A 68716-nucleotide genomic window follows, 5' to 3' on the forward strand; every position below is an offset into this window, starting at 1 on the left:
ATCCTTCTCAGCTTCAAATCCACCACATATCTTCAAATTGACTTGTAAAAACCAAGACAACCAAAGAAATATATACATATAAGCCAAAAAATGATGGGATTGATTGTCAAATATTGAATAATTTGCAATTGGATGGAATAGAGCCGCTGACTGGGTCGTTTTCTTTAATGCTCATCATTTTGGAGAGATCTTTTGGACCCACTGTGTATCTTTTCTTCCACCGTTGTGGAGTATTTTGGCTCTTGACTCTATAGGCAATTAGCTTGAGCGGCTAATTTACCCAAAAAAAATAATTTGCAATGGGATGGAACAAAGATGAGCAATAAGCTGACCTCCAACCACCTGACGTTGCATACAAGCAGAAAGCCACACGTCATGTGCTGAGAGGGGTGTGTGTGTGTGTGTGTTTTGGGGGAGGGAGGGAGGGAGCCGTCTGTTCACCCCGACAGGTACGCCCTAGAGAACGGAGTGGCATATACGTAAATGTGGAAGCAGAACCAGGGGTAGTCCGTCAAACATGGGGTTCCACGAGTCTCTTATACGACAAAGGCCGATATCCTGGCAACGGTTGGCTCGCATGAACGGGATGAAATCACCGGCGGAGTCCCGGATATCCTACTTAATTTGGATAAGCCCCATGACCATTCTCGGTGAGGCGTGCGGACTCCCGGTCGGAATAGCGAAACCGCTGCTGCTGCATCCCACTAAATTGACCTTCTTACCCCTCTTCTGTTTCACCGTCAGATTGTTATAACGCCGTTATCCCAAAAGTTAGCTATTTATGACCATTAGCCGTTGTGAATTGTTACTGTATACAGAAATTAACGGCGGTGTTTCCTTCGCTTCGGCCTTGGTTTTAGGGTGCAAACTGCAAAGGAGTGAATCCAAGAGGCGACCATTGACGGAGCTTCGACTGCATAAATGTTGGAGTTTCGGACGCTTTTTTCAGAAAAACAGATATCCTTTTGAGAAAACGTTGGTTCATATTTTATAGAGATGCCATCTTCAGAAATGCTGCTGTATTAATTACCGGATAGAGTCTACATCAGGTTCTTGTCCAGTGTTTTGGATGAACTGCCATTTAAGTGCAAGATGTGTTTATTGCCTTTTTGCCGTAATACACTTAAAGATTCCATATAAAAAAATATAGCTTTCTCCAGCATAAATTAGAGGACTTTCCAGGGGGTTTAGTGTAAAGGGAAATTAGAGTCATTTTTAACTTTAAATGGCTGTTTAATGACACCATCAGTCATAAATATAACAGAAGGTAGCACTGCAAAAAACAAGATGAAATGAATGGGTGGATAAATGGATAATAAACCATGTTTGTAAGAATATATATATATATATCACTTTCTCGAACCAACCTTACGAATATCATAGTATATCGATCACTATGTAGTCCCATGCACGCATCCTACTGACCGTTCTTTTAAATACTTCATCCCTCTTTTGTGCTTAGAGTGAATTTTTGTGAGGCCGGCGGACAAATATCTAACAAAAAATCTCTCCACCAACCATCACCATGAGAGTTTCCCCACTCAGAAAGAGCTATATTTTGCATGCATGCTGACCTTAAAATTGTCTTCCCGTCAATTTCAGCCATGCACCTTGGTTCAAAACAGTCAGTTTCAGCTATATGGAGACGTAGTCATAACCTTATAGAAGCCATACTCGCCCTTTCCGTTCTGGCCAAGTTCTCTCTTTGCCGTATGGCACATCCAAAGAGATTGTAAAGTTCGTCGACACCACCTTAAGGAAAAAGAGAAGTTTGATGAAGACTTCAGAGAGCTTTGACATTTGTGAGTATAAGAACCGGATGTCTCAGTCGTCACACCCCAAGAGAAGGGTTAAAGTCTCATGGTGGGCAGAAAGTCTAGTGGCCTGTTTGATTATATGAAGACTAAGATCGAACCCCATCCGCACGCCTTCCCCTCCATGACGTGGCCTCAAACTTGATTAGCTAATCACATTGTCTTTGCTGCCAAGTTCGTTGAACCCCACTAAAGCCATCGCGCATCTCGCCTCGTGGATTCGGGCTGGCTTGGAAGAAGACGAGTTCATCTTTCCATCACAAAATGGCATCCAAAGTCACGGCGAGAAGAAGACCAAAGAAAAGTATTGCAAGACAGTAACATCTGTTATTGTCGCCCGCATGCGAATCTGAGTGCTCGCCCATCACAAAGATGAAGAGGAGGCACCATACGAGGCACCATACGAGGAGCAGCTCACCAAAAGTACGATAAACTATCTCCCTTCTAGATAAAATATTCGCAGAAGAGAAGAAACAAAAAAAAGAAAGAGAAAAAAAATGATTTTATTTCTAATTTTCATCATATTTAATACATCTCGGAAGCTATATATACTTATATACATAATATATATAAAAAAAATATAGGCCGATATAAATTAATATTAATAAAGAAAAATAATACTTGCTGATACAAATTGTTATGTCATCTCTAAAATCACTCTAATAATATCATGCTAATAAAGAAAAATAATATTGGCCGATACAGGATCACGCTAACAAAGAAAAATAATACTAATTGATACATAATCACATTAATCAAGAGAAATAATATGCATTGATACAAATTGTTATGTGTTTCTTAAAATTATGCTAACATCTCCATCAAATTCAAGATGGTACTATAAATACCAACTTGAGTTTGGAAAGTAGATCACGAATGTATCTATAAACTAACATACTAGATCAAGAGCTGAAATAATAGCTCAGAAACTTACGTGATAGATTAGGAACTAACATAGTAGTTTAGAGGCTGACGTGGTAGCAGATCAAAAACTGATGTGGCAGATTAAGAGTTGACATGACAACTTAAAAGCCAATATGACAGACTAATGTGTCTGACTGACGTAATAGATTGACATATCCGTCGAAGTGGCTAATTGACTTGTCTGATGATATAGCAATGAGAAGACACATAAAAGATAATAATTGCAACGAGGACGGAGCTCAAAAAGAAGACAACCAAAAATCGGCAATCCTTTTAGATGGAAGCACCATAGAAGAGAAGTAATTTGGTTAATTGAGTTGTCTGATGATGTAGCAACAAGAAGATACATAAAAGATAACAGTTGCAATGAATAAAACTAGAAACGGAGAGAATGAGGCTGAGCGATGATGAATAGAGACAACCGAAGATCTGAAGCTAAAGAAAAAAGCGGTGGAGAGGAGTTGCGGATCCATAGAAAACAAAGAACCTTCGGGTATTAACCTACTAGAAATAGAAAATATGCAAATTTAATAATAAGATCAATATTGATTCATTAGGAAATAGAGAATCTGCGAAAAAACAGAAGATCGATGGATTCACTAAAAAATAAAGAATTTCCAGATGTTGATTCACTCGATCATAGAGATCAATAAATCGGCAATGAGGGTCTTCAAAGCTTCTAAACATGGTGACAACGGCCACAGTAAAGACGAAAAAGATAGCGGCAAAAGCAGAGAAAAACAAGAAAGAAAAAAAAGAGAAAACAATGATTTTATTTATATATTTTATAATATTCGGTACATCTCAGAGGTTATATATACTCATATATAAACTCCATACAAAAAAATAATATAGGATGATACAAGATTATACTAATAAAACAAAATAATACTGACCGATTCAGAATCGTGTTAACCAAGAAAAATAATATAGACTAATGAAGATTATTATGCTAAGTTGCTAACACTCTACGAGTTTCATTCATGCTCCAAATCTCTAAAAGAACGGGCGGTGCCAAAGTGAAACCCTACAAGGATGACTTAATATTCTCTTGAACATGCTGGCTGACCGCCAGTTCCATCTTTCACACGAAGATTAATATTGGAGGTGGCACAAGTCTCTCAAGTCACAGGTCTACCAAGTCGTCGCTCATGGGTCCTTGTATTCTTTAACTTCAGGCTGTGGGGACAGGTCCATAGGCCACCCAGAAGAGCAGCACGGGGCGTCGACTGAAGTTTTTCCTTCCATCCCACTAGGAAGGCCTCCACGAAAGCACGGTGCCCCGTTGGAAAGATCATGCAGACTTCGCAAAATCCTCCAGCCGAGGCTCACTCCAAAATGGGATCTGTAACCATGTCCTCCTACAGCTCTTTGTTATCATCGAATTCATCGGAGAATGATTGGCCCCATGACATGCTATTTGAGATCTCCGACCACCCGGCCTTCAACGAAGAGCTCCAGGGAGCGTACTCGATGCCACCTCCCGCTTGCCAGCAGAATCCTTTCCTCCTGCAGGCAAATGGCACTCACGTTAAACAAACCGATGCCGGCGATTGCACCAAGTAAGTTTTCACTTCCAATCTTTCTCAACCTCATTTGAGCTCTGATTCTTCAAAATATCATCAGGTCATAATCCTTTGTTTTTGGATTTTTTTTGTGCGCCTGTGTGCAGAAATAAGAATGCTTTGAAGACTGCTTTGAGGGAAAGTAGCACCAAAATTGCATTCAAAACAAAATCGGAGGTTGAGATGTTGGATGATGGATACAAGTGGAGGAAGTATGGAAAGAAGACGGTGAAGAACAACCCAAATCCAAGGTAAAAACCTGCCTTAGAGTAGAGCACATACTTTAGAAAAAGGTAACTAAGAAAGAGAAAAAGCAAAAGGTGAAAGATGGACATATAGATAAACTGCCTGAAATCAATTGATAATACAATGCATGTCAGTCGTTCAGAGAAGCTTTCATATCATCTATATATTCTTTCTGTGTTTTCGGATCTGTACAGCCAAAATATATTATCAATACCTTGCTTTGATAGATAAGTTGGAATTTATAATTTAAAAACTAATAAAATGGTTGGCACTTGACAGGAATTACTATCGCTGCTCAAGTAAAGGATGCATGGTCAAGAAGAAAGTCGAGAGAGAGCGTGAAGACTCGAGCTACGTGTTAACCACCTATGAGGGGCTCCATAATCATGATGCTCCCTCCCCTGCAATATCTTGCCATCTCGACTTCAAGCACTGGACGCACCTAATTCCATGACCTCTCTTCATGACAAATATTTGTAATGACACCGACAGAGGTTTGTCAGGGTAAGAAGAATTATATGTTTACAACATAACTGATGCAATCACGCATTTGATCATTATCCCTTCTAGAGCAAAACTACTGCAAGATATGTTTAACTTCAGCTATCGAAATAATAGAAAGAACAATGTACAGGTCATGAACTAAGGGAGACAATGTGCTTTTAGATATCAAATAGTGACATATGCTAGGGGTTCACAGCCTCCTACGAAAGTGTACCATCCATGTACTTCCCCAATCAAAGAACTAATGATATTCAACTCAAACATTTAAACTATTTGACAGTCATGCTTGCATCAAGTGTTGGTGCTCTGACAACTTTTCGAATCCTAGCGTGCATATCTTCAAGATCAAGAAAGTATCAGGGAATTTGGGGATTGCATATTGAAAACAAGGGGGCACAAGGGTGTGATTTTTTGGGTGAATTGACACACTGTTGATTATATATTGCTACTGGAGATGGTATTGAGTCATTTTAGACAAAACAGAGTGACATACATGGTACGCAACTAGCCAAATATTGCATGCACATGAAGACAACTACACCCATTCTTGCATCTAGAAGCGACTCAAAAGGAACCAGCCAAATGTTGCACGCATTTGCAGACTAGCAAACCCATTACTGCACCTAGACATGACTCAAAAGGAGTATGTTGAAACCGTGCACATTACTGCAACCCTAGTCTGTTGAAGAAAACCTGATGGATGCATACTGCTTTGAAGCAGACCAAATTCAACATTCATATATAAATGTATCATGAATGCACACACACACAGAGAGAGAGAGAGGGAGTAGAAAACAAAAGATAATTGTGACAAGTGATGCATGGTCAAGGATGTTGAAAGCCGCTTCTTAATTTCAGAGTCCACATGGTGTCCTCAAACCAAAACTGTAATCATGCAAAAGCTTTTAATGCTTACTCATAAACAATAAACTAATATATTTATAAGCTGGCATGCTCTGATTTCCTCTTGAACAAGCTCTGCCAAATAATTATTCAATATTCTGATAGATCAACGAGTTCATATATAGAACTATCGTATAGTGGGAGGTGCCACCATCAATAGGCTGTTACAGGAGCTTTCCCTTCCACATATCTAGCTGCTGATAGAATCTCGCTTTGTGTCTCATCATCTCTTTGTCAACATAAATGGAAAGAGTAAAGGATTCCCTTTTGTTTCCTCCTTAACGAGAGTTATAAATTAATAGCAATCACCAGAAGCAGGTTTGAGCTGAACTAAATGATATCTATTGTCTGGCCCACGGTAGGGCTTCCTTGTTTCAGGTCCACATGCAGCTTTGTTGTTTACCATTTGAAACCTAGGTGCAGTTTCCTTATGATTGAACAGAGTATCAAAGCATGCAAACACAGTTTTCTGTATGTATTAGTACTGAATAAAGGGTAAGAACTTGGGAATGGATCACATATAAACTTTAAGAGGATAATTCTTATGTTAAAGATGAATCTTTGCAATAACAGAACCACAACGAACTCCAATGAAAAAGATCAAAAAAAGCAGGATATTCTTTTCTTTTCTATTACCTGTTTTCCTTTTTTCTTTTCTTTTTTTTTTTGATAGACATTTTTTTTATTTCTTTTATTCAAAAAAAGATATTATTTTCTATTTATTTTATGTGCCCATGCCGATATTTTCTTTTCTTTTTTCAAAGACAGGTTCCATCTCACTTGAAGGGAAGCAAAATAGAATCAGCAAAAATTGTAGAACTTTTCCAAGATGTCATTCCATTCTTCAATCATTCTACTATTGCTTCCTTATGTAAGCACAAAAACTGTATGACAAGGATTTCACCACAAATTATAAGTTCTTCTATTTATAAACTTCAGCATTATTCCAGCTCTCAACCAACTTCAAACTCCATAACAATTGATTTTTTTTCAAAGACATGAATATTTAAACTTCATATCTTCCATGAGAATCCATTCATGTACATAAGCAGGAGCAACATCAGACCACCTTCCCAGAAAACAGAAAAGTGCCCTCCTTTTGTTTTACACATTTTTTGTGCACACATGCATGTGTAGAAAATCTAAACAAATATCATTCATTCAAAGAAGAAATTACATCTTCAACTTGAGCACACTCCCCTTCGCTTATTTGCATATCATTATAAAGAATAAACTGTCAATCAGCATAGATGTCACGGATTCAGAGGTTGTGTGTGTGTGTGTGTGTGTGTGTTGGTGGTGGGGTGAGTTGATGGACTAGGAGGAATAGCTTTGGAAGGATCCAAACCCCTATTGCCCTACCTCCAAATACTTGAAATCTAAAATCCCACCAAATGAGCAGAAACATCCCAAACCCTGCAAAGCAAGATAATAGCATCCCAAGAGGGTTTAGAAGCAATAAACTTTCATCCCGAGCAAATCTTTATGTCACGCTCTAGCTCAAGCAACGGGTTTGCACACTGTAAATAGACCAATGACCAGCATAGCTCAAGCAAGTAAATAGATCCTTCTTTTTGAACCGTTATATAACTTAGAATAGGTTCCATTGGTTATTTTTGCACTGCTGCACCATATGCATGATGACTTGGACACAACAGAATTTACCTTGCACTCGCTGACTTCAAGTTTAGACTACACAATGGATCTTATATAGCTAACCAATTGGATAAAGTGGCCACGCTAATTATTAGTAAATCCCACATCATCACAGATTTATGCCAATTTAGACCTTCAAGACTGCATAGCAGTCTGGATATCCAGCATAATACTTCTAATCAAATAAAAAGCTTTTGCATACTTTAACAATCATATAGTCCGTTGCTGAAGAAACAAAGAGCATAGATTCTTATCTAAGAAAACAATGAACCTCAGACAATATTCATTTAAGTCATTGGAGAGCATAATAAAGATGATAAACCTAGCGTGATATTTCCTATGAGCATCAAAAAAGCTCTAGAAAGGGAAAACAAAAAAGTTCATTTTCATGCAAAGTTCACCAGAAGGTCATAACGTCATTTCTTGTAACGATAATAAATCCACCGAAGGGGTACAAATGTAACATAGAATACACATAAGGAACATATTTGGCCCTGGTCAGTCAAATTTAAAAATAATTATAATAATAATAATTGAAATAAAACAAAATTACCAATGCTAGACATGCAGGAAAATAAAAACCAAGAATCAAGTATTACTTACGTGCCCCAAAAATGCAGCAAAATGCACCACATCCAAGAACACCCATCAAATGGGTCACCTGATATCAGCAACAAAGTTGTTAAAAAAAAAAAAATACTCCAAAACCAAGCGATTTAACAACTCGAATAGGTTATATCCCAGCATAGAACTAGAAAACCGTCAGTAAAAACACAATCCAATCCCCAGGTCAATAACCCATCGTCCAATCGCTCTATATCCACAGCACCATATCAAACATCAACAGACCTAACCGAGATAAGAAACCCAGCGGATTAAAATCGACCAAAGGGGGAAAACAACCTTAAACAAAATCCACTCATGCTCCTTGGCTTGTTTGGCGATCTTGACAGCTTGCTTAGACAAAATCCCCTTCGCCTTTTCTTTCGTCTAAACCGCTTGCTTCGACAAAATCCCCTTCGTCCGGACGACCCTCTGACCAATTGAATCGATAAATCAAACCACAAGCAAGAAAGCTCATGCAAGATAGATAGGAGAACTCAAAAAGAACAGAAGACTAAGAAGGAAAGAAGATTAAGGATTGGAAATCAAATCGCGAGCAAGAAATTCCAAGCAAGATGCAAAAGAGGGCTCAAAACAAATAGAATAGCAAGAAGGAAAAAGATTAAGGATTGGCACCTTAGTCTGGCCGGCGATCCTTCGCCGGACCCTTCTAAAGGCGTCGCCATCGTCGAGGCCCGCCTCCCCTTCCGACATTGGAGAACGGATTCCTTTGTTTGCCCTTCGCCTTCGCCCCCTGTTCTTTGGGAGGAGGGAGAGATTTAGAGAGAGGGTGGGGAAGGGGGAGCAGCGTACGCTTGCAGGAAATGCCTCAGGACGAAGTAGACGCTTTTTCGTTCCGTCTTGACGCGATCGCCGCAGTTTTGAATATTTTGATGACACGAGTGATGTGATCACGCGCGGTCGCCGTTGGATGAGGGCAATGTGTCTATGCATTCGCAGGTTTCGATTAAAGGATGAAAGGAATGCCGTATTTGGCTGGGAAGGCGGTAGGAGGCATAGCGTATGCGAGGCGGTGACTTACCGCGATTCCGGCTATGAATTGGATAAAATTCTCCCGTATCTCGCTATAAAAAGGTTGGGTTTGGATTTAGCATTTTTCAATCCCAAACAAATCTAAAATAACTTGACAAAGATGGAAAGCAATTCCATGTCATGGTCTGATAAATAGACCAACAATATAGATGTCCAGTCCCGGGTACATGTAAATCATGATATATTCTCTTGTACCTGCATCAACTATTGGAATGTTTGAATGGAGCAATCAAGGTTGATATTAAATGATGGGTATGATTCATCTCAAAGATGGATGACCAGGATGCATCTCTAAGATACATCTTATTTGGTAGCCATCATGACTATCATTGCTCTGAAAATCAGAAAAAATTATTAGATGGACTAAATTCACCATGGATCTAGAATGAAAGGAATCCACTTAATAATTTTATCATAGGGTAAAATGAATCCAGCTAAGATGATTTCACTCTAGATTCCATGGTAGATCTGATCCACCAAATAATTTCTCCAAAATAAGTTGCAGCTATCATTTCTAAGATGAATGATATGACACTCCATAATTGAAAACACGCATATAGAGAATCCGAACTCATTGATACAGTCACAAATTTCATGCTAATCTCTCAAAGGCCGAATGAAATAGATTACCATACTCCAAGAGATATTACGATGTCTCTCCCTCTGCCTTCGCCAATTTTTCACTAGGATTTCAATTTAGAGTCACTGTTTCTCTGATTTTTGTTGCATCAAGGGAATTCTATACTATGTCCTCATTATATTTTATTACAGTGGAAGCTAATATCTGAAAGTTTGAAACCAGTATAAGTCTGTCAATTTTTCCTATATATGGATATCAATAGACAACTCAATTTTTGGTTCTATATATAATCTTATTTAATCTCGTGGTTTCCGATTGTTGGTATTAAACAACTTTCTACCTCCATTTTGATTTGGACTAAATCAGGTTCACGTTGGGTGGGTTTTTTCAAATCAGGTTTAGATGGTGTACAGACCGGATCAGATTGGCTTGGAAAATACAAGACCCGGGCCCGATCCGAATTTTAGATTACGTCCACCTTGCGAACCCTAATAGCCTGCATACGAACCGTCCGTGCGAGAAAAGGCGCCGCGAAGCAAGGAAGCAAACTAGGGCAAAACCAAAGCCACGTTCATCGAGCGAGCGAGGGAGAGGGAGTAGGGGAATCGGAGGAAGGCGAAGAAGAACAAGGGTGTGAGAAGGGGCTTGCGGGGCCAATGGAGAGCGCGAGGGAGGCTCGTCGAAGGAAGATATTGGAGCGAGGATCGGAGCGCCTCGCCTTCATCGCCGGCCAGTCCCAATCCCTTACCCCTTCCTCCTCCTTCAGCTCACCTCGTCCTCCCACGCTTCAACCACAACAACATCCAGAGCAAGAGAATCCACGATCCACCACCACCACCGGTAATTCTTCTTCATCCCTTCCTCCTATCTCTAATCATATTCATCTTCCCTCCCTTTCCCCTCTCCGCTCTAGCTTCTCCAAATCATCGTCACTTCACTTCTTCTATCAATAATAATTATTAACAGTAATCTTATTTACCTATATTTCGATCCTGAAGCATATCGTGGCTGTAGGATTCTATGACCAAACGGGAAAATCTATTTTTCCCCATCCTCTTCCGTAGATGCTCTAAGATTCATGTAGGATCTCAGGGTTTAATTTCTTTCAAGAATTCTCTCTGATGGTGCAAGATTGTTATATGATGATTGGTTATAGAAAGCATGCGTGTATCATGATATGTAAATCGATTGGCTTTTAATTTCTGTCGCGTTTATAAATGAAAATTAATTGAATATTAAGTGCTTATCTGTTTGAAGAAATGAAAAGAACTGGTTATGATGTTAGATGAGTGCATCATCGCTTTCATGTCGATTGGTTGATCCTTCTTTCCATCCACGGGAAGTCCTGGTATGTCTGTCTGTTCTGTCATCTCTTTGCCACTTTTGTAAAGAAGTAGAATGGGAGAAATCCCAGCCAAATTCAGGGTGAGGAATTCGAACCCGAGCCCTTGTTGCACCAGTTGGCACCCCTGGTGCTCTCTTTACGATTTGGTTACCCAGAAAGAAAAACCTTTTCCCTTCTCTTTATGCATCATAGCTGCACAAAAGGCGTGCAAGATCCATTCCTCTCTTTCGTTTTCGGAGTATGCCGTTTTCTGGGGATAAAACTATAATCGGAAGGAACTATCTATTAATTTGCTCTTGTTTAGGGAAAAAACGACCTAATTATCCCCACTAGACTTGTATAACACTACTGAGAAATCAATGCTGACATTCACCTTTCAAGATTTTGAAGTTATCGAGAAGTGTTATCCCTCCAAGTGTTAAAATTTGTTTTTTTTTTTAATATGCTTCTTGCTAAACAAGTTTTAGTTGTTTATTTTTTTATTTTTATTCTTTATTTTTATCACATTTACTTATTTTGGCTTGGCTTTTTATCTCGTTGAAAGATTTCCGTGATCCTAACATGCTCGTGCTGATCTCCTCATTTGTTGGGGAGTGGGTATTGCAACATTGGATTTGGGGCCTTTATATTTGTCTGAACTCTTCGAGCGAGTACCAGAGGAAAAAGGCTTCTCAACCAGAAAGATTTTAATAACAAACATGACAGGTTTACAGCATGGCAGGTGCTGGAAAATACTGATATTTAATAACATAAATGTCATGACTTTAAAATGGTAGATGGAAAATCTGTAAGGAAGCTCAACTATCACAGATTTTGTGGTATGATAGACTATGGCATGTAAATCTGAATACTGTGGAACACATGATAAATTTGCATTTGATTCCTGGGTCTCCAATTAATCAATCAAATAAGTGTGGCTAGGACTACCACCATTAGAGTGCTGATAGATTGGCCACCATTTATAAGCTCTAGTCAACAAATGGATATTAAGACAACTTTCCCTAACAGTCAGATGGATGAGGAGATTTATATTGAGCAGCCAGAGGGATATGTGGTTCCTGGACAAGAGGACAACGTCATGCCAAGTGTCCTTATATAGACTAAAACAAGCTCCAGAGCAATGACATCAGAAGCTTGACCGTTGATCTTGTCTGTAGGAATTGCTATTAATAAGTCCGACAAATGTGTATATGCTAGATATAATGGTGAGGAGGGAGTGATCATTTGTCTTAATGTAGATGATATACTAATTTTTGGCATCAACCTGAATGTAGTAAATGAAGCCAAAGCTTTTATATCTACTAAGTTTGATATGAAAGATTTGGATGAGGCTGATATGATTCTTAACATGAAATTATTAAGAAATGAAAATGGTATAATACTAAGTCAATCTCACTATGTTGAAAATATGCTTAAGAAATCTATTCATTATGAATGTAAACCTGTTTCTGTTCCATATTGTCCCTAGAGTAAATTGAAGAAAAATAACAGTGAAGGTATAAATCAATCAAAATATGTTCAGATTGTTGGGTCAATAAATTATCTTGCTAACTCCTGGATATTGCTCATATAGCTTGTAGAATAAGTAAATACACTTCCATGCCTGGTCATCATCATTGGAGTGAACTTAACAGAACTTTAGGAGAAGCATAGTGTATGGTCTCCACTTTACTAGTTAGCCTACAGTTTTTGAAAGGGTATAGCGATACTACCAAGGTCTCAGACTTAGATAGTAGTAAATCTAGGAATGGATGTGTATTCAGTTTGGGTGGTGTTTTCGCCTCTTGGAGATCAGCTAAGCAAAATATTATTACTCAGTCCACTATGGAAGCAGAGTTAGTAGCTCTTGACACAGCCTGTAGTGTGGCAGAATGGCTTAAGGATCTGTTAACAAATCTTCCCTTACCTGGGAAGTCAATTCTGGCTATATCAGTGGACTTGATAACCAAGCAACTACAGCTAAGATTAACAATGAAAAACATAATAAAAAGAGTAACAGGCTTGTTGAATTGAGGTATGATGTTAAGGACTCAAGGAAAATGGTGTTGTTACATTGAAGCAATATGAAATCTATTAAGAACCTTGCAGATCCTCTTCTTAAAGGGTTGGTGTGGAGGTTAATCCAAGATTCATCAAGGGGGATGGGATTAAAGTGCACATTTAGTCACCAGCAGTAGCAAAACCAACCTTTTCACTGGAGATCCTAAGAAATAGGTTTGATGGGTAAAAACAAGCTGTATGCTTGACTGGTAGGGGCACCTAGTCGGTGTCTAACTCCATATGCCATCCTTATGATGTCAGTATTCGATTGTCTAAAGGAAGAACATAAGCTCTGAACAAGTTCAGGGCCTTAAGGCAGGATGTATGTTGCAGGACACATCTTGGAGAGCTCATCTATATGATATGGCTGTAAGGTCAGAGCCTATGAGAGTCAGGGCAATTCCCTAGGGTGCTCATGAAAGCTAAGATACTTATGTGTGACTGTTAAAGACAACTAAAATAATCTAGGCCTTGTAGCCTTGTACTATGCGCTTGATTTGATGAAGCCTGCACGTCAAGGCTCCAAGTTCAAAACAAAGTTCACCTAGGACGTATGTGGGTGGAATCTTTTCAGTGCTAGATGCAAGTACAAGTTCAAACAACACGTGTTAACAAAAATATGGTATATAAGGTGGTCCTATTATTTTCTTTTACCAAAATTTTAAATCAGTAGGGAGATTGTTAAAACTTGTTTTACTATTTTATATGTTTCTTATTAGACGAGTTTTAGTTGTTTCTTTCTTTTATTTTTATTCTTTATTTTTATCACATTTACTTATTTTGACTCCGTCTTTTATTTCATTGAGAGATTTTTACCATGAGCCAAACATGCCCTAACCAACCTTCTCATCCGATGGGGAGTGAGTATTGGAATGTTATGGTTGGGGCTTTATATTGATATCCACTCTCCTCAAGGGAGTGTCAAAGAAACAAGCTTCCTAACTGTAAAGGCTTTCCATTCTATTATATACCATCAACAATCTGTTTCTTTGGGTGATTGCTACGCACACCTTTTGGTTCGACTTCCTTACCTGACTGCACTGTTTGAGGGATATAGATCATTGTATCTTAGGGGAAGACCATCAGCAGCCCATGCCCCTCAAAGGGGGGATCTTCTCTTTGTGGATGTGTCTTCCCAAAACCTTTTCTTTATTTCTTTAATACTGCTAGTTGTATTTAACTTAATTTGCTGCTTAGTTTTAGAACACCAATTTTCAAGTGTGCCTAACTTGTATACGTTGAACATTTTGATGTGTTAGACGATCTCCATCATGTTGATGCAGCTGGCGTGGAGGCACACAAACATCAACCAATTGATCAAGATTTCAATACGGAAGTGGAGGATGATAAAGAACTGCTCCCTGAACATGATGCAGATAGAGAACTCTCTGGGCATGAGACAAGCAGCGAATTTGCAAAATGCAAGATGGGCAAAAGATTTCAAGGTGGGATAAGAAAGGAACCTGCAGCTAATGCGGAGCAAGATGGTAAGATTGCAGAACCGTCAACCGGTCCAATAGCTCACATATCGTCAGATCAAGTGGTTGATAGAGCTCCCTATGCAAACTCACCAATGATTCACCAAGTCTTGACATCCAAGCAAATCAGTCGTGCCATCTCAGCGTCTGAGAATATCCGTTTGCTATGTGCTGTTGGTATAGCCCTTTTGGTAGTCATGTCATCCCGTGGCTATTCCCTGGGTGCAACCGTCTTGGGAACAATACCAAACTTTAGGCCACTTTGTCTAGTGTTGCTAACTGATACAACAGTCATCATCGGGCACCTATTTGTAAGCCGTAAAAGTTGCAGTAAAGATGGGGAAGAAGCAAGGAGGACAAGGCAAGAGGAATTTGGTTTGGCTAATAACATAGGTAGCGCATTGGAGATTGGCCTGGTTTTCCAGAAAGCTTTGAATGCTGCCTTCATGGACTGCAGCATTTGTGCAGTTATCATGATCTCTGGCCTTTTACTTTAAGCCTCTCCTATTGACATATTTCTCTGGCCAAGTTGAATGGGCAAAAGACAGTCCTACTGTATTGAATCGATGTACTGTATTTGCTGTTTTCAAGGGACGGGCATTGGTTTAAAATTGAATTTGGTAGAAGCTTGTAATGTCTCTGACTCAACAAGGCTTGCATTGAAGCATCACATGAATTGTAATGATAATTTGAAACTTGTAGGCAGGAGAGACATGTATGACTTGACACACTAATGTATCTTACATTTCAGATTCGCTATTGAATGGTTCCTATGATTCAACAGTGAGATGTTATGAGAAGGTTTTCAACTAAGGCGTTTGGGTGCAATGAAATATGGCGTAGTACTGAATACCTGCTTGTATATATATATAAATATATATATATTAGCAGGTGGTACAGGTGGTAGATAGCATCCAGATCTTCTGCTAAACTAATCAGATTCGAGTCATCTACAAAACAAGGTTAATGGTAAATGAATAATTTACGTATACATGTCATGCCGGCACAAAATATGTACTTCCAGTCAAGAAATTATCAAGGTAAGCTACAAATAAGAAAGTCGACCAAAGCATCAAAACTCAAAACAGGTTAGAAGTCATTGATGACCTCTGTTGTTCTTCAACCACCAGTACTTCATGATCAAACTGTACAGGTAGAATGATTGAACTCAATTTATGTTCTTCAAAGCAGTTAACGTTTAAGCTTCTTCTGAAAAGATATGTTTTACAGAATAAGCTCCATGAGAGTGATTTCTGAAACCCGTCAAGAAAAATGAATCAAGATAAATTTGTTTCAATGCGAAGCACCGGGGAACATGGTAGCAATTGATTGTCCGTGCCATCTGCCCAAAAGATACTCGAAGCTTGTGAGACTGCATCCGCTAATAAGACAGGAGTATAACATTTTTTCTGTCCTCGCAGTATGTACATCCACCTCTGGTTGCTTGAGTTTGTGAAGCACATTTATCGGCATGTAAGCAGATGAGCTTCCACATCCAAAGAAATGGTGAGATCAGTAAACAAGCATATCAATGCATATCGTGGGAAGCAAGTGGTAGGCATTCAACCTTGTGGCAATCCTCTAATCATGCGTTAGACCTTACAGATGAAGTTGCATCCAGGGTGGAGTCAGCAAATCTATCTAGGATATACTACTGCACTACAAAAGCATCAAATATAGTTGCAATTAGACATGTTCAAGATAAAAGGAAATATGTCAAAATGTTCATCTTAAAGGTTTATGATATTTAGATTAAACAAATGATAGCAGATGGTCAGGTGACAATGCAGTACACAGTTTTTACCATTGCAGCCAAACAATACGTGGGCAAAATGTGAGAAAGAGGTAGCCAAATTTTCTTTCCTTCATTTTTTAGGTTCAGACTTTGAGCATAGTTCCTGCCCATGGGGCAGGGTAGTGGATGGTAGGAGATGGTCAAAATATTAGCTGACTTTCAGCAAGCTGCTCTCTTTCCTATGGAATGGGTACAATTAATATCTACAACTGCCATGCCATGAATTCTGCTGTCAAATAGGCTTTGCTGGGGGAATAATCTGAGGCCCACAGTTAAACAAGAGAGAAACGTTTATAACACCATATGAAGCAGGAAAGGAAAGGAATTTTGCTTGGATTTGGAAAGCTCCAATTGCCAATAGAGTTAGATTCTCCTGGTGGAAGGTGGCCTGGCATAAATTCCATGTAAATTGCTTCCTGCCCAGAGACAAGTTCTTAGAAACACCACTGTTTGCTGCGATCTCTGTTCATATTGGGTGGAGGATATTGATCATATCATGGTGAATTGCACACTTACTACAAGGCAGATGTGGACGATATTCCAGATCATCACATTTCAGTTCTCTGATACTCGAGATCCTCCAATATCTATCTCAGCCAGGGTTGATTAAGGGAACCCAGGGGATCATCTGCTACACAGGATGGCTGCAATGCGGAGCCAGGAATTATACAGTCTAAAATGCTGAAGCTTCCGAATCTATTATTCACAATGTGATTCCAATGGCAGCTGAGTATTCTCATGCCAACACTTCACCTGGGCATTGGAGTTGCTCTTGGTCCCCTGGACCACAACAAACTCCTTTAATGGACTTCTGGCAGGCCCCTCCCCTGAGTGTTTTAAAGGCGAATATGTGATAGCAAGGCTGCTGCCAGATTCATTATTAGGGATTATCATGGAAGACATATTAGCTAGAGCAAGGAGGTTGCACACTAAAAATGTCCGAAGTGCAGAGTTGAGTCGATCCTCTCGCCACCACTGTTGTCGTCATTTCCACCACCACCACTGGCACAACTACTGCCACCACAACTCTTACCCTCTTCACCACACCGCTATCACATCATTATTACTATCATCATTGCCTTCACCACATTATTGGCAAGCTAACCACCACTATTGCAACATAACTAGCACCCTAGTGATACTATCATCACCACCGCCATTGCTACTGCCTTCATTATCTTTGCCATCATTACCACCATCTCAGCTATCATCATATTTATATTTTTTAAAAATAATTAATTATATTAAACATATTCATATTTTTAAAATTTAAAACAAAATAAAATAAATTATTTATTTTTTATTTCTGAAAATCAAAAATAAAAGTAATGCGAAACGGTACCTGAATGGATACAAACGAGCCACATTATTGCGGCCGCTCTTTTAGATCATGATCATGACAAGTTTTGATATGTTGTGGATTACTTTGTTTTGCGAAGCTTTAAATCTGATGCTTGCTCCTTGACTAGTAGGGCAGAGTTGCATGGATGACATGTGAATCGACAAGAATTCAATGTCGGAGAAGCTTCACCAAGCCATGTTGATCCCAATGGAGTGGAAGGATCCATCTTGGATTTTTTTTCTCTTTAATACAAATAATTATATCTCGCAAAGCCTTGTAACCCTTCCATGCTTCCACATGCAAAGCATGCAGTCATGGTATGTCATACTGTACCGGACGATACCGAGTGTACCGTATCGGACGGTATCGAACGTACCATACCGTACCGGTTCGATACTGGTACCGGTACGAGTGGCATACCAATTCTCGATACGTCAAAAAACCTCCATATCGACACTATGCTGTGTGGCACCGGTACGGGGTCTGGTACCGGTACGGCGAACATTGCATGCGGTTTAGCTCGTGTATGTCTAATGCAGGCCAAAACAAAAGGACATGTTCTACCTTATAATTTCTCGTTCTATAAGCAACAATTCTTACATATATGCATATTGATACGTCTCGAAGCCGATTAGAGCCAACATAGCAGATCGACCAATCAGAGCTTGCCCGAAGCTCCCAATCAACCAATTAAAGCCCACCACATAGCTAGCTCAAAGGCGCATGGAGAGTCCTTCGAATTTCAAATTCTCTTTAACTGGCGACACCTCAGCCATAATAGCAAGCGATTTTCTTAACCGCATGGGTGAGATGTGCGGTGCATAATGCATGAATAAAATGCCCGCACGTGACCCTCGGGGCGTGCAATAGGCTACCAAAGACAGTCGCTCCATACGCCCGATCTCTCAGTGACGGGCACCAACCCTCGCTTATACAAACCAATTCCAGAAACTCTAGGTAAGTGCTCTCAAGCCTTCTTATGTCCTTGTGCTGTTACTTTGCCGCTCTCATAGCACCTCCACTATTTTCTGAGAGTCTGTCTGACTTAGGCATCGAAGGATCCTCCGCCTGACACTCTTCAGCAAAAGGACTTCTTCATTTTTACTGTTTTAGGTTGGGTCTGGTGTCGGAGTGAAGGTCTGAGCATAGTCTCCACCTTCCAGCTCCATCTTGGAAGCGACCAGCGCTGGAGCCATCATCATCCGAGCACATCGACCACCACCTCTCCACCTCAGAGGCACATCATGACCTTCGATTAACCTCTACAGTCTGAACAACCAATCGTCTGAATCCTCCAGCAACTCAGCTAGCTCGATGCTTTGGTCGAATCGATTCCCAGCATCAACATATACCATGCATAGTGCAGAAGATATACATACTCTTCCATGTAATTGAACATCAATGTGTTTTTTTTTTAATTGATGCGACACAGATTATTTATAGATATTAAAAATGGTTTCCAATGGTTTCCAAGGTATCTTGGGATTACTTAAGATGTGCCTGCCCTCCTTTTTCCTGTTTTTAATATGTTCTACATGAATGAATGGCCTCTGTAGAAAATTGAAAGCCAGGCTCCATTTTTTATTTCTAAACATGCATTGCTATGACTTCTACATGATAATCCATCCACTTTCAAGAACTGTCCCATGTAAGCAATCATCTCATAGTAATACTTGAGTGCAAGATGACTAGGATTTTGAATGTTTACATAATTCATAATCATAAGAACCCTTTAACCCCAATTTGTATTATGGCTCCCATCCCACTTGGTTTCCTACAGTCCTCTCACAGTTTTCATGTCAATTAACTTAAAAATCTTTACCTCCCATTTATTACCCCTCTGCTCAAATCTTAGGCGACCACTGCTTGCTCAGATCCTATTTTAGTGTGCTTGCTCACAGTGTTATGGATGAGTTCCCTACTGAGTGGTGTGGGCTTAGCTCTATTCATGAGTTTCTGGTTGGAGGTGTTAACAGTTTTCTCATAATGTCAAGTACCATAATGGCAAACCACAGCGACCCAGCCCTCCTCCAACTCCCAACTTAGCCAACCATTTGATGTCAGCATTTTCAGCAAGGTAAAGTGAGAATGTCATTTCCAACCACTCCTTTAGCCAAATTAGTTGAGGCAGCTTGCCTCTGCTAGATGTGTAAAACAGAAAAAAGATCAAATGTCAGCCATATGACCATTATCCAGTGATGTTAGAATGGTTCTAATGGACCTATTATGGCTGTCATGTTATTTGACCATTACATACACTATAACCTTAGGGAGGTGACCTAAATCTATTATAACGACTCTTCCAATACTACAACAGTGGCTACCACTCACCACGCTCACTGCCTAAGTGAAGGTAATAGCTGAGAGAGCAAAAAAACTTCCATGAATGGTCTCTTTGGCGAGGATCAGCTACCATATTTATTTCGTAGCTAATATTGGCTAACATGTCTGAAGAAAAACAACAATACATACATAACTAATACATACATACATATATACAAATATAGATACATAAAGTTACACCTAGTGTGACTTTGTATGAGTTGTATCTTTTTTTTACTGAATTGGATGATAAAGTTCCATAACAATGAATCAAGCGGCTAAATATGATCTATTATCTTTAAACTGTTTATATAGTAAAAATCTTGTAATATGAAGAACTCTAATTTATGCATCAAGTAGTTTAAAAAATATATTTTTTGTATTTGAATTTGGGATTTCAACTCCAAATCTTGTCTTATGATTATTAATATTTGAGAGTATAATGAAATAATTTTTTTGAAATTAGCATAACTATTACGAGCATAAAGAATTACCGTGTAAATGCATAACCATTTTGCAAATAATCTCGTACCAGCACAACTATGATATTATTTATATTTTTTCAGAAAATATAAACAAAGCAGAACCCCAAATGAGCACATCCAATGATGGAAGAATACCTCTCAAGACGTGCACCGCGGAGCACCATACCGGACCCTTAGCTTCGTCCCCCTTCGGTCGGAGTCTGGCAGGCCGCCCAGCACGACCGACCCCACCGAAGTGCCGGGCGGCGCCAGCCCCGAACGGGGAGGCGACGGCGGCAACTACAGAGAGCAGGAACGGCGGCGACGTCGAGGCGAGAGCGGAGAGTGAGGCGTAGGCGGCCCGCTCGAGGAGGCTGAGCTCCTCGGTCTTGGAGAGGAACCCGAGCTTCTCGATGGAGGAGAAAGTGAAGCCGAGCTGCTCGGCTTTGGAGAGGAGGCCGGCCTTCTCCACGCCGTTGAGGACCTTGCGCTTCCTGAGCACCGCGTCCACGCTCAGCTCCTCTCCCTGTACCACCGCTTCTCCCAGTTCTCGTCGTACCGATTCACCTTGAACCCGAATCGGGATCAGGGTCAGTAGATGGTATAGGCGATCAAAAAAATCGGCCATTGGGGAAGGAACTGTAGCTTCTTTCTTATTTGTTTTTTTTTAGGGGGGGGGGGGGGGGGGGGGGGGGTCATGGCGAGGATCTTGAGGGGTTTCTCTTGGAGGAGCGAGGAGAGAGGGAAGAAGAGCAGGCGGCGGCAGAGGAGGAGGAGGAGATCGTTGACGCCGCCATTTTCTTAGTGGGATTTCAGCGACAAAAGACTTGGAGAAGACCTCTCACTTCTCAGTGGTATTGGGTACCTTCTTCCATGGGCAGATCTAATTGGAGCCAATAGAAGTGGAAGAGGCTTATCCTATGGGCCCATATTGTTGGCCCGTTCACTTTTGGAAAAGTATTCATATAATTTTTAATATTTTAAAAAATACATATGAAAAAAAGATAAATTATTTTTTCTACTAAATCTAGTTAAATATTTTAGAATTTACTTATATTAAACTGATATGTGTTTATACTTTTGGTTGATATTGTTTTCTTATCTCTCTCCTTGAGTACAAATTAAATTAAATTAAAATATTAACTTTAAAAGGTGCTTATAATATTTTGTTTTGTCGATCATAAAATTAAAAAAAAATGATTTTAGATCATAATAGCATAGAAGAAACTGTGTTAAATGATGTTCTTTAAATCTACAGGTGGGGGCTGGGATTCATGGTCACTTTTGAAGATTTTTTATTTTTTCTCTTTTCAACGTAAGCTTCTCAAGACGGCTCTTATTTCAAATGCTTATTGAGATGCTTTGGAAAAGTCTTTTGGTAGACTTTTTTTTCTAATTCATCTGATACTTTTAGAACCATAAGAGTGCAAATAATTATTCAGGATGATTCTTGGAGGATGACTCTTTCAAACTTTCAAAGAGTCTTTGTAATTTTCATTGAATGAATAAAGTAGACTAAAACATGCGTATTGGACCAAAAAGGGGGGGGAAAAAGGATGACACAAACACCTTCATGGTTCCTCTCTCTCTCTCAAAAAAAAAAAAACACCTGCATGGCTTGATGTATAAAAATAGAATTGATGGCATGTTTTTTTCATTCTGTTAGAGTCTTTATGACTTTTTTTGTTATTTGAGTTACCAAATACTATCACTTAATCAACTTTAGGTTTTGGTTTTTTATTTTTTAAAAAAAAAGAAGAAATTAAAGAACCTCCCGGAGGTGGTGGACATTACATACTCTAATATATGTCTAATTCCTTCTTGTGCTTACATAATTATAATATGTGTTAGTTCCTTTAATAACAACAGCAAGTGTCAAAATCATCACTATAACCTTCCTCTTGCCTTCCAACTCACCATCAAAGGGAATATTTTTTTCCCTTTCAGAGGATCGCATTAATCCATGTTTTGGCAGAGTAATTAAATACCATCTGGAGCTTAAAATGCTTCTATCTCAACTACAATCTCTCACATCTCCAAACCAGGAAATGGTGGAACCATCATAAGAAAATGATACCGTTTTTAATCTACAATAAAAAAAAATTAAAGCTGTATGGCCAAGGAGTTGGAAGCCAGCAAGCACATAATAGAGAAGCATCTTTTCAGCATAACGGTCTTCTTGCTCTAGTTATTTCTATAACGTTCTACTCCTCAGTGAAGCAACAATTATTGCAGTTCGAGCACCGGAAAGAGCCTTATCGAGCAACTAAGCACTGAGAAGAGACAAAGGAACTGTTCTAGGTGTTCACAAAAATCCCAATATGAAGACGTACCCATTTCATCATGGCAAAGCTTGCAGATAAATTGACGCAAGAAAAGGATTCATTCGCCAAGAAAAGGAGCTAAACACTCACAAGAAGCGGCAAGTATATGCAAGATACTGGAAGCTGATTCTCAGTAATTACAGAAGTGATCATTCGTTTTCCAGGCAAATCATAGGAGGGTTGAAGTTTGAACTTCACCAGTGGCCAGATTGAGCACTTCGTCATGCGGAGCGATTGCGGCCAGTCTTCACGAACCTGGAGGTAGCTCGCAACCGGCCACATAAAACCGACCTGAGGTGCTGTCTTGGGTCGTGTAGTAAACAACGCCGGGGCTCATGTGGTTATGGGTTCCTTCGTAGGTGGTTATCACATAGCTTGGGTCTTCTTTGTCTCTTTCTACTCTCTTCTTCACTGAGCAACCCTCGGTTGAGCAACGGTAGTAGTTCCTGCCACCACCACCGCCACCACCCAATTAAGAAGGAGCAAGTTAGTTAAGCTACTCTAATTCTCAAAGACAAAGCGAAGAAGGTAATGAATTTAAATTACAGTGATCACTAATGTTTTGTGCAGGCTATTTGTCTTTGCAAAAAGGGTTATTATATATGCTATTTGGAAGATAAAGCCATGGCAAGACTGAGACCTCCAGTGAAAGTGAAAATGGAGCCTGTGGTCACTAGAAGACTTGGTTCTCATTTTTAAGTACTCCTCTATATCTCTCTAGGCTTTTCCACTTTGTATACCTTGGATTGGGGCTATTCTTCACAGACTTCTTCCCGTACTTCCGCCACTTGAATCCGTCATCCAGGATTTCCACCTCCGACTTCGTCCTGAATGCGATCTTAGACCCTTCGTCTGTCCTCAGTCTTTCTACTGCACTCCTGCATTCCCAAACCATTCACATGATCACATCTAAACCATGAAAACATACGCATTAGGATAAATGATTAAAAGAAAGAGGCCCAACACAAAGCTCACTAGTGCTATAAAAAAGTGACAGTACAAGTAAATAGATCTCGTTCTTACCTTGTAGCACTACTACTACTGCCGGCAGCAGATAAGTTGCTTCCACTACTAGTCTGGGTAGCAGTCTGGCCGACACCAACCATTGGAGGAACTGGACTTTCTGGTTGCCCGAAGGAAGCCGGCGCCGTCACCTCATCCGACAAGATGTAATCGGAGATATCGAATGCCGCCGGTTGGTCGGATTCGAGATCATCATAGGAGCCACCCTCTCGGCCAGCTTGGGATGGGAGGTAAGCCATAGTGGCTGAGCCATGCAATGGAGCTCCCACTGCCGCCATGATCTCCCAACGCATAGCTTCCTATATATATACATTCTCGGATATGAACCCATGTACACACAAATTAAAATTTTATTATTTTTGGAATGGAAATCTAGAATCAGTTCTATGCAACGGCCACCGCTTCCACCGAGCTTCCTTTGCCTAAATTGGAAGCTTCTCTGCTGCCGCTGCTGCCACCATTCGTCGCCGCGACGTGCTCGACTTGGGGACTCCAGATTCGTCAGAGCCAATGACGTGGAGACCGGACCGGGCGGGGCGATGCACCAATCAAAACACTGCCGCCACTTGCAAGCCATCCAAAAACCTGACGCGTGTCCCGTTCTCCCGTGGGACCCGCGTCGCAACCAAAATAGGTGGGCTCGACCTTGGTGGTGGGGCCCTCTCGTGATTCCGGATTGCCTGAGATGCTGCCTGGGAGATTCCTTCCGGATTGGAGGTGCGGCTTCTTGTGGTGGGGCGCTCGGCGCACGTCCGAAACAACTAGCCGTAGCCGCCAGGGCATCTACCGAGATGGCGGTAGCAGTCGTGTACTGTTGCTGATATAATCTCCCCGTTCCAATCTTAATGTCATCTCCTGGATATGAACACTCATCTGCCGTAGAGCATATCCCACTCGTATGGATATGATAATCGATCGCTTTACTCTGTGTGTGTCGACCTGACGAGTTATCCATCTAGGTTCCAATGGATGCATGAGTAGTTTTCAGGCTAAATGTGGGGAGGATTACCAGGATTCCGTTGACTTGTCTGTTTGGATTCAATAATCAAAGTTGGAGCAATTCACTTACTGGCAATGCAAGACATATTTCGTGTTTAGAGAAGAATTTGGAGGATGAGGGATGTCTATGCATGGCAAATATTTCCTCATCAAATTAAGTACTCGATGTATATAGAGATAAAGATATGTTGGATAAGAGAGTCGATCGGTATTGAAGCCATGGACAAAGAGAGCGCAAGCATGGACTTGGTCGCATGTGGAGGTGCAAGTCATAATTAAGGATGGCGAAGAAGGTAAAAGATTGGGGCGGAGAGGATCGATAATAGAGAATTAGGAGGGTGGTGCAATGAATGACATTGAGGGCCTTTCAGAGGTGATAGGGACTAACGGTGACATTGAGGAGGAGGCCTTCTCAAAAGTAGGAAAGAAAGCAATCCTCTAAGTATCAACAAATTGGTGTTTTTCCGGGCAGATTCCTTGGTCAGATAGTTCCTTATTCTTGGAGTCTTTGCCTTCTCAAAGGGATTTTTAAATCACCAAACAGAAGTGACTGTTTGGCATCAAGTCTATTGCTGGCTGCAAAAAAAAGGACAAGCTATCACAATCCCATACATTACCCATGTAAGAGGGTTGCATCAAGAGTGTAATTTTTTATAGCTTATTGGAGTAATCTTTCTTATGTATGTCATCATCAAGAATTTGCAGCCGAATAATGTTAGGCCCGTGTGTTCTTGAAAATTTTTTACGAATAAATGGTAGGCTTGACATGTCCTCTAATTTTGCTTGGAGCCCACAAAATTTACTAGTATATTACATGCCTTTTCAAGTAAGATTTACCCCATCCGCAGTAAAGAGACGCATTTTTGCTTGCATGCAACACATAAAATATTAATTATTACTTTTTCATGCATGTAAAATTTTTCTCAAACCTATGAACTAAGAGCAGTTCCTCTCCTTTTTTTTTCATTTAAATTTAAGAATAACTGCAGGAGCACTACTAATTAGAATTTTATACTGCAAAAAGTTGGGAATGACCTTCTAAGGCTTAAAAACAGAATCTTCTCTCAAATGGAGGACATTTGCAACTTGTTAGCTATTGTCGAGCCATCCTTATGCATGGGGAGCTCCATGATAGTTGCCAATAGATGTTCGACACATCAGCTCATGAAATTATATTTTATCTGAAAAGAGAAACTAAGCTTTCTAGCTATTTGAAGCAGGATATTGCATCTAACAATCATGAATTTGGGTAAGCTATTATTAAGGTGGTGCCCAAGGAGCTCACATGCCATCTAGAATGGGCATCCTAATACTTGATGGAGCGTATATAACATATTATTTACGGATACTACCGAATTTTAGTTTAGGTAGCAGGTGAGGATTAGATCCTTCCAATTGAAAAAGGAAAAGGGAAAGAAAAAGAAGAAGATATTGTTTACGAACCCACCTTCACCACAAAAAACATTGGTTCCCTCTTCGAGGAAACTTCTAATCCATGTCTCATGAGACAGTCATGCCTAACCCCTTCTTCTTGGAAGGTCAGAAAGGAGAGCCTAAATGGTGAAAGGGCTGACTTCTGCTGTCTTCCTTTCTAGTAGGTATAGCGTAGGTTTTTCTGAAGGATCCATGGTGACTGTTGGTGGGTCCTTTGACACCAATAAAACAAAACAAGATTTATAGGCACAGATAGAGTTGAGATCACTGATCCGGACGGGCATCGTTTTAAAGTGCCTATCCAACAAGGAAACTGCTGGGAATTAGATTGCTTGGTAGAAGTCATTACCTTGGTCAACAGAATCCTGTTGTTCCATATATAAGAAATGTCTTTAGTTCTCCACCATAATTTCATTAGTTTTGATTATTTTAGTATATTGTTATTTTTTTATAAAAAAAAGATTGCAAAGAAGCAGATAAATCAACTTGGATAATGAAAAATATTTTCAAATTATATTTTTTGAAAAATAAGGGATTGCATAAAATTGACCTTGCAATTTCAGATTGTTATTTTATTTTGCCTTCTAGGAATATCATTGTAAAAACAATTACAAGTCTTTGTTTGCGATAATTATATATGGATTACGAGACAAAGCAGACAAAGATACGATATATTATCGATCTCTCGACATATGCTGAATTAAAGAAGGGGAGTGGAAGCATCGTAGTTTCGCAGCCTAACAGACTTCACCAAGGAGGAGAATATTAGAGTTTCAGATGCACACACTTAAAAAAGCAATTGATTTAGACCTCTAATTTTAATCAAATAGCTACGATGGTTGCACATAACGTTCTGGATGACTCTTATACCTTTTTGACTTGGTTATCAAAGTCTTCGCCTCGTATGGAACATTACATCAGACGTGACATAGCAATAGCAAAGAACCTTCCCACCACCACGGCAGGAAAGTCCCTGGTGCTATATGTGTACAAATGTACATGGTGGTTCGCAAAAGGCCCCTATATATATAAGATGAACAAAGGCCACAAATATTTTTTTAGTCGCTTCCCAAGTCATGGCAGCTCGATTAGAGCTTTCAGATACCGGCCACCATGCGCCACTCTTCTCCACTATTGAAAATAACTCAAAAGCACTCAACTCTTCTGCGACTTTTCCTCGGCACCGACCAACTGGTGCTCGAAAACTGTGACTTGAAAAGTTGAAACTACCATAAGTGATGGCGGCTGAGGAATGGGAGCATGTCGTTGCTCCGGTGGAAATCACCAGTGAATCCAGGAACGACGACTAGAGTAATGTATGCATTCAGATTTGTTTGTTGATTAAATGAATCAATCCCGATTTTTTTTTTTCTTTTTAAATGTTAGTAGATGAAGCTCCCATCTTACTGAATTCATTCATTTAATTTTGTGGTTTAGGCAATGAGAGAGCGAGATGGGATGGGAAGGATGAAACTGGATGCTGATGAGTGTAGAAATGGGTTCAGAATAGTTTCTGAGGAGGAGATACTGGATGATGATGGTTTCAAGTGGCGGAAGGAGTCGGTGAAGAACGGGCCAAATCCAAGGTGCGGGAGAACAATCCACTAGATCCTTCTCTTTCCCTCTAAGAAGAGGGGAAAGAGACCCCTAAAGATGCAAACTATGTAATTACAGCATATGAGAACCACATTGGACCAGGTGCCGTAACTCACAGTCGCTGCAAGTGCATCTCTCGTTCTGCTTGTGGCCAGCTACCTTTCGTGGTTCCCAATACGTGGAGGGCAGGCACAGGCTGCTAATTCTTCATACTGAATGAGAACTGGAGCTACCACAAGCTAAATTCGCTTCATGCCACGATTAAGATCAAGCAGATGCCACATAATCTACCAATTAGATAGCAAAAACATCCCCATGAATTTGTCGTGCACTAAAATTACATAATCTACCAATTAGATAGCTACCACCTCCCCATGCCGTGTATTTCAATGGATTGCGGATAACTGGGCTGTCTCGGGCCAACTGAGCCTACCTAGAAGTATGACAATTTCGGCATTTCTTATCCTAAGGAGCGATTTCACTTCTCAACTCGATCGTGAGACCTGGCTAAACCTGGGGCCACGCACTGTTATTACATACTTGGAGCAGTTTGTAGTGCGAGAAGCATTTCAGAGGTAGTTTGGCAGCTGAAATTTTCCACGCACGGTCATCCCCGACATAACCTGAAAAAGATGGATGGTCTGCCACTATGCCACTTCATGTTGATTTCATTCTCATCGTCTCCCATCATGGGCAAACATTTCATCATCACAATTCATTTCTAAGTTCTAGCAGTAAGAGCATCGTCAAAGCATCAATCCCAGTTCAAGCACCGCAGCTAGTCGGTTGAAGTTGGAATTTGGCAGAACGTAAGTGACCTGTTATATTAAGAGTCCGTTCTCCCTCTTCGTGTACAGTGTATACAAACATGCAGACAACACCTACCGGCGATCTTTTCTTTCTCCTCTTCCACGCGGCGGAAGCGGCTCTCATTAATTCTCATAAACCTCCCTAACTTGAAGAAGATTCAGTCTCAGGTTTCTGGTGAATCCGCCACCGAGACACTCAACCAGCCGGCTTAGTTAAAACCTTTTAGCATGCAGCCATGAGTTAGATCAGAGCTGGGTTCTGAATCTCATCTTTGGCTCGCACAGAAAGAAAAGTGTGGTCAATTAAAAAAAGATAAAAAAAATAGCTCATATTTGGTTGAAGCTGTCAAAAAAGGATGAAAAAGCAGCTTTTTCATCAAAATAAAATTCTACATTTTTATGGGAAAAAAAAATTCGTATGGGATATAAAAACCTAACTCCCACGAATTAAAAATTAAAATAATTTTTTTTTCAAAAGTACCTTTACACTTTTAGATAGAATGAAAAGATAGAATGAGATAAAGCTTATCCATTAAGAGCAAAAAAATATTTTATACAATTTTTACGAAAAAAAATATAGATGCCTAACCAAACATAAGCTACTACAGAATGCGCCACTTTCTTATGGCTAACCAAATATGCCAAAACCATTTTTTTGGCTTTTCAAAAAAAAAAAAACATCTTAGTTTTTCAACAAACCAAACAGAGCCCTATATGTTTAATAGGGATCCACATTACATAAAAAATAGTCGAGAAACCCTAGAAGATGCATGGACTGCAACCTTACCAAATGGAGATTTGAACTTTGAAGTTGCACACTTGCAGAAGCATCGGTTCTGACTTGGCATTAAAAAGAGAAAAAAAACCCTACAGGCAAGAAAGGCAACAGAAATTAAAATCACATGCAACATGCGAATTATGCACATGAGGGTTCATCATATCCAAGACTCACCAACAATAATACATGTAGGGGGAGGCATGGATAGGGACAAGCACTTGCTAGTGTGATACCGAAATAATGAGGTCACCGCAGCCCGCTATCAAACAAGACAGCTTCAGCTTGCTCAATAAATGGCATACCCAACCAAATGAGCCAGTAGGCAGAAAAAGTGTAAGATATAGCAGATTGTCGGTAAATAGCATCACCCCCAGTCAGTTGGCACACATATTTAACCATAACCTGATAACTGGGGCTGGGTTAGCTAAAAAAGAACAATCTGTTTGAGCACTCTAAATCTTCATAGAGCAGCATCACCATGAAAGCCAACTCCAAAAATAACAACAGAGGAGCAAAATCAGTCACATATATACAAGATTACAATTGATGCATCCACCTGTGAATTGTTTCCTGACACTTTGATGCAAGGGGAACCCTCCTCCTTTGTGTTATTGAAAAAAAAAAGGTAAAAAGATTTAAAAGAAATGTTCTAAGAGATAAAGAACGCAAGGGGAACCCTCCCCCTTTGTGTTATTGAAAAAAAAAAAAGTAAAAAGATTTAAAAGAAATGTTCTAAGAAATAAAGAACGACAAAATCACCCATTTACTCTCACTGAACGCCTGAGTACATCAAATCAGGTTCACCGAGCAGCATGCTTATCTTCTTCAACCTTCGTGTCACTTGGTTCATCAACTGATATGGACTCTATACCTGAGGCCTGGTCACAAAACAGATCATAAATCAGAATCACAAAAGCATCTATTGATATGCAAATCTACTTATATGCCTTTAATAGTTTCACCTTGGAGCATGGTGGCATCACCTCGTCCATGACCTCTACATCTTTCGCATGTTCTGCAGCTAATTTGTGTGGTTCCTAAGAGATGGCAGTAAAAATGCAACTTAGCAAGTACTCAGATTTTACGAATTACAGAATCTGGAACAACACTTAAGCCGTGGCAGATTAAGTAAAATGACAAGGCAATAGAAACCAGTACCATTCTAAGAACCACCTTTCTACCTACCAGTATGTCCGTCAATGAGAACCATCTAATTCAAAATTAACTTTGCCCACTTCTCAACTATTACAGTATATTTTTCATTTTTGATATTCAAACGATCAGAGCTGATTTCAGTGCAGAGTTATGTTAATGGACTCCATTAGATATCTAGAAAAAGTGCCACTGTAGAAACATTCTTTCTTCCATTCCATCAACTAGAAATTATACAACAATCATTCAGAGAGAAGTGAGAGCTTATCGTGGACACAACTTCATTTTTAATAAAGTTCTATTGATTCCATCAAGAAGTTGAAGGAGACTTCAGACCACCAAATATAAGTGGGATGCTGAGGCTGAGAAACAGCATACAGCATTTTAATCTATGAGATGGACTCCCATCTGATGTATATACCTGTGAAGATAGGACAAGCTCAAAAGCACATATTATGACCTAAACCTGCTTGTAGTGATAAAAAAGGCACTGGTTGGTAAGGGCATTACAGAATTGTGAGACACTCTAGTGCACCCCAATGTACTGAAAATACGAGTCTACAAATGGGGCAAGACAAGTATAGGATGGTCGCTCGTATCCTACATGATCATAGCAAAGAGGGTGGAGGAGAAACACAAAAGAGGCATTACTCTGAAAGTTATCTCTAGATATTGGAGTGGTTGAACTTTTGAGAGTGAGGGAAAACCAAAAGCTGCTCAACAGTCTTTGCATGGGGCACTCCAAAGATAAGTTTGATTAAGCCCAAATGATTAAAGAAAGAGTGAAACCATCGAAAGGTCGATGCTGGAAATGAATACAATCTTACCTATACAATTGGCCAAAAAAATTACAAATCTTAAGGATATGTTTTGAGTAAAACTTTAGAATTCATATCAAAAATGAAACCTCCACCAGCTCACAACAGTGCTAACCATATGACGAGGTCCAACCAAGTGGTCTTCCTCAATTTTGAGTCTTGTGAACATAAAACAATAGAAGAACTAATTTAAATTATCATTTTCAATATCATGTTTGATATCAAAGTTAATCAGAGGATCCAACTTTTATAAAGGACACAAATATCTCCAAATTTCATAGCATCGAGGTTGCACCTATTGACTATTGGCCCAGGGGACTTGTACTTTACAGAATTTCAAGCTATAAGCATGTTCAAAATGCATTCACAAATTTTGAAATTCAACAAGCTTTCATCTAGTTGCCAATGTCTAGAACTGTTCAACGCCCTGAAAAACAAAATCACCATCAAACTTTCGGACTAATCAGCTCCAAGATCATTTTGAAGAAATAAAACTGGTCAAGTATATATAAGATGCATAGTTTGCATTTAAGGATGCCCATGTAACACATTGTAATCAGTTTCTTTAAGAACTCAAAGAAGGGGTGTTATGTCACCAAGAATCCAACTTTGCAAAAATCCACATAGCAAGGTACCAAAAATGTATCCTAGGAAGCACTGGATTGATGTCACAATGCATTTTCAAGAGAAACTAGTTTGCTGATAGAATAGAAGCAGCTTTGAATTACTTCTAATACTTGAAACAATATATAACAAATCAAAATGTCCTTAGACTTCAGGAGGCAGGGAACTACAGAACTGATAGAAATAATCTTATTATCTGAATTAACAATTTACTTTAGATGTATAGGAGAAAAAAAGGCAGAGCAAGCAGATACCTGATCTTTCATTTCATTTTCAATGATGTCCATCTCGGCTCTTATGGTCTGTATTTCATTTGCAGGTCTGCTGTAGGCACAAGGTATTTAAGAAAGAAGTATAAAACATGAAAAGCAGCGAACTAACACAACTTATAGAATAATGATACCATGATGTCTCATCTACAGGGGAAGCATCATCCATTTCTCTATCAGAATTAGGATCATATCTTCCATCTGCATCCTCTTCATCTTCATCATACTGCACATCAAGCAATTGAATTAATTAATAAATTAGTTTTAAGTATGAAAGTCAAGATTGTAACCAAGCCCATTATCACCCAATCCCTTCATTGCAACCAAGCCCATGATCTGGCACTGGTGTCCGCACCACATAATAGATATAGATGGACATATAGACTGTGAATTATTGAATTGTGTGGTTCACTCATAGTTGACGCATATTGTGGCTTTGTCTACAAACAATATTATGTGCTGGACTATAGCAGCAACAAGTGCATGCACCCAAAATTTGCTTTTCATGGCTGCACTTCATTTAAGATGGTTGAGCACTTTGTTCTTTATCAGCAAATACAAGAAATAGGTTTAACTGAAAAACAAGATTCTATATATAAACTATAACCTAAACATACTTGTATATAAAAATGATGAAATAAAGGGCTAATCGAAATAAAATTGATATAGAAGAAGATGTTGGAATTAAAAGAAGAATTTACAGTCTGGCTTTTAAAAAGTTAAGACTTGTTGAAAAGGCAACAATACCTCTGGAAGCTCTGTATCAGGTGGCCGCTCCTGAAATTGGACACTTGGAGCATGTTGGAGTTTTGAAAGATTATCTAGAATCCTCATTCTTATATTGTCCAATAACTGGCGTGAATTTTTATTCTCCATATTACTTGGTGCAACATGAAGGGTATAGTCTGGAGCAAAATAGCCATAATATTCATGTTGAGGCACCTTGTCATCAACTTCTATACCAAGAGCAACTCCTGTCTGCTCAGAAGGTTTAAAAGCATAAAATTAGTTTAATAAGAGTGAGATTATCAAAGAAGAATTCCACCATCTAAGCAGGAGAATAGGTATCATACAGGAATCTAGTCAAAACAAAAGCCAGAAATCCCTGCAAGTGGCCATCATGAGTGTTAATCAAAAAAAAAAAAAAAAACTCCATTAGTGTTAAAATATAGGAAATGTTCCCATCCACATTACCTGGTTCAACATATAAGTAACAAGACTTGCATGGCTACTAGAAAATAGATAGTGAAAAGCACTAAAAAATAACTATTTAACCCATACAAATGAAAAAAACATATGCAATTTACAACACAATGAATTAAAACAGAAATTGTAAGATTTTTTATGTGCAGCACTCTGATACAGTTTCACAGATTTGATGCAAATATTTAATCACCTTCTTATGCTATAATTACAAGCTGAATCATGGCATAGATCTACATGAATGCTAGGTGTCAGGGCAAGTGCAGGAATAGGAAAATTATATATACAGCATCAAAGACAGGTAGCATAAATAGTTCAATAAATAATAGCAAAATGAGTTTTAAGACAGCAAAGGGCAGCATGGTCTTGTAGATACTGTAGCCTTTATATTACCTCATAGCACCAACAGCGAGCAACATTCCGAATGGTGTACCCACCTCCACCCACCATCAACAGTGGCACATTAAACGACCTCATGTATCTGGCACACTCAGCATGCCCTTTGACTGAAAGGTTGAAACAACCCAATCGGTCTCCAGATAAGGAATCAGCACCACCCTGAAGCACCACAGCACCAGGCCTAAAAACCTCCATTACTTTTGATATGATAGGTTTGAATAGAGATTGATAGCTGTCATCATCAATTCCATCATCTAAAGGTACATTTACAGCATAATGTTTTCCTTTCCCAAATCCCGTATCGCGTATATCTCCTGTTCCAGGAAAATAATCCCCAAATTTATGAAAAGAAACTGTCATTACTCTATCAGTTGTGTAGAATGCCTCCTCTACACCATCTCCATGGTGGATATCAACGTCCACATACAGAACACGCTGCAAGAAGTAATGATGAACTATGTAAGCAAACAAAGTGGAAAAGCGAAAAGACGAAAGCAAAGAAAGTGAAAAGACAACATGATAATAAATAGATATTTAATGTAGGAAATTAGCTGTGAATTTAAATGTATCCTGTTTGATTAAGAAAAAAATATCGAATCACGTAATCCACTAGGAAAGAGTATTGCATAGAACTACTCGTCAACAAAGTTTTCTCAACTTATTATCATGTACGAACTCAGTCGGTTAGATGGAAATTCTTCTTTACAATGTTTGCTCAGGATTTTGCACTAATTCATTTTATTTCAAAGTTCAGAGATAATTGATTTGCGACTTATGTGATTTTGCAAATTCAGTATTCAATCAGCTTTAGGAATCTAGGCATCAATTATTGCTGTTAAGATTAAATACCCATGCAAAGCAAGTTTGGCCAATAGTGCACGTGGGGAGTTGCAGGGAGGTCAACAGTCCCTCTCAAGTTCATAAAAAATAGCACCCTCGATAGCATCATAAAATAAAAAATGCTTAGGCAACTCAAAAATGTCGCTCAAAAAGTCACTCAGCTGGTGTGGTGCATTCTCAATGCTCCCTTGAATTGACATCTTGAAGGGTTCCATTTAATGAAGTCAAGTGATTGGTTCGAGAGACCTGAGCGACTTTTTTGAGTGATTTTTTTCTGAATTACCGTAGCATTGCTCTGATAAAATTTAGAATTAAAAAAATAATGCTCAATTTACATGTATAAACCTGCCAAGGAACCTTTCAAGAACTTCACTTGATCACTTCCTGAATCAGGAACGCTATGATCAATCTACATCAGAATAAAACAGAGTGAAACTAAAGGAAAGGTAAACAGACCAGCCAACAGTGTTACATTCTTGTGGCACTCTGGGTTTGTAGGCAGAAAATCAATTGCAAAACTTAAATCATGAAACAATAGCAAAGTAAGGAAATAAATACTGCGTTAGCTGACATAACATAAGATGATGAATCGCTTTCGAGAACTTTGGCCGAAGTTTCCTTTTTCTTCGTTTTTCTTTTATTCTAGGGTTTCCCTAGTGACATGTCTCATAAGGGAAAAAGATTACTGGATCTAAATGAGAGGCAAGGAACTTCCTTCCTCGGGAACTGGATTATTTTTGCGGAGATACACAATTTTTCCCACGCTATGAGAAGATAAGTATTTCCTTTAAAATCTATTTATTGAACAAAAAGAAAGGAAAAGGGGAAAAGAAACCGCTGCCATAGACCGCAAGAAAAGCAAAGGGGAAAAGACTGTGACAAATAATACACCCTTCGGTCACATAGTAAAAAAAAGAAAATGCTAAATTTATACGATCTAACACGAGATGAAAGTAAGAAAAAAAAAAAACTTAAGAACTTTATTCGACGGTTTCCCAATTCATTGAAGTAGACATATTTACCCCTCCTTTGGCTAATGAATACTTTTAAATTTATAAGAAAATAATAAAAGAAAAGAGAAAGAAAAAGAAAAATAGGCCATACGATCGATTGTTCAACCGAAATAGGCGAAATCAGAGAAGAAAAGAACGATTATATCGGATCAAGAAAGCGCACCTCGTGCAACTTGAGGAGCTCGAGGATGGCGAGGACGATGTCGTTGACGTAGCAGAAGCCGGAGGCCTCGCAGCGCTTGGCGTGGTGGAGGCCGCCGGCCCAGTTGATGGCGATGTCGTGGTGCTGGTGGTTAAGCTTGACGGCGGCGCCGACGGAGGCGCCGGCGTAGGTCTGGCAGAAGGCATAGAGTCCGTCGAAGACGGGGCAGTCGTCGCAGACGTTGAAGCGGCGGAGGGCGCGGATCTGGTCGTGCTGGGTCTCGGGGGTGACGGAGCGGAGGAAGGAGACGTAGTCGTCGGCGTGGAAGCGGCAGAGGTCGCGGTCGCGGGCGGGGACGGGGCGGAGGACCTGCATGCGGTTGAGGAGGCCGTAGTTGGCGATGAGGGCGTGGGCCATCCGGATCCGGTGGGGCTTCATCGGGTGCCCCTGCCCGTAGTAGTAGTTCCCCACCTCCGGCTCGTAGAAGTAGCACACCCGCCGCTTCGTCCCATCCGTCCCGGCCACCGTCGCCAGGGAGTTACCCCCACTTTCCATAATATATCTTTATATATTATCCCTCTCTCTCTCTCTCTCTCTCTCTCTCTCTCTCTTTCTTCTCTTTATTACGAGGACACGGACGTCCGAGGAAACCCCCCCCCCCCCCTCTCTCTCTCTTTCTTTTCTTTTATTACGAGGATACGGAGGTCGGAGGAAACGAAGACGGGGAAGAAAGCCCGTGGAAAGTTGGAACCAAACGAGGCGGGGCGGGGGTCCTCTCACGAGGAGGAGAAGAGGGATTTCGTATATTTATAGTACCACCGCGAACATGAAATTACAGAAAAGGGATGGGATGGACGAGGATTTACCGAAATCGCCACCCATATCGAGCGAATGAATCTACGGAGCCCAATTACGGTACCAAGGCAGGGAACCGGGAGCGCAAGCGGTGAGAAGCACCAATGCCAGAATGGCACGTGGCAAAGGCTTTTCTTTTTCTTTTTCTTTTTGGCTGGGGGAAGGGGGGAGGGGGAATTCCCCATTAGCGGCCCCCGTTAGATGTTGGAACGAAGGAAGGCGGCCGGAGACAAAGGTTGAGACATGAAAGGGGAGGAAGGAGGATGGCCTCGGAGGCGGCGCTCCTTCTTCCGGATGAGAACGGCTTCTTACGGATGAGAACGCCGTGTATTTTATATAATATCATTTTAGGTATATGATATAGGGGTTGGTAGTATCAGTCGGATTTCATCTACCGTTCAATCAACCGGACTTCCGAGCACTGATGTGGCTGATGATTTTTTTTTTTCCAACTACGAAATTTTTCATTTATGTTTGGATTTTGGTTCTGTCGGAAAGATGGAGAGACGCTACGGACCTTGGAATTTTGAATCTGGAAAATTGACGGCGTGATAACGCGAAATGATGATTGAGACGACGGAAAACAGGAGTCCAGAAAGGTCATACTGTGGGCTCAAGTAATGAATCAAGCGGCTTGCAGCCTTCGGCAGCGTGTGGAGTCCAAGGATATTTAATTGGTCACCAAACTGTGCTTTTACTGCTAAAGAGGGATGAACCTTCTATTGTCAAAAAAAAAAAAAAAACTTTAAAAGAACAAGACTCAAAGTATTGAAAATCCGCAACAAAACTTTTTCCATGTTACCGGTTTTATTGAGAAACCATTTGCATGCACGTATGGCTAGGACAAAGGAGGATCAAATTATGTACCAAAAAGAGAAAACAAGTATAAATTAAACAATTATCATAACCTTCTATATGCCACCTCAACTAAAAAAACCTGCAAACTTTGACAGGACATGTAACCAGTCTCTGCATGACATTTTAATACTGGCAGCACAACTTAGTTGACGCCATACAAGGTTAGGTATCTATTAATTCATAAAATTATCAGCACAAAAAAGTAGGAAATTAGCAGGGAAATGCAGAATGTGTACCAGAAATTTCTGGCTGATGGCGTCTGCAGATGCGATCTGAAGATGAAGGGTCCTACAATTTCATCGGTTCAGCATCTCCACTGCAAATCCAAAATAGTCATCGAAATGATCAGGAAACTCACAAATACAGAAAGAGCTTGACATCCCTGAGCGTCGCAACACCAGCAATTTCATGGTCATCGCCCTCTACTACATAAATCCGATGAACAGATATTGATGCCATGCTATCAATCACCGTTCCAATGGCAGGCATCAGGTGCACATGTTGCTGATGATGCTATTGTGTAGCCTAGGGCCTTCATGAAATCTATAACAGTTAGCTGCCTACATGCAATAACAAAATCATAAGACAATAAAAAAAATTAAACATAATTCCACAAGTGGAATAATAAGTGCAAAACTATATGGTGTCCATATATTATGAAAAAATCCCACTGCACAACTAAACTCCTGCTTAAATAAATAAGAACAAGGCAGCCCGCCACTATCATTAAAAAAAAAAACTTTTCACTGATTATGATAGAAATAACCATAAATTTCATTAATGATAAGCTTGGCCAAATGTTTTGATTTCACGCCGGCGCCGACATGCAAGCATTTGGAATGTTTCTTCCTTGGAGTTTATAGTGATTTTGATCTTGAAATGCTTGTTTGTCTTTCCAGAAGTATAGACATCTATCATTCAACATTAGATCAGTTGCAAATTTTGATGCCTGAAATTGGAAAATATGTCAGGCTTGAGCAACAAGTACTGATGTCGCGCGCGCTCAAGCTACCAACAATTGCTGTCTGGGTCCCTCTCCAGCAGGAAGGCCACCTATATTATTGCCCTTCCTAAGCTTGAAGGCTTCTAGAATCAATCCATCACTACTGATGCTAATAGCTTGACAACCAATATCAGTGTAAAAATTCATCATCTTCTTGGAAAGTGCATTGACAGGATAAACATGGACAACTACATACCCTGCACCTTTTTTCAAGTACTTTCGCCACTTTGTGTGGGAAAAGAGATGATTTTCTATGATATGAAAAAGCAGAGGATTTCTTCTACACAGTATTATATTACAAAATGCAACAGTCAATTATGGAAATAATGATAGTTCATTACTGTGCAATTGCAGCTGCATAAATTGACCGGTATGCAATTTCAGCTGCATAAATTGACCGGTATCTCATGCATTAATATGAATCAGATACAAATTTCATTAGATTTGTTAAGTTTGTGCTTGCTTGGGTGCATCTCTAATACACAATTCAAACCCTCGATGAAGCTTCCACTTAAAGGTGCAAAATAATGAGCAATGGATTATAAGTTTTCAGATATTCGAGGAACATGAAGTAACCATAACCACTAAGACTTGAATTAAAATTAGCACAATTATAAATAAGTGATATGACAAGGCAGAAAATCATAATGAATCTTGATTTGTTCTTAGGTAGCCCTCTAGTTTGAGTGACTTCACTGAAATTCCCAAAACTAAACTGAGGCATTAGAATAGGCAATGACCAGCCCTGAATATGTACCAAAAGTTAATTTAATCTTCTTTCCCTGGACTTCTTTAGAATAGGATCAAATCATGGTTTTGACCTTAAAACTTTCTCGCGAATAAGGTCAATATAGAACTTTTTTTCATTGTTCCAAGAGGTCTGATTTGTTACTTACATGCTGATAGAAAAAAAATCCACTATCAACCACATCTAGGATTTTCTCAGGTATCTTTGTAGAATCTGGTTTTCAATCTTGTTATGCTTCTGAATACAAATTCAGGCAAATAATAGCCAAGAGAGATGCAGAAGTCTGACATCAGGGCTTTCAAGAAACCTAAGATCCTTTTTTCATTTGCCGGTTTTGATTATGCCAGTTTTCATTTGCTAACATACAATCAGCAAAGGAATGACTGTTCAAGATTACCAAAGAGAAACTGTCCCTGTTATTGCTGAGAACAAGAAAAAGAGGCTAACTTTGGTATAAGAAAAGGGAACTCCTTGCTGATGAATAAAAAGAAATGAGATTTTAATGACACCGGAAAAAGTTCAAGGTTCTTGTTTGGCAACTCTTAGGAGATATTGAATCATATAGCACGGAAAAAATACATAACATCTGAAGTGCTTACTGTTGTTGATTTGAAAGGTTCTTCTTGAAGGAGGATTTTGTAGAAATCTTCTCCCAATTAATCAACTGCCGTAGGAGCATCCTTCCAGATACCTTTCTCTGCAGCCATTCCACCAGCTACTGGTGCACCAACAGCAGCAATAATCAGCCCAGCAACCACAACTGGACCAGTTGCATTGGGACCGTTGCTTCCTGAGCACCAACAGCCCCTGCTCCCACTCCTGCAGCTGTTGTTGATCCTTCTGAAAGAGTGATGACAGCAAGTTCCGCATTTTCTAACACCCAGAGAATGACTGCAGCATAACCAATAACTCCCAGATATCACTCCTCCAATCTATACGATCCCCTGCCTCTGGGTTTCTTACAGAAGCAGTCAATAAATTGTGTTCTGATAGATATTCCACAGCATCAATAACATGTCACCTTGAATCTCAATTACTGTATAAGAGGGGGAGAAAGATAACTGCAAGGCAAAATTGAAATTCCAAAGGTCAAATGCCACAATCTTCATTCTATAAGGCAAATGATAGCAATATGAACACACACACACAAAAACATGCGCACAAGCAAATGCACTAATGCATGCATGAAGGCACACATAAATATGCATGCACGTTCTCGAATATGCCCAAGTGGGCACACACACTCACCTGCTCAATGATAAAAACTCCTATAGGCAACATGAAACATAATGAATGTGTCAGTGACGAACAAGACTAATGGGAAAAGCATCAATTCCGAAGGCTAATGAGAAAAGCATGAATCTTGATGGCTAATATGTGAGAGTCTAGAAAACACGTATAGTAATGCATGGTGAGTAATAACCCTTGCCTCCTAGAACTTCAGGGAATGACGAAACCGGAATTTGTGTAAAAGCAGATGTCAATGATTCCTGCAAAGAAGATGGCAACTTCTTTGACTGGACAGTCTCCAAAGAAGCATCACAGTGTGGAATTCCTGATCTCATTTCAGCTTGCGGCATTTCAAAAAATGGTAAGATAAAGAGAGATATAGCTGCAAACGGGCACATTTCCATTATTCATGAGAAAATATCGCACAATGCATCACTATGACCAAACATATGAATTCGGATCTCATGCTCTGGAAGATATAATAAGTTTCTAGATGTACATGAATTTTGTTTTACTTTTTTTCTAACTAGGTATGCATTCAAGCAGATAAATAAGACAAACTGTGAAGGATCACCAATACCAGTGCATAATTTACGGTGATACTATAGTTCCAAGTTCCTAAAATTCTGTGCTTTGTGCTACACCAACCACATTATCCCAATGTAAACATTCTTTATCTGAGAGAACCATCAAAACAGATATCATAAGATAAAAGTGCGACCATTTTAATTAACTAGAATAGTAAGATCTAATTCAGCAGATGCCACCGAGATAGATCTAAGATAAAAATGCCCGATTCATGATAAATTGTATAATCCAGGCTGAAGTAGTCAAACGCTCCAATAGACTTGACCGTCGCTATAATCAACAAAACAAATCTGTCCTTCAACTCTGGACCGAGCATAAAAAATTCACTTAGACCTGTCTTGTAGCAATATCTCATTGCCCATAACAACATAATAGATTATTATGTTATGGAATAATCAACTCTTGTTTTGCCATTTCGGAAAAAAAAGAAAGAAAAGAAACTAAACGATCAATAAAGAAAAATCTGAATTCCATTTTGTACCGACCTCCTGAAGCATCGGCAAACCCTAGAAAGCAGGAATTCAAGAAACTAGTAAGAAGGCATTACATCAAACATATGACTCTCATAATTCAGATAGACTCCAGAAACGCCTCCGATAATTGAGTTCGCCGCCGCTGGCGAATACAATAATTCAGATATTTCGTCTCTAGGAGTTTCATTCAAGGGTACCAAACGATCGAAATTATACGACCAGAACCACGAAATTAGAGAAAAATTAAAGGAATAGGCCAACAAAACTTCTTGGAACGCAACCTCGAACCACATTTAAGACAACAAAAAGACAAATCACAATCTTACCTATTTAAGCAGAGAATTTCTCCAACCTTTGTTTACTTTTTTTTTCGCTCTTCTTCTCGGATTTATGGTTTGACAGCTCTGCCATGGATTCGAGGAGGAGGAGGAGGTCGAGCTTGGCAGGGCTTTTCTTTTCCCCTTCCATGCCGCCACGGTACTGCTCTCAATCCCTGGCGTCCGCGCTGAGGGTAGAGGATGGGAGGAGCGACCGTGTACTCGTCACGTGCCATGCACGTGATAGTCCTTATAAAGTTGACATGAGACTACTCTCTTTGGAATTCTGATCTCAACGGCCATTATGAGGGGAGCTGGCCCGCTCCTGGTCCTGATGGTCTCCACGTGGAGTTTTACAAGCACTACTGGGACATTGTTGGACCTCAGGTCCAGATGGGCTCTACATGGGCTGTTGGTTGGGCTCTATGAGGATTTTTTTTTTCAATTTAAAATTATATAAATATCCTCACAAATCTATATTTTTATTTTTATATCCTTATAAAATACTATATTTGCACAAATGTCCTTAATACAATGGTTCTTCTAACACCGTTAATAAAAACTATATTTAGTAAAATAAAATTTTGAAATTACTTTCTTTTTACACACTCATTAAGAGTATGTTAGTCATTTTAATTTGAAACCGTTAAATTTTGAACGGCGTTAGAAAGCATGGGTACATATGTAAAAATAAGAATAAAAAAAAAGTAGAATAACAAAATAAGTGTTTTACGACGATATACACGCAAATATTAATTTTGGAAGAGTATTTATATAAAATTTAATATTTAGGAGGGTATTCATGCAAAAAAATTCTCACTTTATTTTAGTGGCATGGGCAACTTTCTCCACACAGTGGGGGCACACTTATCTTGATTTAATCCATAAGAAATCTAACCGTCATACTGTTTATGACTATAGGTCAATCTCCTTGTGTAAAGTAGTTTACAAATTTTCAACAAAGATTTTGGGTGATGGATTCAATTCCCTTGTGCTCTTTGCAATGATGGGATATCCGCTCTCTTTTATTTAATCCTTCGTGGATTCTGTTTTGCCGTTCATTTCTGAGCGCGAAGGAATTGTTGGTAACAAGGATGGAATTTCTGCTGTATCTCTACTTGGACTCCGTTGCTCTTTTTGGCTGCATTTGGCAATGATGGATTTAGAAATTCTTACCCTGTGCCAATGTGCCATGATGATCCTTTAATCCTGGCTGATGAGCTTAATGCAGCCCTATCATGCATGGGATGTTACATACACTGATATTTTCTCTCCCTTAATTTAGAGGTTTCTATTTTCACTTCTATGGTTACTGTCTTTTTCATACACAAATCCTGTTTTATAGACTCCTTTACTCCTTTTCTTTTTTATCCTTTTTTTTACACTGATGTAAATACTTTCTGTTAATAAATTGGGTGTCCTATGGAGCTCGTAATATCTCCTTAGACTCCTTTCCATCCAAAAAAAAAAAAGAACAAAACTAGTGAAAGCATTGAGTCCCCAGCTTCAGCTGGTCCCAAGGATATAAGGTTCAAGCACTCCAGTAACATGTATACATGATTATTAAATGTTATCCGTTCTTCGGTTTAACTCTTCTCTTTCTCCATCATATTTTAACTCATAAATTCAAGAGTCTGGATCCTTTCCGGTTCAAACTTGATGTTTTGGAAACTATATACAACACTGTACCCAAAAAAACACTATGTATTACCGAACAACCAATATGCCTTGCAAAAGTTTCAGATTTTCCTTGGAAGAAAATCATAGACTAAAATACTCCAAATTAAAAAAAAAAAAAAAAAAAAATCTTCAGCTAGTGCGATCCCTAGTATATCTCCCCTGGCGATGCAGAAGCACTCTTGAGTAAACTCAAGACTCTTGGGCTCCCCGGGATCCGACATGCGATGAAATGGCAGCTGCCAATGACGATCGAAACCTCGGGTCCGATACGATCGCTTTAGCGATCGTGTCCGTCAGGAAATGCTGGCCACCAGGAGTTGGGCTGGTAGCCCTGCGCAAATAGGATTGGAAGAAAGAGTCTGGAGTTTGCCTCCCAAGGTTTAGAGATCCAGTGTGGCTCTTGTTGCATGGCTGAGCTCCATAGCTTGAGGACCCATCACCCCAAGATGCTGGCACAGTGTTGGAAGCTGATGACGAGGAGTTCAGACTCGTCGAGGAATAACTTGAGCTGTCGATGATGTTTGAAGAGAAGTTGACATGGGGAGTCGATGATGGTGCAGTGAGGTCTATTGTGATGGTGGGGTGGTAAGGGGAGGAATAATGGATTGATGGGTTTGGTGGGTGCAAGCTAAAGCCGTGGAGGTTGGCAGTACTGGTGGTGGTAGAGGAGACTGGGGATCCGAAGGCTGGACCAGAAGTGGATGAACCAGAGATCGCCATGGATGCAGCGGCCAAGGTAGTAGAAGCCATGGCAGCGGCTGACATCGGAAGAGGATGGTTGTGTTCTCCTTCGTAGGTGGTAATCAATATGGACGTGTCTTCAGCACACCTCTGCACCTGAAATGAAACAATGCCGAAAAAAACATGACAAAATTTTTCTTATTAGAAGACTAATTTGTTATTTTATTTTTGCCACCATATATATTTCTTCTGCAAAACAGATGAGAAGACGACGCTGAATGATCTCTTTTATAATTACGTACGTAGTAAGCAAAGCATAAAACTAAATCACATCATTATGATGATTTAGGTAAGAATCTGGATCACGGAATGTTGAATATATTGTTTGTTGAAGGCGTGCACGAAACCAGCCGTGTCCCAAGGCGGACGATGATGTCAAGATCGAGATAGCAGTTTGCTGTTTACTATTTCCTCGGTAAACAGTCAAAATCAGATGCTTGTTTTTTGTTTGGTTCAATCCTTTCAACTTCAATATTAAATGAAACTGTGCATTGTTTAAGTGCATTGTTGAATCATAACTGATGCAAGATGCTTGACTGAGTCTAGGTTTGTTGATTAAAGCTTTCATTCCATCAATACAAATATCTTTATAATTAAGATCGAAAATAACAATTTAAAAGGTAATGAGACTTCTGCAGGAAACGTAATAATCATCTGACATTTGCAAAATGATTGTTATTAGTAATCATCAAGCAGTTATATATATCTAGCCACAATCAAATCAAAGTTTCGTCCGAAGACTACTTTAGAGAAAAAAATTGGCTGAATCCAACCCAAGAAACCGACCAAACTATAAAGGAAGAGATGATACCTGCTTCTTTACCGGGCATGCTGGTGCAACAGTGCAACGGTAGTATGCTCGTGGGCATGGGTTGCCTTTTGCGGTCTTCTGCCCATATTTCCTCCATTGGCATCCATCATTCATCTGGAGATAGATGTATATATCAATCAGTAATCCAAAATTAATAAGAATTCGATGATAAAGAGGATTTAATTTATAGAAAAAGCATGAGCATTTCCCATCGATGAAAATGATATGATGCAAACACTACATCTATGCATGCATATATACAAAATATGTGTAACAACTCAGGACCTCATATAAAAAAGCTAGCCGAAAGGTATTTTTTGGGTTCCTTGATCCCGTACAAGTACCCAAAATCTTTTCGGCGAATAACCGGTATGGGATTAAACACACGTCTGCACGGATCCTCACAGACTCCTTCTGTTCAAGCCCTGACGTCCTCCTTTAGCCAGTGTCCATTAGTCCACATAGGCTACGAGCCGAGTTCGCTCTAATACCATTTGTAACAACTCAGAACCTCACCAAAAAAGGCTAGTCGAAAAACATTATTTGGGTTTCTTGATCTTGTATAAGTACCTAAGGTGAATAACTGATGTGGGACTAAATATACGCCTGCACGGGCCATTACAATACGCATGCATGCAGATCAAGTGCAACGTTGGGAACATAAGGGAGTTATACGTACTGTAGGGGCATGGCATCTTGCACGCACAGAAACCCTCGCTCTCTTAACAGGGGGTTGTGGTAACACTACATCTTCACCATTTCTTGAACTCTCTATCGTCTTATTCGGTGGCCATGGCTCCCCAGTATCTTCTTCCTGGGGCTCCTCGAAGCTGCCGTCCGGGTTCAAATTGGACGGAGGCTCACTTCGGCTGCTGCTAGAACCGTCAATTTTATAGTGTAATCCAAGGGTGAGGCCTTCATTTGTTTTTCTTTTTTCCTCTTCTTTTCTGCTTCTACCTGCGCTTGCTCCAAGGCTGAGTGAGACAAGTTCAGGTTCTTCAACATCTTCAAGTGTGCTAGAAGTCTCGGCTGGTTTCTTTGGATGTTCTTTTTGAACAATGTCAAGGAAGTGCATTTGGAGGGATTGGTAATCCTTCGCCATTTGCGCTAAGAATGCCTTCAGCCTTTCATTCTCTTCTCTTGCCTCGCCCATTTCTGCATTAATGGATTCGAGCTGGTTGTCCTATAAAGCCACAATGGGAGATGAGAATGAGCAATTTTCCATCCATATATATATATATACCTCGTTTGCGAGCCCATACACTACAATTGGATGACACTAGTACAGAGGAATAAAGTTAAGCAGAAAAATTATATATTAAGCCAGGTCAAGAATATGGGAATAAAAAACTTGAAGAAGGTTTATTCTGCAACATTTTTTTCTATTTCTATTGGCCTTTCCTGTTGAGGTATCTGGAAATGTATGCTCACCTGACTGTTTGTATTTGAGTTGTCGTGCTTGCAAGAAGATGGTCTCGGGCTCATGTCCATGAATGATCTTTTACTTCTAATCACGGTGGAGACCTGAATTCAGTTGAGACTGTCTTGACTCTTTTCTTTTTCATAATTCAAGAAATAATTCTTGTTTTCCATGTAACATGTGCACCATAAATTAACGCTAACTATGCTAGAGGGATCCGTGTTAATTGTAAATGTGAACTAAACCAATATGAATGCACAATTTGAGTTTCTCAATTTAAGCCTAATATGTACATAACGCAGTTTCTTATGTATTACGCTATAAGCAATTCAAGCATGAATAATTAGCTAGGTTCGATCTATTTGTTTAGCTAAGAACCCATATATTTAATAATTATCGAGCATACAAGAAGATACTTTTTTCCTACAAGAAGATAGCTATTATATTTACATGAGCATGCTCTTAAACATCAAATAACGTATGTAACTATATATATATATATATATTAGTATTTTAAAATATAATATTATGTTATATTTTATTTTGATCATATTTTTCGAGTATGGCTCTGTTGATATTCGAGTCAAGTCGATCTTAAGTGTTTCTTTTTTTATTGATTCGTGTTCAAACTTAGATATTAAGGCTCGATCAATCTCAAATTGAATTTTGAGCTCGCGTATTTTGAATCGAGTCAAGCTCGAGCGCCTGGCTACTTGACTCGGCTCAGTTCGATTGCACTTTAATATTTGGTTGTACATTATTTGAATATTGGAAATTGGAAGATAGGTGAATGCTATGTATGGTATATTTATTTTATGTTAAAATTTATAGCTTCGTACCTGTTTGTTATTGCTTAAATCTCTTTGGCTTGGAGATGATGACCTTGAAGAATCCCTATCACAGACTGGCATTTCACTTCCAAACTGCAAAATCACAAATTTGTTAGCAAGGAATATTATCAAAAGAATATTAGGATTTCTTCTTCTTCTTCTTCTTTTGAGCAAGTAATTAGAGATCTTGATTGATTTTTCAGAATTATTCTAGATATATAGCATGATAATTCTTCCACAGTAGGCCAATTCTCAATTTCTTTCAAGGCTGCTTTTATTGAAACATGAAAAAAAATCCCCTTTTTGTCAAGATTACTGACTGCACGCTCATAGTCTTTGGTAATATAACTGCTCATGGGTGCCATGATTTTCACGATGGAATGATCAATTTCACTTCACCGAAACATGAAAATATCAAATACATGGACCTTTTCATCAAATGAGAACTATAGGTGCAGCAATTGAAGAGAAAACTTCTAACTCCTAGCATGCATCTAACCATTAATTCCTTCGAAAATTCAAAAGGAGTTGACCAATCTTTTATTTAAAAACAAAAAAGAAGGAAAATTCAGATGGAGAATTAAATCATAATACAAAGGCCAAGAGATTAGAAGAAGAAGCAGCACCTTTCCAATCTCTCCACTCTCTTCATCCCCAACACACTTGACCTTCGTGTCCTCTTCGGCAACAAAATTTCTCTCAAGCATCACTTCCATTGAAGGCAAACCAAGGTCGCCCTTCCTAATTCCCTCCTCCTTGATGAAACTTCTCCTTCTCTACCTTTTGTCCTTGCAATCCACCCCCTTATATAGAGAAGCCTCCTGACTTTGACCGGCATTAAGAATTGAAATCCAAGTGCTTATCTCTTTTAGGTCGGAAACATGAAAAGGTCAACATCCCAGGTGCAATGCAAGAAGCAAAAGAAAACGGGGGTTTTCAACGAGTGAGACTTGTCAACCAGTGAGACATGTCGTTGGTTTGCGTCGTGGGAGCGCGGGTCGCCGTACTCCCCGCTCCCCTCCTCTGACCTGTCTCCGTGGCCTCCTAATTATTTTATGTCACGTGCGTTGGTTTCCGGTCAACGCTAACCCAACCATGTCCTCAGGTTCCTGCAAATAGGCGCCGTTTTCCCCAATAGGATAATTCATAAGAGTTTTCTTTTGTGAAAATAAAAAAAGGTCGGAGATGGTGAATTCGTCACCAATTCATTTCGGATATATAATTCATAAATTATATATGTCCAATATTTGTGCATAATCTCTATGATTTCTTATAGGTTTAGAGCCCCTCCCCGCTTAGGATGGGAAAAAAAAAAAAAAACTCTCTTAAGCTACTTCATAGTTTCCTTAATTACGAAAAAAAATTGTTTGATGGTCTGAACAATAGTCATAATAATATTGTAGTTGCAGGCCTTACATTGTATATTTATATAGTTAAAAAATCACCATCATACAGCCAGTTAGCTACTATTTCATTATAATGGCTATCATACGTGTAATAGTGTCTCATATTTGACTTTCAACAGATTATAGAAAAAGTAATTTCTGCTATCGTTTTTTACAATTTTAGAGAGCTATTATCATATTGAGGAGTTATTTTTGTCGAAAAACAACATGTTGTTATTGCTTTCCGATTCGTGTTGAGGAGTTAGTCAATACATGTAAGAAAGAAGCTCTTACCTAACTACTGATCACTAATTAAATTGGAAAAATAAATTTATGACCAAGAAGTTTCAAAGGGAAAGAAAGAGTCATGAGTAAATCCACATTGACATCCTCTCTTCAAAATTCCTTTATATTTTCTTTTGCATCATGTGTGACACCAAGGGATTTGGACATTTTTCTCGGGGGGCGAGGGAAATCGTCTTAATTGCAGAACTGTAGAAATTATATAAATTTGCATATCTATTGCTAAAAAAAAAAAAATCTGCATATCAAATGCTTCAAGCCTCTAAAGGGTCTTGCCCTCGTTCTTTTTATTCTCCTTATCTTTTCCTTCTCTTATCAGAGGTTTGCTTTGGAAGTATTGGGTACATGACATGCATTTGAGTCTTTTAATTGCATGGACCCACAAATTATGTTGATAGAATGATATGGACTGTCCCTTTTATTTGTTCTGTTCTTCATATGACTTTGGAATGAAGTATAAAGACATGCCAATTTGAATGATGGGCCAACAAACAAATGATCTGGACTGGTAGTCTGGCAAATTGCAATCAGCTCTGGTGTTATAGAATAATTGAGGTTAATTTACACAAAACTGGTCTGGTAGGTCCAAAAAGAAACAAATTTAACATATATAATCAGAAAGCGTTTACTTGGTTGCATTTATTGTTATGTAACATAACTTTTCATGTTAGTGATCCAATTGACTTTTAGGCATGACATGAATTTCTGGTTGGCGACACAAATGAAGAATCTTGACTTAGGACATGTACTTACACATCTTAATGGCAGGCTACAACAGAATTTTAACTGATTTGTGTATGTGGAGAAGTCATGACTAATTTCAAATGAAAACAACCACTAATCTAGATTGAGAGCTCCAACTAAAAGGTTTTAAAAACTCACTAATTATGTATATCATTAAATGATAAACTAAGATCAGTTTATTACTTGATTTGATGTCAGATAATAGTTATATGTGACTTGAATGAATGTACATCTGAACCGATGGAGAGTTACAACATTTTCTAGTATTGTCAGGGCAACCATAACTACGTGTTTTGTCTTGATAAATATTTCCCTACGTAGTAGTCTTTTTCTTTGAGCAATTGTTTACGGATCAATGACCACTTCTTCAACATTTTTTTTAATAGAAAAATTCTTTGATTTCTTACTTTTGGACTAAGAACGCAAACGAAGTGACATAAGCGATGACCCACATGCACTTATTGGATTTTACAATTATTTTTTCCCAGATGGCCTGAAACTTGTGTTATATACTTGGTAAAACCAAGTTGTACATATTCTATTATGAGCTCCAAAAAGTTGCATGTTATCCTATACGTTTATGTGGCTCAAAATTTTAGCCAAGTTTTTTTGCTTAAAAAAAATGTTTTGTTCATGCAACTATTTTGATAGAGTTTTTTTTTTTTTTTTTTTCAAGCATCTTAATATGGTCTTCAAGTAAGATTTGGTGGAAATCTTTTACCAAAAGAGTAGAAATATTATTTTATTTTTTTGATTTTCTTTTTGTTTAGGCCAGATCTACTGGTATACTCGGATGTGTGATTTGATTAAAATTTGCATTTTACAAATTCGGACCGAGAAACTGTCATCTTCGTTTGTTTGGTTGATAGAAAATTTTTTTTATTAAAATATTTTTTAAAAAAATTGACGTCTAAATATAATAATTGAAAAGTAATTTTTGCATATTTATTTGACCATAAAAAAATGACGCATTATTAAATTATTTATGTTTGGTTGAATATTTATTTTTATAAAATGTTATATAAAATATGCTGTTAATTAAAAAAAAATAAATTCCATCCTATGTAAAAATTTAGGAGTTTTTTTAGAAATTTTAATTTTCATCTGAAAGAAATTATTTTTTAAAATCTTATATTGATTTTTTATGAAATATAAGAAATTTCTTTTTTTAAAAAAAAGCTAGTTTTCCATCTTATATGATCCCCCCTCCCCCCACCCCCCCCCCCCCCCCCCCCCCCCCCTCTCTCTCTCGGAAAGTTGAAGTCCCATTACTTTACCTATGCATTGATTCATTTCCTGCAGAGAAATGAGGGCTACAGCTCGGCGACCGGCTTCGAATTGGTTCCCTCCTTCGACCTCCTCCACTTCTAGTTATGTTTCGTTTTTCTGGATCGCTTCGAATCTCGAAACAATACTTGTGTCTAGGATGTTCTTGAAAAATTAGGGTTCATAATCGTCAAGTTTTTGCTGTATATGGAATTGATTTCGATTCAGATTTATGCATTCATGCTGCAATTTCTTGGAACCCTAACCCTAGCTTGCCTAGGTTTAGGTTGGAACGTTCAGATAATTTCGGAACAGAAGCTTGAAGAGCAGCTTTGAATCGATTGTCGTTAATATTTTCCTTTTATTTTCTTGATATAGTTACATTAAATGGTTGTGAGAATTAGGTAAACCGGTTTTTTCCTTTTTTTTTTTAATTCTCGCTTCTAGGTATTATTGTTGGTTTTCTCAATCGTTACAATTGCTGAAACAATACTTCGGGTGTTGATGTTAGTGAAAACTAAGAGGTTTTATGATATTTAAGTTTTTGATGTAAATGCAATTGATTTGATTCAGATTTATGCCTTTATGTTGTAACTTCTTGAAGTCCCAACATGCCTAGGTTTAGTTTGAACTTGCCATAGTTTTGGGCATAGAAGCTTGTAGAGTGGCTTTGAATCGATTCTTTTCTTTAATCCTTTGCTTTCCTTAGATATTGCTCAGAGTTAGATGTGTTTGTAATAGATCTCTCTTTTCGTGCTAATTGGATCAGTCAGTTATTGGCGTAACTCCTTTTATGGGTAATTTTTGGATCAGTTAAAGCATTACTGGGTTCTGGATGTTCCTGCAGAACTTTCTGGGTTACTGATTGTCAAATTTTTGCTTTGATTCAGATTGATGCCTTTATGCTGTGTACTACAATGGTCAGGTTTAGTTTGTTCGGAGGTTGTTGTTCAAATCAATTCTCTCCATGAACCTCCTAATTTTTTTGGGAGTTGGTCAAAATCGGATGGGTTTTTGGTTTAAAAATGATTGATATTTGGTTTTACGATATATTGAATATTTTGGTATTTAGGATCGATTATTCATAAGAGAAAAAAATTGAAGAGGATATTATTCATAGGATTAAAGCAGGTTGATAGAAATAAAAAAGTGCAATTGGAATATTATGTGATTGTAGGCTATCTACCAAGTTTTAGAAAAAAATTTATAGGATAGCCATACGACCATCTATATTTTATCATACAGAATATTGGACAAGAAAACAACATGTGCATGAGATGAGTGTCACCAAAATAAGAATGCTGAGATGGAAGTGTAGAATAAGAAATGAAGTCATTTGTAAAAAGGTGGAAGTAGCACCAATTGAGGACATCTTGAGAGAATGATGATGTAGATGGTTTGGACATGTATAACGTAGGCAAAGAGATGCACTAGTATAAAAAAGTGATTTGATATATATAAAAGTAATGAAAGGGTATAGAAGTAGACCAAAAATCATATAGGATGAAGTAGTAGAAAAGGACTTGATATCTCTACATCTCTCAGAAAGTATGGCTTAAAATCGAGCAAAATGGAGGAAAAGAATTCATGTAGCTGACCCTCAACTAGTTTGAGATTAAGGCTTAGTTGAGTTGAGCTAAATATCCCCATTTTCTTGATTTTTATATATTTCTAGAATTTATGGCATTGTAATATATTCTGTTTTCTTTCCTTTTCAGCATTTGTTGTGATTATGCAAGAATTTTACTGGCTTGCTGTTATTATATGGTGAAAAAATATCAGACAATCATTTTCCCTGTAATTATCATTATATATTATTGACTTGAGTTTTTAAGGTTTGATGCTATCCTATATGTTTTGATTTAGTTGATGGTGCCACACATGCAAATTAATTAGTTAAAAAAGGTTACAACATTAGCACTTGCTTTTGTTTACTCTGTATTTACATCGCTGCGAGGATTGTTTTGAACCAAATAGATAATGATACTTATTTTCTTGTCTCTTACATTTACATGATGGTGAGGTATTTGGGAAGAGCATGGATAACTGATTTGTTCTGCAAAACCTCAAGTCTTTTTAGAAGATTTAATTGACTATAATCAAAGATTGACCTTCAGAAAGTGGTTCATGCCACTGATAATGTTCCATGTAGTTTATTGATACATGATATGGATACCAGAATATCATTTTTTGAACCTAATGATACAATCCTCTTAACATATGGCGATTATTTTGCAACTTCCATTAACTCACCATATTATTTATAGTTCGCATAATTGATGATTGTCTCTTCTGCTTATGCACAAGTCTATCTGCTGTAATGTGTGCACATATAAACTACTAAAGATTTCATGATCTAAACGATTGTGTCATGTAAAATTAGGTAGTTCTTAATTTAATGAATCTAGGTGTTATCCTATTTGTGCCTTGTTTCTAACTCCATTTTAATATCAATAATCAGGAGATCCTTACACTCACCACCTTTTGCTATGATGGCTGTGGAAAATATTTCAGGCTCTCATCCTGCAGAAGTACAGAATTTGGGTATATTTTCGCTCAAGTTAAAAAAGTTCAGAGCAGTGTGCAGAACAGGAGAAAATTCGTTTTCAGATAAGGGGGTGAAGCTATTACTGCTTCCTGCTTTTGGAAAACTTGTATTTTTGCACTGTGATGCTTGAATTTATGTTATCATCTATATTTACACTGGACTCCTTTTAGGGGCCCTATATGTATACACTGACATAGCAAAGCTTATAACTTGACAAAATACCTGCTTCTGTGCACATGCTGATACACCTGTTACCGATTATGTTTCTTTATACATGATAAATAACTTTCTGTTCATTGAATTGCATTGTACTTTCAAAAACCAAAACATTCTAGAATTCATTATGGTGAATCTGAACAGGGGCCAGCGATCACACCATTCAATTTTCCATTGCAGGGTCCCCTATTGCAACTGATGGGTGCACTATGTATGGGCAATAAACTGACTCTGAAATTTGATAGCAAAGGTATGCAAGTAGAATTTATTTTATTGGAATGTATCGATTTCATCCATGGAAATTTTGCCAGTTGTTTATCAGGAAATGACAATCAGATGCTTCGCAGACAGAAAGCTAAATACTGCCTATCATTGTGTAAACTAAAGAATATCGATAGCGGTTGCAGACAAGGATAGCGTGCTGTATGTATAGGATTTTGAGTTCATGACCTAGAAATGTGTTTTCTGATAGATCAATTCGAAGTGTAAGAAGGAAAGGACGCTTGTGCACATGTGTAAACCATTTGGGTCTTTGTCCAATCATTTATATCCACTGATATTTGTATTGGCTGTTTGAAGATATGCCTTCATTTTTATCTACTTCATTGTTGTTCTATTTTGGAACAAGTAGGCCAAATACTTGATTGATTTATGAATGCATGATCTTTGCGCGCATGCAGGTGAAAGACGCCATGCCATATTCTGTACCTTTTTTTTTGTGGTTGGGTCATGAGATACATACGTCACAGGCGACCCTCATCACCTCAGACCCATTGGCCGAGCTCCAGACAGAGGGAGGCCCAAAGACCCCACACCCAGCCCATTAAGGTTATACATGAAACACCAGAGCACAAAGCTGAGTATAGAAAAACTATTGAAAAAGAGCCTGGATGAATATCCACAAAACAAGATGTAATCTGCATTGCATACGTGCGAGTATATTTTTCTTTAGATCTTGCATTCATCTAATTAATTTAAAAAGTTGGTAATGCACCAGAATGGAAAACAAGAACCCAGACTTTTACATAAGGCTTCCCATCTGAACATGATGCAAGCAAAACAAGAAGCTTAGAACAAGTTGCATGCTTTTTTTGTCCCATTTAAAAAAGAAAATTAGAAAACTTCTTGCATGACTATGCCCGAGATCCTTATTACCGCATAGAATCTCTAGGCCAGATAGTTCATTAGATACATAAGCTGTGCATGGTTTATCAATATTCTATAAACCTTGGTTCTATAACAAAACATTTTTTCTCTCGAGTTCCTTCAGATCGGTGCCTATTATATCATCAATTCTATCAAGTTAGAAGGCGCAGCCACCGCCTAAAAGCATTTGGGATTTTGCATTCCATAAATCCAAGTAGTGCCGGCTCAAAGTTATCAGGTATCATGCATCAAAACTTATTCTTTTTGCACATTTTCCTTTAGTGTTTTATTCTCTGAATCTGATAGCGTGGAGGCCTAATTTGATCATAAGAATCTAACCCATTCAAACCATTTGGATGGAGGGCGACTGCAGTTGGAGGGATTCCGGTTTTCCCAAAAGAAGACCTCATCCATTTCTTCAGACTTCCGATTCTTTCAAGCCTCCATCCAACAACATTTAAATTCCAGTTTATTCCAGAGTTCCCATCAAATAAAACTTCAGACTCACTGAATAACCTGGAAAATTGCGGAAGGATAGTTAGGAGTAAAAGTAACGGTTCATGAAGCTTCAAGATGCGCAGAATCCTGCACGTTCGCAGCCTTGCCTTTTGTCCCTACCTCTTTACCTTAACATTTATTTATTTATCTTTCCGAAGGAGCTTTCTTCTGGCTTGTTAATCATGAAATCGATCAAATATATTAGATATATAGCGTTCGGGCTCAGGGCAGGGAGTACAGCTGAAAATAAAAAAGAGGGTACCGATCTCAGATAATAATTTGGTCTCAAACCATTCGAAATTATATTTCTTCCATGACCACTTGCCAACGAAGCCATAAATAAAAGTTAAAAACTCCAATGGTGCAAGGTTAAATTTAATAAAACTTTGAAAACATGCCTTCAGGGCAATGCCAGGAACTTCTTGCACTAAAGATTTATAACCTATAAAACAGAATTGTTGGCCTTCCTCTCTTTAACTTTTCCCCTTTCCCATTCTTCTTTCGTGTATCTACACCGGACCCAAACTGCAGAATCGCTGTGCTTTGCTGCAAGAACTGCAGCATCATCGCCACAACTTATATATTCAGTGGTCCACAATTTTTGGGCCCTTGTATTCACCAGACACTACAATGCAGTCATCAGGTTGTCCCTCCATCTCTTTCAGCCAAGCATACCCCTCATGCTCGCCAGGAACCAAAACAGCATCGCCTGCAATAGAATGACATAAGGATGCATGCATACATTTGAATTCTACCTGTAAAATTGAGGAAGTTGGACGCTCAATTCCACCTCTTATTCCAATTAAAAGTCCCAAAGCTATGTAAAATAAGCACCAATGGTTTGTCCCCCAGATCATGCAGCATGTGATTATCATGTTGGTCTAATGGTTAAAATTGGTGTTTATTTTACATAACTTTTCATAGGAGGCAAAAAGTATGTATGTATAACTTTACATGACTCTGTATAGCTTTGGGACTTTTAATGGGAATAAGAGGTGGAATTGAGCGTCCAGCTTGTGCAAGTTTACAGGTGGTGCTAGGTGGGAAGCCAAGACCTCATAGCATCATCTACATGTGAGTAATAGTAATCATGATTTCCTTGGTCTAATCACAGTATTCAACAGCGTCCGCTGAGGCTGGGAATGCACGTTACATGATGATAACCATAATAGAATATAAATATAACGACGCATGACACAACATTAATGGCACAATGTCACATGTAATTATACAAGCACTTTTTATCAAAAGAAATGCATTTAACAATTTTTTCATAATCACTTCGTCATGCCAGCATAAATATTTTCTATCATTGATGTCCTAATGTAAGTATAGCTGAATGAAACATCTGCTAATGAGTTCCAAATGAAAACCGTACCAGAGGAGCTTGAATATGGGAGATCATTATAATATGCGCAATCCCTTCCTTCGGATTTAGAGTAAGGTGGGCCAAGCACATCAAGCACCGCGCAAGAGGTCACCGCAGTAAAACGATGCATGTTGCCTCCAGCCGCCGGATAAAGTATGGATGTCTCGCATGGTGCTTTGAAAACATCATCAGTTTTAACCTTCGCCAACCGTGCACCTGGTGTTTGGCCCAAAAACCAAATTAAAGAAGGTTAAGAAAAAGGTCATACCGCCCCAGTACATCGCAAAAGCTAAACAAATCCAGCAGAGCTTACCATCTGCATTTCTAATTGTCTCCCTGGAGTTCTGAGGATTATCGACCCAATCGTACGACTTGACGTGCATTGAGCCGAAAAGAATCTTGCCAAAGACGGTCATTCCTGGGTGATTATGAAGTGGTATGACGGCGGATTTAGGCAAACAAAAGATACATATCTGCAGGATGCAATAGGCAGTTTGAGGGAAACATGGATTATCAAGTGACATTTAAAAACAGATGCAACAGAACTGTACATTACCGAAAACTTGGGACATTCATGAACGCGTAAGTATGTTATCAGAGGAGGTCCTTCAGACACAGCATTGCGAAAATACTGCAGGTTTGGAGTTAAACCAACATCTTCTGGTTTCATAGTATCTGCATGAGAAAAAAATGTGAGCACAATAGTCAAACTAAGTCGCACACATACATAAAATAGCTCAATACAACTAGCTACTTATAATTTTCATGTTTCATATACAAGGACACCAAGCACTTGATAAATTATTTACAAGACTTATGCCTGGCCACAGTATCCATATATGAAATGTCTTGTGCTTCATGTATGACTCACTCAATCTCGTATAATCAAGTATATATGCTAGACTCATCTGATTATTTTAACTATTCTGTGGTTGTCCGCATGATATCCTGTCACCTACTCAACATTTGAGGTGTGAAAACATGAGAGAATCATCAAGTTGGAGTCTTGCTTGATCAACAATGGAACAACTGAAAATCGATAGCTGAGGGCATAAACAGACCATATATACAATAAAGCATGAATTTCACATAACTTTGCATACATGTTCACATTATATAAATATTTGTCTTTGGAGGTCAGTGCACTCAAAACAATAACAATAGGAAGAGCCATTATCATAAGCATTAGATGAAAGAATCCTTTTATTATAGTTTATGCATTGAAAACTCACAAATCCCTGACGCCATAAAAAGATCAGCATTAGTAAAGATTGTTCAATCCAGACATCTTCACCATGAAACAGTACTCCCAAGCATACTTCCTCATCCATAAAGCTTTGTCACAGAGAATCAAGAAAGTATCTTCTAACGATAACTATGTCGGATATCACCTTCACTAGCTCGAGCCCCCCTTCGATTTTATTTGATTACCTTGGGTACAAGCCACAACCAACACACCTGAACTATGACTTCAACTGGATAATAGAAACAAGAAATGCAGTCGCTTGCAACCATCCTACAATCTGACATCTATATCATGAAATGCAACAGCAGTTGCAATTCTCAGATACTCAATGATCCAAACAAGATTAGAATCCAGGAAAACATAGCCTTAAAAATAGTATTTTTCGTTCCGGCAACGCTGCCGTATCAATAGCACGCGTTCGCCAATCTCATAAAAAGAACAAATTTTACCAGTAGTCCAAATAAGAAAGCAATATTTCATAAGTTCTCTACATATTAGGTATTAACTGAGAAGGGCAATAAAGCAACCTACCATCCTATCGCATTCCACGAACTACCCAATGTATTAAAAAAAATAATAATAATAATAAAAAAAAAAAACTCCCATAGTAAATTCTCCGAAACCCAATAAAACACAAACCTCGGACATAAAAATCAAAACTCATCAGGAGAAAGGAATAGGTCGTACCAAGAATGGCTCGAAGGCGCTCGATGTCCTCCGGGGACGGGACGATGTCGGGTCCGCAATTGGCGAAGACGGACTTGCAGGTATCGAACAGCCTCTGGACGACCGTCGCCGACTTGCCCTTCTTATTCCGCCGCTTGCCCTTCTTCGACGACTTGCACTTCGCCCCCGCCCCCGCCGCCGCAGCCGCGGCCCCCTCAGCCGCGGCCGCCGACTCCTCCTTCCCCTTCCGGTCCGCCAAGCTGCCGTCAACCCTCATCAAGATCGGCCCCACTCTCCCCACCCCCCCAAAGCCCTCAGGACCTATCGTGTACCGCAAATCAGGAGGAACCTAGAATTGCTAGATTCCTGATGGTTGAGAAATGGGGAGAAAGATGGGACTTTGGAGAAGAAGAGGGGGGCGGAGTTCGATTGCTTTGTAGTGGGGGGAAGGGGAAGAGAAGAAGGGATGGGATTTGATGGCTCTATACGTGTAGAATTCTGCCCATAAGATTTGAAGAAAAATCCCAAAAGATCTTTCTTCTGGGGATTCCTCCTGGCGGAGAGGGAAAGGGGTCGGGGATTGGAGCGCGAGGTGGGGAAACCCCAGTTGCGGAGTGATGGAGATTTGGGAGTATAAGAGGCGAAGGGGTTTGGGGGGTTTGGCCGAGATACCATTAGTCTTGGTGCAAAACCAGGGGCCATGCCAAAGGGAGACTCTCCACTTTCCTGTGGGCTACTCCCAAACAGCCTTTGATCGATCTCTCTCTCTCTCTCTCTCTCTCTCATTTGTTTCGGACCAAGACAACTCTCCACATACCAAAATTATACCGGTATATAAATGGTACAATTAAATGATGTAATTTAGATATTTCTAATAAATTAGGATTCTATTTAATTTATGACTTGCTGAGGTGTGATAAGCATATGCTTAGATACCCAAATTGGAGACCACACCCTGTGGTAACTGGGTTGAATGAAATGTCGCTCCAGTTTAGGAGGTTTTATTCTTAGTTTTCAAAGGAAGGGTTTTTTTTGGAGGGCTCTTTTGTGGATGTACAAACTATTTCAATTTTTTAAATTTATAGATGCTGCTTCCTTTCATGCTAAGTATCTTATTTATGTTTTTTCATATAAAGTGATGATCTGTCTTGTCAAAGTATATTAATTCTTCCATCTATTTTTATTATTTCAACTTTTTGAATTTATGATGCTGCCTTCTTTCATGCTACATATTTTATTTATGTTTCTCGATATAAAGAGATGATCTGTCTTGTAAAAGCATATTCATTCTTCCATATATTTTTATAGTCAATGCTATTAAGATAAAGATTTTCCAGATGTCTGACCATAAAAAAGCTTGTCGGATGCAAATCTGGACAATTTTTTTTTGTATATAACTGTCCACAAAAAATAATTATTTTTTGAATGATTGTGATTCCACCCTTAAGTAATATATTGAGATATTTTTATTTAGATAAATCCATAAAATCTTCTATTTATTGCTTTCGATGATAGAAAGAGAATGTATATAGATATATATTCAAATAAGGAGCATTTTAATAGAGACTTTTGAACATGGATTGGACTTGGTTAATGGTTTGTTATTTAAGAAAAAAGAGAGAGATTATTGTATTTCTAAAAAAAAGGAAAATTCTTCCTCTAGTTTTTATTAGACCCTTTAATTTTATTTCTTCCCATATTACTTTTTTTTTCTTTGAATGAATTTCTAATTAGTGCTTTAAATTTATGTGGAATAGCATCATAGATAATTAAGATTCATACTAGCTCTTGCCAATACACATGGGGACAAGACTAGATCATAGTCATGGTTGTTGAGTTTGTAATGTCATACTAATCGATCTATGTTGCTAACAATGTATTATCCCAATATGAATTAGATCGGAAATATCAAAGCCATATTATAAAAACTTGATAGCATTTATAATAATAAATCTTAAATAAACTATTCCATTGCACCAGCCAGCAATGCATTGTGCACACTTTTAAATAAACATCCCATTATCCAAATTTAATACAAGAATATCACACAACTACAAAAATGTTGCAATATTCAATTCAATATAATAAAAACTTATAATACATAATCTATAACTGAATTTAACAATGGTTGATTATATACCATTTAATGAGATGAGAGAGGGAAATATGTCCTAAGCAAACAAATTTGAGCAATGCTGCTAGGTTAATGCAGATTTTTTTTTTCTTGGTATATAAGCAATGCAGAAATCCTATTTAAAGGTGTAATCACTTAAAAGCTACTAAATCATCAGTATCCAAGTACATCTACGGATTCAGAAGTGGTGTATCCATATACGGATGACAGCAGCAAAGACGAGGTCAAAGTAAGAATTTTCCAGAGCATGCATGCAAAGGGGCGTTTGCAGAGCCCCGTACGCTCTCTCCCTCAGGTTGACAACCTCTCGTTTGTAACGCGAGGTGGCGGCTGTGGGCCGTGGACACCACAGAGAGGGAGAGAAAGATAGAGGTAAGATGGAGGGCTCCCATATTGTACATAACTCTGTTATCTTTTTCTAGAAAGATCGTCCCCCGTGTCACATGAAGAAATTACTATTTTTTTTAAAAAAAACTTAAGCTAATAGAATAAAATATATATATATTTATATATTTTATATTTTCTTACCATCTTCCTCACATGTGGGCCGAATTTTTCTTTTAATGGACGAGTCCAACATGCGAAATTTTTTTAATAATAGGATTAAAAAATGCGGAGACAGAATTCGAATTCAGGACCTCTGCTACGATACCATGTGAAAATCACCACTTTTTCTACCTCACCCACTCTCTTTTATAATATATATGCCTCATATACGAATATATCCATATAAATCAAAAAATATAATAACACGAAAAAAAAAAAATAATCTAAGTATATTCTATTAACAACAATCTGAGCCAAGTAGAAAAGTGATCTAATTAGCCGTTTTAGTCGACTTAGAAGGCGACACACTCCATCACCTATCTGTAGATGTTTGTTGGGATCTGAATCTAACCAACCACCATCGTTGAGTCCCACCTAAGTTGGATGTCGTTAGCTCTCAACATACTTCTTGCATGGATCGGTATCTTTTTAGGCACCACTAGGACTAAAATATTCTGGATGCACTTCTTGTCCATGCCGGATATGTTGAAAAAAAGAGGGCACGTGTTCCACCTTTTTGCCTTGACTCCCCTCTTTGGGGGCATGAAACTAGAATAGCGGAGAGGAAAAACAGACGACGATGGAACCAAGCTAAGATGCCGGTGAATCATTTGATTTGATCGACCAGCGTAACAACGAAAGTTCATGGCGTCTCCGAGACGCGAGATTTCACATCCGCATGAAGACTTTTTGCTAGGTGCCAGAATTGCAGGTTCCAAGTCTAACGCTATCTCATAAAACAAAGGAAATTAAACAGAAGAGTGACGTTAGATCCACATAAGGCCCTCTTAGCCCCAACCTTATTTACAAACCGAGGCAGGTTGGCGGCCTTGCAAGATCCGTTTTATGCCTTGCAACGCCAATCACGAGGATCCCATCTGCTTACAAAGACTCTGAAGAGTCTATTTATAGAAAAATTATTGGTTACGTCAGATTCATCGTTAGATACATCAGATTCATCCCATCTGCATGCGCTGGCTCATGGTCGGATTGATCCACGGCTCGATGATGGATTTGGTCCAAATAAAAATATCGCCCACCTGTGGGCTTACGTGGATGAGTGCATAGGGTTGTTCGCTGTCTTCACCATAGGGTTCTCATGCCAGGCTAGAGCACGTCAAGGCGATGTTAGAGAAGCATAAGGTTGCTCGTGAGTTCTGAAGTCGGGAAGGAAGGACCGTGCCTTGATTTGTTCGAAAGGAAACCTTGCATGACTTGTTCAAATTCAATTCTACCTTGTGCAGAATTCCGCCAAATCAACTGAGGTGATAAGGTTTGACCCAACGTATAGACTTCAAGGTGGGTTCAAATTAAGTAGGAAGAAAACTTTCCACCAGTTCGTCAGACTAATTAAATGAGATCCTCTTCATTGAGTCTAACTCGATCGAATTTATACTCATTGTCATCCGGATTGTTTGGTTGAAATATTTGAATAGTATCCTAGAAACCGTGACCAACGACCATTCCATGGGAAGTGGCTAGCTCCACAAAAAAAAAAAAAGATAAAAGAAAAGGCTGCCTGCTGGCTGTACGTAGTTGTTGAAACTTATACCTTTGAAAAACAAAGTTTTATAGGTTCGGATTGTATCTTTTGCACAAAAGAATAATTGGTCTTCTTTCGCAACGTCGACCATCAAATTACGCTTCGTACAGATCTCAAAGTACTCCAAACTTTTTCATTCATCCGCCTACATAGATCTCGAAGCAATAATTCTACGATTCAATGGTGGATTTGTGCGGAAGAAGGTGAATTCTTTTTTTGCATATAAGATGCAACCCAGTCCCAACAAAGATATGCCCCAAGTCACCGCTCCATGCTCGGCTTCCAAACCTAACCCATATTCATGAGCTCAATTCAACAATATTCCAGTCCTTAATGTTCAAATTTAGATGCATCTCAAGTCTAAAATTATAAGAAAAATGGTGAAGGTCACTCATTCAGTCACCATTCAGTTTACTGGTCCTACATGGAATTGGGGCATTGACTATATGATGCGTGGTCAGCTAACACCCACCTTCTCGGTTTATTGCATCAACCCTTGATTAGCATATAAGATTGGTAAATTGAGAGTGATGGAAAGAATAATCTGCAGCAATATTCTTTATTCAAGCTTTCCCTCGGTTATATCTGTTATTTTAACGTCTGCAATATTGTTGCCATCTCTTGGGATTGTAGATTAAGACCAAGTTCCATCTTCCGACTCTTGAAGAGAGAGAGAGAGAAAAAAAAAATCAGTAATGTGCTTTGGCCTTGTGGGAGCAAATGAACTTCCTTTGGATGCGCTAACAAACCGAGCTGCCCACAGACAAGCAAGTTCGAGCTCATTGCAAAAATTTATGAGCTTGGCTCAAGCCTGACCACCTTCTGTTCAGATAATAATGAGAGAACTTGATTCAAAGCTTAGTCAAACTAAGGTTGAGCAAGTTTTGTTATGCTCGGCTCGTGGCCAGCAACTCGTCCTAACTCGATTCTTTTATACTTGTGTCTTCTCGTTTCCAATGGCCAGTAAATTTTTCCATAAGCAAAAAAAAAAAAAAATTTGCTAAGCAGCCTCCCAATATATCTAATGAACCCTCGTTCTCCCTAATACTAACATGTAATATTATGATTTGAGAGATGTATGAGCGGATTCCTACAAATATCAAGATACAAAGCTTATGTTGCTGCATATTAAAATTACTCAGTTTGTTGGATAATTTTTATTTACATATTACTTTTTTTATTTTTTTACATATTTTTATAAAAAATTGTTTTTTTTTTTATAATAAAGACCGGTGGTTTGCCTTTCTCTTCGTGTCAATCACCAATCATTCACGTAAGGCTATGATGGGCGATCTCTAGTATTTTTTTTCTTGAATTTTTTATTTTCGTCCAGATCTTGGTTGGCTCTCTCTGTCACAGTCCTTTTTATAGGCCTGTCTGGCACATAACAAGATGCAATATGTGTATATATATAAATATATATATAGGTTTCCAAGCTAAAGAGTCCGTCAAGACCACAGAAAGCAGCACATTGTTTTGTAAAAACTTTGAATGACAGCTGAGAAACCATCAGACAGACATCTTTAAATTAATTCATCCGGGTCTGAGCAGAGCCAGGAGAGTAATCTAGGAATTTCCGAGGTTCGTGAGACGAAGCCCACCAAAACTACGTTGGTTTTATTCGAGAAAGTAGGTAAAGATAAGCTGGTTTCTCCAAAAAAACCAAGAGGAGACGTAACCTAGTTCCTGCCCACAATTAAAAGATGTATGAACGAAGAAAGGTAGGTACGTAGAGATGGAAATGGCAGTCTATATAATGATAAAGTTTTCTTGGATTTGGTTATATCATATTTATACTTAGAAATCCCGTTGGCTGATTAATTTAGCATTAACCAAGAGAAATCACTTTCGGCCTGGCCTAGATGCATGCTGTTCCTACCATTCGAGGGATGTGATACCAAACCACCAAACTAGGGGTGAGGCATCACAAACAGGGGGTGGCTATCGTATTCTTGATTAATTAAACGACACAAAGTTGAATACTAGTTGCTATATAGGTAGGCTAAGTGATAAAAAGATGACAACTTGTCCTAAACGTCGGCTACGTATCAGCAAAAGAGAGCATGGAGCGTGATTTGTTCCCTTCTTGTTGCCGTATCTGTGAGAGTCACGCTGCATATGCACTTGAAACGCCTTGCACTACGAAAAATGGACACTGGAATGCTAGCTGTTTTTTTTTTTTTATTTTAAGAGGTCAAGACTTCGAAGTCACAAGCACAAGGCGTCGTGAAGCCCTCATATGGCTTCATTGTCAAGTGAAGATGATGTGGAAGAGCTTAGAAAAGTAGTAAATATTCCTAAAACGATCTGATGCAGAGATGTACAAGGTGATTCTGTCTCCACTTGGTTTGCACTTCAATTGCTCCTGCTTTTTAGCAAGTCGCAATTGGCATGAGAGAGAGGCCACAGCCAGCGTTACCATTTACACGTAAGGATGTTTCAGATAATATATATATTTCAAGTTCGGACAGAAGTAAGACCCAATGGCCCTGGCCTGTTGGTTGGCCTATTTATAAATGCTTTGGTGCCAGTGGCATGTATTGTTAAGTTATATGGTGGAAAGTAATCAAAGAGAAAATTATATTCAAAGTCCTTATCATCCATGGACACAGTTTCGTGCGACAATTGATGGTGGGTGAGTAATCAAAGAGAACAAGATGGTCTTAAGTTTCACATGCAAGAAGTACTTCTTGGCCCATATTATGGCGTGCACCATTCCAAAAGGCGCGCACGTCAATTTATATTGGTTGGCTAAACGGGTGTATCTGAATTTATAACTATCAAGTGGCTACTCTGAAATGTTTAATATTGTTAAATATGATAGAATATTCTTCGGGCAATCGGGCTAGTGGTTTGTAACAAGATAAAAAAGGAGTTAATTTCGACTCTTTGTTTTGTTTTGTTTCTTTTCTTTAGATTGACGTACGGTAAACAAAGCTGCAGCTGCTTGCATCAGCCCCACTTACCAGGTCCAGGAGCAGATCAACTGTTAGGTTTTCTTTCTTTCTGTTTCTGTGGTCGCCAGCCTAGAATGCCCCCCGAATCAGAAGAAGAAGAACACCATTGGATTGGAAAGACGAAGGAACATGGGTTTCTGACGAATAGACGGGTTCTCTCCTTCGTTCGTTCTTTTATTATCACTTTAAAGGTAAGAGGGGGCCCTGTAGATGAGGGCAAGGATTGTGTCTTTCATGCGAAACAAGGATTCACCCACTATCCTGTAAATCCACCGTTGGATCATGCAACGACTACTTCAAGATCTAGATGAGCAAGTTCAAAGTGTTTTGATATCTGTGCAGAGTACAATTCAATGATTGATATCGGAAAAAAAGATTAATCGTTCTTTTGTAAGATGCAGCAACGAAGCATGCAGATTATGGGCGGTAGCCCTCCACAAAATTCTCTTAAACCCCCTCTGCCTTTGATTGGAGTAGAATTTAAGTGCAAGTCAGACGTTTCTTTAGCAGGCTAGTAATTGGGATTTCTGAATATTTTCCGGTGTTGTCTTAAAATTGCCATGAGGCGGAGCCATGTCTGCTAAGAATTGGAAAGAAATTTTAACTTGGCTCCATCTTTATTTTAATTTCAGGGAGGGAAATTTATCTTTTGACCTCTCAATTTTGTTGGAGTTGCACTCGAAAACATTCTGTCTTTCAAAATTTTAGCCTAGTACTTTAAATTATTTTAACTAATCCAGGATGACCCTTCGCCCATCCAGTATCCAACACCATTATAGCATTCTGTCAAATGACAAAGATGCCAGGGAACTACAGAAAAAAAAAAAAAAATCAATACCAGGGCATCATATACAATATTCTGCTTGCGATCTGGCCCTATCACAATCCAGTATCTCATCCAAAAAAACTAGCCGAAAGGTATTATTTAGATTTTTTTGATAGTACCTAAGATCTATCCAGCCCCATTTAAGTCTTGACGTCCTCGTCAATCTAAGAATTCAAATCTAATTGCAAGCACCATGATTGGTCTGTGATCAGCCTCAATAAATCCGTGCTGCAGTGTCTCCTAATCTATATAAGTTATGGTCCGGATCCGCTCTGATACCATTTATCACAACTGACTATCTCACCTAAAAAAGCTAGCCGAAAGATATTATTTGGATCACTTAATTTTATATAAGTACCCAAGATCTATCCAGCGAATAATCAATATAGGACTAAACACATACTCGCACAGGTCCTCACACCTTCAGCAAACAGCTGTATTGAGTCTATGATGTGGTTGTTACCTCAATTTGAATAGCAATTTGATAGAGATAGATAATGCCGTAACAAACTAACTTGTTAGTATTTCTAGAAGAAAAGAAAAAGAATGCATGCATCATGCATTAGCTCATGCTGTGACTGTCTCCACGTCCCCATATTTTTGGTTTCATTTTAGTTAAATGATACCAAAAATACATTAATCCTAAAATATTTTTAAATTATCGACTGATGATCGTATACCACGATTTTTAATTTTTTATTGATCGGGTCAAGAAGGATGACGCTGAGTCACTTAAATAATCTGAATGATCCAACTAAAAACTTTTAAAGGCAAGCAAAGTTGAGGAGGTCAAAAAACATATTTTTTTCTTAAAAAAATCAATTAAGTATGGGTTAAGGAAACTCATGATTGGGAAAACTGGCAACTAATAAACGCTAAATATGACGCAGCATCAATTTAAACTTGCATAGCTTTTAACATCCAAATCATCATGCTCATGTGACAAACTGCTACATTTAGTTTAGCAAAGGGGTCTGGAAGTAAGATATTTTGTTCTGACACTGTTGAAAAGGAGAGTTTGGCAATTTATAGACAAGGCATTATGATCAGAAATAACACAAGAAGAAAATGATAAACTTAAGCCAAGCTCCTAGAACATTTGCGGTCTCTCTTAAGGATAAGGCAGACAAAAAAAAAGAACTAAGCGATATCATTTGGACTTGGTGCAACCATTCTTACATAAGGATGACGGAAGATGCTTGTCCAAGTGTCTTCATGGCCCCTAAAAAATTGGATATCAAAAGAAAAAAGAATAAATATTAACTCTTTCTCCCATTGATAAGGTTAGATACTTTGATATACAATATAGTCCTTTCCAATGCGATAAAAAAAAGTGACAGCATCTATTTATCTTTGATACAAGAGATATTACCATGAGTTTGTCCTGATATCATGTTCGTACTGTCGTATTGAATGATCTGAGTCTTTTTTTGGCTGAGTTCATTTTCAAGAGTTCTTTCTCGAATGGATCTGAAAAAGCACAGGGCCATGATAATCCTGAGGTCATCTTGTCATAGCATGTTATCTCAGAAATGGCTGAATGAAAACTCCGCTGTAGGAAGGATGAAGAAACCTGCTAAAAACAATTTACAATGTGGACAATCAGTACCTTCTTGACCAAAGAGGCATTTCCATGTTCATCTCCAAGTTTGCTTGTTAGCCATCAATGACGAATACATTACAACATAAGGTACACAGAAGCAGTAATCAAT

General features: G+C 38.8%; 9 protein-coding genes and 1 long non-coding RNA gene across 44 annotated transcripts in view; 3 read left to right on the forward strand and 7 right to left on the reverse strand.

Moving 5' to 3' along the window:
* Positions 1-3496: 3496 nt before the first annotated feature.
* On the reverse strand, positions 3497-9109 carry LOC103720384. 2 transcript variants are annotated; one of them, XR_003388236.2, is made up of 4 exons: positions 8852-9109; positions 8516-8647; positions 8216-8273; positions 3497-4400 (listed from the first exon to the last, which is right to left on the reverse strand). It is a non-coding gene; the product is annotated as an uncharacterized LOC103720384 (long non-coding RNA). The 2 variants fall into 2 exon arrangements; XR_606143.4 differs by having other exon boundaries at positions 3497-4247; positions 8852-9105.
* Positions 3999-6449, forward strand: LOC120112317 (probable WRKY transcription factor 51). Its single transcript, XM_039131268.1, has 3 exons — positions 3999-4300; positions 4411-4554; positions 4829-6449. Exons 1-3 carry the CDS (start codon positions 4035-4037, stop codon positions 5001-5003), a joined length of 585 nt encoding a protein of 194 aa, XP_038987196.1. The 5' UTR covers positions 3999-4034; the 3' UTR covers positions 5004-6449.
* Positions 9110-10342: 1233 nt separating the features above from the next.
* Positions 10343-15498, forward strand: LOC103720387. Of its 2 annotated transcripts, none has more exons than XM_008810073.4 (2): positions 10343-10688; positions 14517-15498. In XM_008810073.4, the coding sequence occupies exons 1-2, from the start codon at positions 10505-10507 to the stop codon at positions 15206-15208; spliced, it is 876 nt and encodes a 291-aa protein (XP_008808295.2). In that variant the 5' UTR covers positions 10343-10504; the 3' UTR covers positions 15209-15498. The 2 variants fall into 2 exon arrangements, with proteins under 2 accessions (XP_008808295.2, XP_008808292.2); XM_008810070.4 differs by having other exon boundaries at positions 10345-10688; positions 14493-15498.
* A 211-nt stretch (positions 15499-15709) lies between these two features.
* On the reverse strand, positions 15710-21529 carry LOC103720399. 5 transcript variants are annotated; one of them, XR_003388245.2, is made up of 3 exons: positions 20791-21528; positions 16279-16365; positions 15710-16197 (listed from the first exon to the last, which is right to left on the reverse strand). XR_003388245.2 is itself a non-coding variant. In XM_039131269.1 (2 exons), exons 1-2 carry the CDS (start codon positions 21260-21262, stop codon positions 16349-16351), a joined length of 489 nt encoding a protein of 162 aa, XP_038987197.1. In that variant the 5' UTR covers positions 21263-21529; the 3' UTR covers positions 15710-16348. The 5 variants fall into 5 exon arrangements, 3 of the variants coding, with proteins under 3 accessions (XP_038987197.1, XP_026665697.1, XP_017701324.1); XR_005513808.1 differs by having other exon boundaries at positions 16279-16370; positions 20791-21525; XM_039131269.1 differs by having other exon boundaries at positions 15710-16365; positions 20791-21529.
* Positions 21530-22693: 1164 nt separating this feature from the next.
* LOC103721580 (probable WRKY transcription factor 50) lies at positions 22694-24242 on the reverse strand. The gene is made up of 3 exons (XM_008811849.4): positions 23982-24242; positions 23699-23836; positions 22694-23404 (listed from the first exon to the last, which is right to left on the reverse strand). Exons 1-3 carry the CDS (start codon positions 24218-24220, stop codon positions 23206-23208), a joined length of 576 nt encoding a protein of 191 aa, XP_008810071.2. The 5' UTR covers positions 24221-24242; the 3' UTR covers positions 22694-23205.
* A 5849-nt stretch (positions 24243-30091) lies between these two features.
* On the reverse strand, positions 30092-38330 carry LOC103721589 (histone deacetylase 1-like). Of its 3 annotated transcripts, XM_039131270.1 has the most exons (8): positions 38129-38330; positions 36079-38058; positions 34057-34497; positions 33208-33438; positions 32595-32686; positions 32446-32515; positions 30560-30634; positions 30096-30475 (listed from the first exon to the last, which is right to left on the reverse strand). In XM_039131270.1, the coding sequence occupies exons 2-8, from the start codon at positions 36610-36612 to the stop codon at positions 30398-30400; spliced, it is 1521 nt and encodes a 506-aa protein (XP_038987198.1). In that variant the 5' UTR covers positions 36613-38058; positions 38129-38330; the 3' UTR covers positions 30096-30397. The 3 variants fall into 3 exon arrangements, 2 of the variants coding, with proteins under 2 accessions (XP_038987198.1, XP_008810081.3); XR_003388246.2 differs by having other exon boundaries at positions 30092-30475; positions 32446-32512; positions 36079-38330; XM_008811859.4 differs by having other exon boundaries at positions 36079-38330.
* Positions 38331-43687: 5357 nt separating this feature from the next.
* Positions 43688-46918, reverse strand: LOC103720433 (WRKY transcription factor 72A). The gene is made up of 4 exons (XM_026809297.2): positions 46793-46918; positions 46041-46544; positions 45362-45475; positions 43688-44646 (listed from the first exon to the last, which is right to left on the reverse strand). Exons 1-4 carry the CDS (start codon positions 46850-46852, stop codon positions 43999-44001), a joined length of 1326 nt encoding a protein of 441 aa, XP_026665098.2. The 5' UTR covers positions 46853-46918; the 3' UTR covers positions 43688-43998.
* A 4359-nt stretch (positions 46919-51277) lies between these two features.
* On the forward strand, positions 51278-54689 carry LOC103720422. 27 transcript variants are annotated; one of them, XR_003388266.2, is made up of 4 exons: positions 51278-51413; positions 53771-53927; positions 54254-54323; positions 54421-54689. XR_003388266.2 is itself a non-coding variant. In XM_026809915.2 (4 exons), the coding sequence occupies exons 1-4, from the start codon at positions 51350-51352 to the stop codon at positions 54456-54458; spliced, it is 372 nt and encodes a 123-aa protein (XP_026665716.2). In that variant the 5' UTR covers positions 51278-51349; the 3' UTR covers positions 54459-54689. The 27 variants fall into 27 exon arrangements, 9 of the variants coding, with proteins under 9 accessions (XP_026665716.2, XP_026665715.2, XP_026665722.1 ...); XR_005513815.1 differs by having other exon boundaries at positions 53771-53853; positions 54218-54323; XR_005513816.1 differs by having other exon boundaries at positions 53771-53853; positions 54385-54689.
* A 1266-nt stretch (positions 54690-55955) lies between these two features.
* On the reverse strand, positions 55956-59765 carry LOC103720411 (plant cysteine oxidase 2-like). Its single transcript, XM_008810103.4, has 5 exons — positions 59020-59765; positions 57643-57761; positions 57400-57559; positions 57096-57302; positions 55956-56426 (listed from the first exon to the last, which is right to left on the reverse strand). The coding sequence occupies exons 1-5, from the start codon at positions 59273-59275 to the stop codon at positions 56302-56304; spliced, it is 867 nt and encodes a 288-aa protein (XP_008808325.1). The 5' UTR covers positions 59276-59765; the 3' UTR covers positions 55956-56301.
* Positions 59766-68701: 8936 nt separating this feature from the next.
* Positions 68702-68716, reverse strand: part of LOC103720442 (V-type proton ATPase subunit d2-like) — a 7876-nt gene continuing 7861 nt past the window's right edge. Inside the window, exon 10 of the mRNA XM_008810138.3 lies at positions 68702-68716. This exon is cut by the window's right edge and continues 438 nt beyond it. The gene's annotated coding sequence lies outside the window, so the exon portion shown is untranslated.

Source organism: Phoenix dactylifera, chromosome 11, assembly GCF_009389715.1.
Source record: "Phoenix dactylifera cultivar Barhee BC4 chromosome 11, palm_55x_up_171113_PBpolish2nd_filt_p, whole genome shotgun sequence".
Taxonomy (NCBI): Eukaryota; Viridiplantae; Streptophyta; class Magnoliopsida; order Arecales; family Arecaceae; genus Phoenix; species Phoenix dactylifera.

What these genes read in the sequence shown, in the direction of transcription:
- LOC120112317 (XM_039131268.1), top strand. Translation starts at nt 4,035, where the DNA reads ATGCAGACTTCGCAAAATCCTCCAGCCGAGGCTCACTCCAAAATGGGA. An exon ending in GATGCCGGCGATTGCACCAA is followed by an intron (nt 4,301 to 4,410) that starts GTAAGTTTTCAC and finishes GCCTGTGTGCAG; the next exon opens with AAATAAGAATGCTTTGAAGA. An exon ending in AAGAACAACCCAAATCCAAG is followed by an intron (nt 4,555 to 4,828) that starts GTAAAAACCTGC and finishes GGCACTTGACAG; the next exon opens with GAATTACTATCGCTGCTCAA.
- LOC103720387 (XM_008810070.4), top strand. Translation starts at nt 10,505, where the DNA reads ATGGAGAGCGCGAGGGAGGCTCGTCGAAGGAAGATATTGGAGCGAGGA. An exon ending in ACGATCCACCACCACCACCG is followed by an intron (nt 10,689 to 14,492) that starts GTAATTCTTCTT and finishes TTGATGTGTTAG; the next exon opens with ACGATCTCCATCATGTTGAT.
- LOC103720399 (XM_017845835.3), bottom strand. Translation starts at nt 21,262, where the DNA reads ATGGCCGATTTTTTTGATCGCCTATACCATCTACTGACCCTGATCCCG. An exon ending in CGCGGTGCACGTCTTGAGAG is followed by an intron (nt 16,198 to 20,790) that starts GTATTCTTCCAT and finishes TGGATGTGGAAG; the next exon opens with CTCATCTGCTTACATGCCGA.
- LOC103721580 (XM_008811849.4), bottom strand. Translation starts at nt 24,220, where the DNA reads ATGGCTTACCTCCCATCCCAAGCTGGCCGAGAGGGTGGCTCCTATGAT. An exon ending in AGTAGTAGTAGTGCTACAAG is followed by an intron (nt 23,837 to 23,981) that starts GTAAGAACGAGA and finishes TTGGGAATGCAG; the next exon opens with GAGTGCAGTAGAAAGACTGA. An exon ending in AAGAATAGCCCCAATCCAAG is followed by an intron (nt 23,405 to 23,698) that starts GTATACAAAGTG and finishes TGGTGGTGGCAG; the next exon opens with GAACTACTACCGTTGCTCAA.
- LOC103721589 (XM_039131270.1), bottom strand. Translation starts at nt 36,612, where the DNA reads ATGGAAAGTGGGGGTAACTCCCTGGCGACGGTGGCCGGGACGGATGGG. An exon ending in AGCTCCTCAAGTTGCACGAG is followed by an intron (nt 34,498 to 36,078) that starts GTGCGCTTTCTT and finishes TACTTCTTGCAG; the next exon opens with CGTGTTCTGTATGTGGACGT. An exon ending in CTCGCTGTTGGTGCTATGAG is followed by an intron (nt 33,439 to 34,056) that starts GTAATATAAAGG and finishes CCTTCTGAGCAG; the next exon opens with ACAGGAGTTGCTCTTGGTAT.
- LOC103720433 (XM_026809297.2), bottom strand. Translation starts at nt 46,852, where the DNA reads ATGGACATGAGCCCGAGACCATCTTCTTGCAAGCACGACAACTCAAAT. An exon ending in ACTCAAATACAAACAGTCAG is followed by an intron (nt 46,545 to 46,792) that starts GTGAGCATACAT and finishes GTGGCTTTATAG; the next exon opens with GACAACCAGCTCGAATCCAT. An exon ending in CATGCCCGGTAAAGAAGCAG is followed by an intron (nt 44,647 to 45,361) that starts GTATCATCTCTT and finishes GTTTCATTTCAG; the next exon opens with GTGCAGAGGTGTGCTGAAGA.
- LOC103720422 (XM_026809911.2), top strand. Translation starts at nt 51,350, where the DNA reads ATGAGGGCTACAGCTCGGCGACCGGCTTCGAATTG. An exon ending in CGGCGACCGGCTTCGAATTG is followed by an intron (nt 51,385 to 53,770) that starts GTTCCCTCCTTC and finishes ATCAATAATCAG; the next exon opens with GAGATCCTTACACTCACCAC. An exon ending in TTCCTGCTTTTGGAAAACTT is followed by an intron (nt 53,964 to 54,253) that starts GTATTTTTGCAC and finishes TTTCCATTGCAG; the next exon opens with GGTCCCCTATTGCAACTGAT.
- LOC103720411 (XM_008810103.4), bottom strand. Translation starts at nt 59,275, where the DNA reads ATGAGGGTTGACGGCAGCTTGGCGGACCGGAAGGGGAAGGAGGAGTCG. An exon ending in GACAATTAGAAATGCAGATG is followed by an intron (nt 57,303 to 57,399) that starts GTAAGCTCTGCT and finishes GCCAAACACCAG; the next exon opens with GTGCACGGTTGGCGAAGGTT. An exon ending in CCCATATTCAAGCTCCTCTG is followed by an intron (nt 56,427 to 57,095) that starts GTACGGTTTTCA and finishes ATTCTATTGCAG; the next exon opens with GCGATGCTGTTTTGGTTCCT.